This window comes from Furipterus horrens, unplaced genomic scaffold, assembly GCF_987537825.1.
Source record: "Furipterus horrens unplaced genomic scaffold, mFurHor1.1.pri manual_scaffold_17, whole genome shotgun sequence".
Classification (NCBI taxonomy): Eukaryota; Metazoa; Chordata; class Mammalia; order Chiroptera; family Furipteridae; genus Furipterus; species Furipterus horrens.
Genome location: NW_028327187.1, coordinates 116,833,182 through 116,903,778, shown reverse-complemented (window position 1 = coordinate 116,903,778; position 70,597 = coordinate 116,833,182). Strand labels below are relative to the sequence as shown.

Genomic DNA, 70,597 nt, shown 5'->3' with positions numbered 1-70,597 from the left:
TCGCCTGCAGGCAGAGGCCGTGAGCAGCGTGTCAGGTCCCGCAGACCCCGGGCGGCCGCTGACCCACGGGGGCTCCGTGAGCGCGCCGGGAGGACGTCGGACGTGATGAGTGAGCCACACAGACGGAGACCAACAGCAGCGGGCGAGCACAGAAACGCGGGCACGAGCAGCACGTAAGGCGCGCCCTTTATAAGAGGGGAGCGAGGGGAAGAGGGGAAGCACTGCCTTTGTCCCTCCCCCCTCTGGGGGACCCGCAGCCGAAGGGCCGCAGCAGCTCCCGGATGGGTCAGAAGCATCCGGCTTGAGTACAGACTGGGACACCGAAACCACCGGGGAACCGCTTACCGTCCCCTGTCTTCTGCTCCGTGTTCCTAGGAAACTGACCCGGGCCAAGGTGGCCTTAGACAGAAAACCAGGGAACGGTCTGACAGGTGGCAGGTAAGCTGAGACCGGGCCCGGAGGTGGGGGGGCGGCCCCTGAGAAGGGGAACCAGAGGCCGTGAGCGCAGAGAAGGGGACACCTCTGGGCCCGGCCGCCCCTGCGGCGTGGCGTGAACTGTGCTTTTCCGATCGCCGGGGAGGCTGCCGGGCGGGGTGGCGCTGAGCAGTCTGATCGTCCCGGCCGGACAAACCGCAGGCCACGGCCAGGAGCCTGCGTCTGCCTCCGCAGCAGCAACGCTTCGGTGTCTGTGAAGGCAGCGCTCCCGGGACCAGGCACAACGTCACCACCGTGACTCACAGCACGGACGTGTCTCCGTAGGTCCCGTGGGCACAGGTGCTGGAGCTTGGTCAAGCGGCATGGTGGCAGAGTGCCCTTGGCGTCCCATGCAAGACGGCCCGCAACGCGCCCAGGCGGGGATGCTGAGCGCGGAGCTGGACAGGCTTCGAGAACGCAGCACTGCAAACGCACGTGGGGAGGACGGGCGGGTGCGGCAGGAACTGTTCATCCCACGTGCATCACGTGCGCGCTGTGTACGCACACGGCACGGGGCGCGCAGCTCAGCCATGCCCCGTTCCCCGTTGTTTGTCCATATTAGGAACCCCAGCCTTACCCACAGCGTACAAGTGCACTGACTCAGAGTGAATCCCAGATGCATGTCATGAAAAGGGTCCTCAGACTTAAAAAAACAAAAAAAAAACTACAGCTAAAATAATAAATGCATTTCTCTTTGTGAAACAAGAAGTCAAAGGAATGAAGGTTGTGACGTGGCCACACAGTCAGACCGCAGAAGTTAAAGGGATGTGCACTCTCAGTCACCAGAGAAAGCCTAGCCAAGGGCGACCTACTACTTCAGAAATAAAGAAGTCACTTCCTCCCCTCCCTCCTGCCTTCTCTCCCTGTCACAGAATGTTTTCAGTATTTGTAGGAATACTATACAAGTTGTTGGGTTTTTTCTGAAGTGAGGAACAGAGAATTATCCAGCAAAGATACATTCCACAAGGTTATTGCTTAGATGGGAGTACATGCTATAAAGAAAACAAACAGAGTTTTTATTTTGTGTGTATATATATATATATATATATATATATATATATATATAGATGGAAGAGTGTGGGAAATTCTACATAAAACTTTTGGAGATGCCAACCCAGAATAATGCTATTTATGGCTAGAAAAATAAAATTAAGAGAAATATCATTCTGCACTAGACGATCCATTTCTGTATAAACTCTACCTCTAAATTTGTATTGCATAATAAATGCTTCTAAACATATGAGGATAGATCCTTTGCCCTGGACCAATACTGAGCTCTTATTTCAGCAAAGGTTTTGTCTGCCAGAGAGAGGAGACTCGTTGGCCCCCCGGTGCTGGGGTCATTAGTTAGGCCCTGGGGGCAGTGTGGGGGGCAGTGGGTGCTTGGCCTCACCCACTACCTGTGTGTGGTTTTCTGAACGGTGGGCTCAGAACCGCGTGGGGAGCCAGTGGGGGCCTTATTGCAAGGGCAGGCTCCTGAGCCCCATCTCTGGGCTGTCTGACCATTAACAAGCACTTGGGGGGATTCCGAGCACCCTAAAGGGTGAGCATGAATGGCTGGATGGAAATTCCGCATTTCTGGCACAAGGTGGAAGGGGCCTACTTCTGAGGACAGCAGGCGCATGCCGCTCCCTTTCCGACTCCCAAGGTCCCGTCTTCCCGAACTCCAGATGTGAGTGTGAGACCACGGGCCAGATGTTCTCGCCACGCTGAAGCTCTGCTGATGCAGAAGGCTCTCTTAGCCTTCCCGAGGTCTCTGCCCGCACCTCAGAGCAGCGGCTCAAAGGGGCCATAAATGCAAAACCTCGCTGCCCCTCCCGATGCCACTGAAGCCACAGCGTGGGACTGTGAGGGTCCTACCCACAGCCAGGGTGGAGGTCCCGTGTCCACAGAAGGAAAAGATTGCGGAGTCACTCGGTCCCTACTATGTGCCAGGCTCTTAAAATATTGTCTCGATGGAAATGAATGAGTGAAAACCTCAGCAAAACAGAGTAAGGAGAGCACTGTGGTCCCCGTTCTGTAGGGAGGAAGGACTTGCTGAACCGGAGAACAGAAGTACAAACCCAAACCTCCTGTCTTTCTCCGGCCATCATCCAGATCCCTTCTAAAGGCATCATTGGGTTATTTTATTCTACGTTCCTTTTGGAAACAAATCAAGAGCACTCCCCGTTCTGCGCATCGGGGCCGACCACGAGCAGCGTGCATCTGCCTTTCCTTAGATGCCCCGGTCCCTGGCACCATTCAGCAACACGCTCCGCATGGCGGTTTGGCCGGGCTCCCAAATGCGCTTCCCAGCTCCCACGGCGGCGCGTGAGAGCCAGCAGGCTTAAAGCGGACAACAGTCACAGACAGCCGTCTCGGAGCCCATGCACTTTTCGTTGCTGACGACTAGAACGCCGGCAGACAAGTTTTCCCCTAATCCCGTTTCAAGCACAGGACCCAGTGAAACCGTTTTGTTTAAGCCATCGAAGCGTAAGCGATGCAGAACAGCCTCTGTGAGCAAACGTACTTTCGATGCTGGCCATCTGGGTAAGACAGTGTGGCACACTATGTCCCAGGAGGTTTCTCTACTCCAGAGTCATGTCGAAAACCCCTAGCCGGCCCCGACGGGTGTGGCCCAGTGGGTGGGTGTCATCCCGCAAACCCAAAGGTCACCAGTTTGATTCCCAGTCAGGGCACAGGCCTGGGTGTGCGAGAGGCGACGGATTGATGTTCCTCTCCCTCCCTTCCACTATCTCTAAAAAGAAAGAAAGACAAATTTTAAAATCCATAGTCAAAGATAATTCGTGGTACTTAGTCATGACTGTGCAATCTCTACCAGCCTTCAGCCTGATATCTTTGGCATGAAGTCCAGGATGGCCATGGAAGCCCAAACCAACTGGTAAGTGCAGACTCGTCCTACGAGGGCAGCCGCAGACTCACCAGTGTCTGGGCCCCGCGGGACCCCACATACGGGGACACTCCTCGGACCCCTGTATGTCAGAGCATGTCCCCACTCCCTCTATTGACTCGTGTCTGGTTGGCTTTTCTGGGAACGTTTGTGCTTCCCCTACAGCACGGAATCTGGCCCTGGTTTTATTCATTCATCTGAATACCTATTTTGAGAGTCAACAAATGTAATACAGCTATACTGAAGGTTTAACAATTTATAATAAAGCCATGCTTGAATGCATGTAGCATAGCAGTCTGCCTACAGCATATGATGTAATGATTCCAACACCTTCACGTGTGGGTGTGTGTGTACGTGGCTATATATGCGTATGTAGATGTAAAACCTTTAAAAACCATCTATATGATACATAGCGAAGTTTCAGCTCTGCGTATGCACGTGTGATTTTGCAAAGGTTATGCTCCTCTAGGGAGCTGTAACCAACACTTGTACGGAAGCTAAAGGACTAAATTCATTTATACCGGATATATGATCACTCACTTGAAACCTGGCCACTTGTATCAATAAACAGGGGGCACGTTGCAATCAGACCACTTGAGTTTTTCATCATTGCCAACTCGGATTCCCTTATTCCGCAGCAGGCATCCACTGGAAAAAGTCTACTACTCCCGTGGTTAACTGTACAATTTTTTAAATCCAATAAAACATCCTAAAACCCTGTCTTACAAACAAGAGAATTAATTTCTATTAACTGTTTATCTGTTTGGACAGTGTGCGGCTCCTCATAAGTGGAATTACGGCGTGGTGCCCCGGAGCAGAGAGGGACACACAGCGCAGCCCTCCTAATGTGGTTTTCATTACCTGCCTCTCCCTCCAGAGGAGAAATACCGTGAATGAGTTAATGAAACGGCTTTTACTGCTGGTTTGCCGCATTTACAGTGAAGGGGCGCCTCCGGATGCTCAGGAGTGTCAGTCGGAAGCAGACGAGGGATTCCAGCGTCTGCTGTGGGAGAGCAGCAGGAAAAGAGCAAGCGGACAGGGGCTCCTGATGGTGGGGCCCCGGGCAGTGGGGCCAGGGCTGGCTTGTCACTGAAGCAGAAAAGCCTTCAGCCTGGTATTTTGGGCATGGAGTCCGGGGTGGCCGGGGGAAACCCCAGTCGGCTGCTAAGGGCAGAGCTGTGCAGCGGGGGCAGCTGCAGACGCGAGGGTCTCTGGCCTCCACGGACCCCCACATACGGGGACAGTTGTCCAGACCCCTGTGGGGTCGGGGTGCTGAGGGAAAGGGAGAACTCCCATATCTCAAATTGCTTCCTGTGAGGGCGGAAATCCCTTCAGCAGCTGCACGTGTAGCCTCCTGGGCAAGGCCGCTGCTTGGTGACTGATAACGGTCGGGTGGCTTATGTTTTCTTCCTTGTGCGCAGGACTGAACTTCTTCTGGGCCACTTCTCAGGGGCGGAGAGCAGTCGTGGACAAAAGTATGATAGGTCTGTGTGCAGAGCGGAGGCGCACAGTGGGCTGCAGGTTATAAAGGACTATTCAGGTGCTACGTGTGTCCTCCCGTTTCCTGTACCTTCTGCACTTAGCATCTTTCCTGCTAAATAGTAAGCAGCAAGTCTTCCTATTTGGGAGTCTGCTTCCAAAACCTGGCATGGTGTCTGGCAGGAAAGGCACTGGACCTATATTTGTTGGAAAAATGAGTCAGAGTGAGTGAATGTATTGAATAGTGGGATGAATGCATAGATTGATAGGGGGGTGGGTGAGTGGATAGATGGATGAAACGGTAGATGGGTTAATGAGTAGATGGGTACATGGAATGATGGGTACAAGGGTGGATGAGTGAATGCATGGATGGATAGGTAGATAGATAGGTCACTGGATGGATGGATGGATGGATGGATGGGTTGATAGATGGATGGATGGATGGGTGGATGGGTGGATGGATGGGTGGATGGATGGATCGGTAGGTGGATGGATGGGTGGGTGGATGGATGGAGGGGTGGGTGGATGGATGGGTGGGTGGATGGATTAATGAGTAGATGGGTAGATGCAATGATGGGTACAAGGGTGGATGAGTGAATGCATGGATGGATATAGGTAAATAGATAGGTCACTGGATGGATGGATGGATGGGTAGATGGATGGATGGATGGATGAGTGTATAGCTCATGGTGTGTAAAGAAAGGAGGAAAATGAGAGGAAAAGTCGCTTATTGCATTCTTTTGAAGTTATTAAAAATACAAGTAAAACAGAGTGGTCCCCTCAAAAGAACAATGGACTGGGCGAAACTTGTGATATGAAATCTTATGCTCTGTCATTGTTTACATTTAAAACCCACATTGTTTAAAGGATGAGTAAAATTGAAAATTCATCTCCACTACTTTTATCGACATGGCAAATGGGGTGGTTTTCCCTTCTTTTTATTCTCCGTGTGGACCCCATCGGCTGGCTTGGCTGTGTCCCGTAGGAACGGAGCACTGGGAGCCTTGGCTTGGCATTGTGCCCGCTTCCCAGATCATAAAGATTGTTTGTCACACTCCACTCCCAAAGAACAGCTTCATGTTTTTGCAAATTTAAAATTGTGGTACTCCCCTCCCCACACCCCTTTCTTTCCTCGGAGCCGTCACACACCAGTTTATTATCTCGCTTCCTGGGGGGGCACAAGCCCCAACTGTCACGTCCCAGGTGTGACTCCCACCTCCAAGTGCTGCAGTTTTGTGTCTGGTGCCCTGAGCTCCTGAGAAATGAATTCCTAGGGGCCAGTTGGGGGGCACAGATTTGCAGCAATTTTGCCTGTCGCTGCAATTCAGCTCTTCCCGGAAGGGTGGGTGGCTGTTTACGGAGTCGGGTCAAGGACAGACCGTGAGATGCACTCCCTTAAGGACATTCTATCCTTGTTCTAGAAGTCAATTCACGAGCCTGCAGCAGCCACACCGCAAGGGAGCAGGCGTATGAGCCCCTCCCACCTTGATTTTTTAATATATCCAAAGAGGACCGAGAAGAACAGCTGGGCTGCCGATGGAACCAGACACTTCCTTTTCCAGAGGACACTGACGAGAATGTGCTGACTGTGTTGTGCATGTGGAGAGAAGGGAACGTTGGCGGTGAATGTCATCAATCCTCCGGCAGTGACAGAGAAGATCAAGTGGCGTGAGGAAGGGCAGGCGAGGGGGATGCAAGAGCACCGTCTTGCAATCAGAGACACTGTCAGCACCGCGTCACCCCTGACACTTCAGCGGAGCCTCGCAGCAGGGCACACGCTGTCACGGAGACACTGCCCAGGTGCCACGTCACGGTCCCTTCTCCGTGCCACGCTGCTTCCCCAAACACCAGAGGAAGCTCTGCAAATACCACCAAGATCTAGGCGTGCTGTTGCGAAGGGAGCAGAGTTCCTGGTTAACCAGAAATGTCTGGAAACTCAAAAAAAACAAAAAAAAAGAAAGAAAAGAAAAGAGCAAGTGCTTCAGCGGAGACAGCCGATGGCGAGGAGAAACCGCTGCCAAGTCCTTCCGGAATCAGCAGCGTTCATGGGCGACTGTCTGCACTTTCTGGGCTTCCTGATGGACGATTTGATGGTATGCCCTGCCTTTCCTGGCAGGCACAGCACACAGCCTGCCCGATCTGAGCAGCAGGCGACCGTCTGGGCATCTTCTTCCGCGCATTCACGAAACAAAGACCTTCGCTCCCCTGGGCACCCCTCAGGGCCTCTGGCTAACTGACTGGCACACGGGGTCTCAGTCACCCCAGACAGGGATCTTAACACAGTGTTGTGAAAGGAAGCGGGTCCAAGGACCAAAGGAAATCATGGCCAACACAGAACATGGAGCATTAGGCGGCTGTTACAAATTAGGCATTTAAGTTCCTTCATAAAAGTTCAAAGATAGGCTATCAAGCAACCAGTACAGGCTCGAACGACAGCTGCATAAGAGTAATTAGGGTTTGAATGACATATACATATATTTGTAGAAGAGAAAAGAAACATGGATTTCCACCCCTTGCATGCATCCCCGACCACCTAACACAGACACAGGAAGAAGGAGGAGGAAGAGGAGGAGGAAGGGAAAGGGGAGGGCAAGGGAAAGAAAGACACTCAGGATCTTGAGAGACGCTAGCCAGTGCCTAACTCTCATAGGACACTATGGGTCTCTTTTGCTTTCTTCTTTGACTCTCGTGATTTCTAAAACGTGGCGGCTACAATCCCGACTTGGCGGGACCTGCTATCCGCCTGAAACGGTGACGAAGTAACAGGGGGTGTGGACTGCAATTGAAAAGGGGCTCTTGCCGTAGGATGTCCGTGGCGAGGCGGTGACGGGGGCGTGTTCTGTGAGCAAGTAGCGTGGCTAAGGGGTGGGAGCGTGCCGGGCAGAGCAGGTGCTGAGCGTGACGACGGGGAGAGCTCTGTGGGTTCTGCCCGTGCCACCTGGCGCCCTGGGGATCGGACCTGAGGTGCTGCCCCCCACCTTCGGGATGAGGGGGCAGGGTGCTGCTTGCATCGAAGAACCAAGAGCGGAAACCAAGAGGCTTCCTTCCCGCAAGCCCACGGGCCCGGCCTCCCCACCGAGCTCAGGCTGTTAAGCCTTGTGGCGGGCCGCTCACCGGGACGAACGCCAGCCCGGGGGCGGGGGTGTCCTCGGAAGCCCACAAGCACGGCCCCCAAGGGGACGCCCCAGCAGACAGGCGGCGTGAGTCTGCCACCTCTCCCCCAGAAACCCCCTCGCCCTGCGGGCCAGGCTAAGAGCAGCGCGCACGCTGGCCCCGCGCGGGGAAGAGACCAACCGTGAAACCTGTGCCTTAAGCATGCACCCAAGCAGCTCTGCTTTGGCACAGCTAACGCTAATCAGTACGACTTCTGGAAACGGAGTGGCGAGGCAGCGGGACGCTCCGATGACGCCGGGCGGCCGCTGCTCTGGCGTCTGACGTGCGACAGCCAGCGGAGCTGCCATCTGGCACCCGTTGCAGCTGGCCACGCGGGAAGCCGACGCGAACGAAACGGCCGTGAGCCAGGTAATCGGGGGCTGTCACGCATCAGGGGGCTGCTCTGGGTCGGAGCCGAAGAAAGGGGCACTCGCAAGGGTCTAGACGGCAGCAGCTCCTGCCCTTGAACCAAAGAAAGGTGTCAGGATGGCAGGAAGTCCCAACCTTGCCCTTGATCTAGTTCGGTCGGCGCAGGAAAACGCACACCCATGTATGTTTCTTAACTCCGATCTCTCTTTGCAGCAACTCTCAGGAAAATGAATCTCCCCAGGCTGCGTGGTCAACATTTTTGGCAAAAGTTTTTCAAACAGCCGAGATTCCTTTCCCTGACACACACAAAGAAGTATGTAAAAAGAGATGTGCATTTATGTTAACATTATCATTAGGATTGCTATTCAGTTAAAGCTGGGGATTTTTTTAAAAAGCATTTTAAAATCTTTTCCTATTATTCTTAATTCTTAATGCTCTTTTTCATTAAACAGCGTCTGTCGTGGACATACTTTCTTATCTGCGCTGGTAGCACTTGGTTTTTCTCGCCTTCTTTGGACTCCCCCAGGCACCCCTCCTCCCTCCTCCCTCCAGCTGTTCTGTTTCCATGGGCAACGTCTTCTACCCCCAAGGTCAGACACAGGTTTGAATCACCAAGACCCCCACATTGGTCTCTCCGGCTCTGACCGCTGTCCTGACGTACGAAACCCCACTGCCTACCGGAGACCCACACTTGGGTGCCCACAGGCAGCTCCGAGGCTGCCTTCACCTTTGATTCGGCAAGAGCCTCCTCGTGGGTGCTCTCCTGCCACGGCTGCACAGTCCGGTCACTGTGACCCCACATGCCTCGGCTGTGGCTGCACGGGGTCACTCTTGCTCAAGACCCCCCAGCATTTCCACTCGCACTGAAAGGGACACAAAGCTGGTGGCTTAGCCCGGACGGCCTCACGGGACCCGCCTGCCCTCAGCTCTGCAAGGCCACCCCACGCGCACCCCTCAGCCGCGTTGTGCCGGCTCACTGGGGACTCGCCGCTCCTCGACCACACCCTCAGGCTGGCCGACAGCCCCCTCGCCGGCGGCCGTGACCCATCGTCCCTGCTACGTTCTAGTGTCTGAGTCCACAACGTAGGTTTCAGCTCCCAGCCCTGACCCTAAAAAATGCAGTCACGCGGGGCAGTCTGCACGGCGTCCCCCGACCCGTTTCCTGCCTGGCGCGCGTCGTTGACTATTTATTTGACTTGGAACATGTGCTGCTTGGGCACCTCATTTTCTTGGTCTTTCCAGAGGACATTGTGATATTTCATAAAGTTATTTTCAAGTACACGGCAAGCACTGGGAGCAGTATTCCCACGGGCGATCGATACGCTTATTTCTGCACACCGCACTCGGGAAATAGCAGCTGTCAGGATTATCTAGGGTATGAAATAACTTATTTTAAATCACGAGGGGTAATGAGGCAACAAGTCTGTCAGGCAGCGCTCAAGCCCAATTCCCAAATCATCATCCCTGCCTCCGAACCCAGGCTGGCCGGCCCGCGAAGGCCGGCCCTTTATCCTCGGAGGCTCTAGCTTGTGAATGTGTCGGAGCGGCTCCGTCGGAGCTCTGGCCCACGTCTGTGGGGTGCGCAGCCAGAAGTCAAAATGCTGGGCCGTCCCGTTAGTGTGGGTTCCGCTTGGTGGACACCCCCGGACGGTTTTCCGAAGTTCCCTCTCTAAATTCCACATTCACACTATGTTTTTTTTAGATCTAGTAAGTGGTTTTCCGGTTAGCTGGGTTGAAAAATAATTCTTCCAGGATAGCCTCCATATGAAAAAATGGATTCCTATTAGCTCTCCAGGTTATTACAATTAGGGAGACATGTATCAGCCTAAAAAGGATACAGCAGTGCCCAACCCCGTCTCACTGGGCATTTGTGTCCTGTGTATCATTATTTGGAATGTCCCATTATTTTAATTGCAGCCCATTGCTCCAGTTGGAATTGTCCCAGCAAGCAGTGTTGTATATGTGAGGGAAACATTAGATGTCCCCTCCCCAGCTCATCCTAACACGCTGCTGATCAAAGTTCCCGTGAATGCTCACAGGAATTCGGAATCCACCAAATGCATCGTTCGGGGGAAGGTGAATCCCTTTGAGGCCGATGTAGCAGCGGGTCGGAGTGTGAAAATGAGAGCCGGTTTGCACCCCCACTTTGAACTCATCACAGGCAGTGCGGTGTTGTTCCCATGCTGGTCCGGGTTACACCATCTGTAATGGTTAATGATAACCACGGGAGAAGATGATACCCCTCATCGTCATATCAGCTTTTCATTGTACGTGAGTCCAACGGCACCCTCGCTTGGCTCCGTGATCGATTCTGCAGGTAATTATATTACTTGCCAACTTCTTAATGTGGACACACACATGTCTTCAGTAAGAGAAACGCGTATTTTGAATACAGATATCCTGTTTGAAGACAGAAGCTCACAGTTTCTCATACAAGCATCGACTGGAATGACGTGTATTTCTACTTGAGTCTCCACAGAGCTGGGTGTCTATGGTTTGCAGCTGGTGTTATTTCTGTAGTTTATTACTCTTTTTTTTTTTTTTCTTTCTGATGGTTCTCCATCTATCATCCCAGCATCCTTCATCAGGGGCGTACGGAGGATGTTGTCTGGCTCAGTCACTGCCGCAGCGGACGGGCAGGGCTGCTAATGGAACGACCTGAGCTGCCAGCTTGTAGCCCAGTTCACTCTCTTCCTGAGCTTTCCTGCTGCTGTTTTGTAGGTTTCCTCGTGTCTTGTACCGCCTCAGACATCTTTTGTTTGGGGCTCTTTGAATTGATGCAGGTTAAGAAATAGATCCTGAAAAAATAAAAATACATTTAGCACAGGCTTCATTAGCTTCCTTTTCTAGAACCTGTGCTTTTCTTTTCCAGAAGGATTCAGAAGGAGAGACAATGCATCCGTTTGGGACTTGTGCGAAGCCCAGGGCTGCTCTGGACTTCATGGACTGCTTGCACCCTAAACCATCAAACACCGCATGGTGTCCGTGCGCTCAGGCTGCCGAGGCGGAACACGGCCGCCCAGGACTCTTCTAAACCACAGACATTATGTCTCACGGGTCTGGGGGCTGGAAGTCCGAGATCTGACATCGGCAGAGGCGATGTCTGGGGACAGCCTGCTTCCTGGTTCGCAGTGCTCTCACTGGGTCTCCTCGCTGGGCCTCCTTCATGAGGGCATCGGGCCCATTCACGGGGCCCCCCATGACCTAACCACCCCCCAAAGGCATCCCCTCCTCATACCATCCCAAGTTGGGGCAGGCTTCCAACGTATGAATTCTGCGGGACACAAACTGTGTAGCACGTATTACAATAACATGACGCATTATTACGAAGCCATGTCAATGCCCTAGTTACTCATCTCCATGAACACAGTCATCTCTTAGAGGAACACACACCGTGATATTTCATAGAATCTCACAAAAAACAGTCATTTGACATAAGATGGCCGCGAGTTCTGCCGTCCAGGCCGCGCGTTACACAAAGATCCCACTTTCGCATGAGGCCGACGTGAGCACCGTGACGCGGAGTAACGGATATTTGCGTCTCGCTTTGGCGGGAGGGAGGTACAATGGAGGGGACACGGGACCCGGAGCCTGGCCTCTGTGCGCTCAGGGTGCGCTCCGATGCGGGAGTTTAAGTGCATCTCTGTGCCTCTCCAAGCTGCTGCCCCGTCCCCCGTCGGACAGAGGTCACAGCACCTTCAGACGACGTTCTGACGGGTTGTCATGAGTTCCAGGCTTCCGGGACCACGGGAGAGCTGCCCCGGCCGCGGCCGAGTGCCACACGTGGGCTCCGGGAGGGAGAGGGGCGCAGCAGGGCACAGGAGCAGCGTGGGATGAGAGACGGCGCCGAGGCCGGGCAGCATCCCGCTCCCGGGCAGCCCACGGGCCGTGTCCCGCCGACGTTGGTCTTCACGCCCCCCTCCCTGCTCCCCTGGGTTGCCCCGCGCCTGGTGCCGGTTCCTGCCCCAAGTCCCCGTCCGTCGTCATCGGCCCCGAGGTGCGGCCCTTGTTGTTCTCGCTGACCCGCTCCGTCTAGTGCTTTGCAAGTCCCTGGTTCATCAGAGATGCGACTTGCCCCAGAAAGCGTGGCCTGTGCTCGTAACGGCCTACGGAGTGAACGTGACCTGCGCCACACGCAGACCCGTGTCCTATGACCCCATGACTGCGTTTTAAAAATGGGTCTGTTTGTCCCGTAAGCCTGGTGACGCAAAAGGGACGGGAAAGACTGAGCCCTCGCTCACCGCCCTTCTTGCCGACACCCCATTGCGTCTGGTTAATGTCCCCACGGCCCCCTCCAAAGCCTTGGGCTCCCCCTGGATGCACTCACTCACTATTGGAGGACTCAGCTGTCAGTCACGACAGGGACAGCCCCAGCAAATGCTGATGCAGCCACACAAGAACCGGGGGAATATAAAAGAATAAAGGACTCAGGGCTGTCCCCACCCTGCCTCCACCAGCCTGTGCTTGCAGCTTGGTCTATTGTTTTTCCTGCCTCTGTTGCTTAGAACTCACTTCCTTTTTCTTTCATTTCTTTTTTTACTGAGTTTTCCAGTTTTCCCCCAGGACTTATTTAGTCATAGATATGGTAGGACTCAATTAATGTCTGTGGAAGATGGTCTCAAAATACCTAACACTTAAATGCAGGGTCTGCTCTTTTCCATCCATGACACCGATATTGAGTTACTTACCCGCAGAGCAGAAAATACACAGTCTCATTCATCTCTGCTCTGCCCAGTGCCCCCTCCTCCCAGACCTCAGTGGGAAACGGGGAGCATCCAGCTTCATATATTACTTAGAGAGTGCCATTGGCTATGTAAGTCTCCCAAGGTCAGAAGCCTGCTGACTCGCTGGCCCCGTATGCAGTGTGAGCGCCGGGAGGCCTACCACGTATGAGAATACCGCTTCCCAATGTTGTTGTATTGGGTTCCATCGTGCTTAGCCAAACAAGAGCTCTGTGTGCGTGTAATAACCTGGAACATGGGTGGGCTGTTCCAGAAATAAATTCTCTAAGGACAGGCTGAGAGCTGAAAAGGGACCGCAACACCTAGCCAAGTGCAAGGGCTCAGCCAGAGTCTCCACATACCCTGTGACTGCCGCACACATGAAATGTGAAGGCAATCGGGACTGTATTTCCAGACGCCTCAACCACAGTGGTGGGCAAAGAAGTCAGATACGTCCAGGCACGCCTCTCTGTGGTAAAGCCACCTCTGGGTTCGACCGGGGACTGTCCTGCTTCCCGTGTGTCCTGGGGCACACTGAGCTTCTAAATGAGGTGAATGAATGGGACTGGTATTTTCTTTTCCAACACATAAGTAAGCCTGTGGAGGAAAAGTGGCTTCATCATCGAGGTAGCATGGTGTTGGCAAAAGAATAGGCAAATGGGTGAAGGGGACAGAACACAGAGCTGAGAAAGAGACCACACCAACAGCGTCAGCTGACCTGTGACAAAGGAGCGAAGGCCACACAATGCAGAAAAAAAAACATCTTTTCAACCTGTGGTGCTGGAACACCCAACGGGATATCCCCGTGTGAAAACAAAAAGGAATATAGGCCCTTTACAAGATCAGCTCCAATGCGCTCGAGGCCTACATGTAACATGCAAAACTGTGGACTTCTAGAAAATGTAAGTGACCCAAGGTTTGTGATGACAGGTGAGATACAACGTTAATCCGTGGAGGAGATCATTGGCAAGCCGGACTTCATTAAAATGTAAAACTTCAACTCTGTGAAAGATACTTTCAAGAGAATGAGAAAACAGGCCACCGGCTAGGAGAAATATTTGCAAAAGTTGTGCCTGATACAGAACTATTACCCAAAACACGCAAAGAACTCTCTAAACTCATCGACAAGGAGACAAACAGACTGATTGAAAAACGGGCAAAATATCGCAATAGACACCTCACCAGACAAGATATACAGATGGCAAATAAGGGCGAGAAAAGACGCGACACACCCTGTGTCTTCGGAAAACTGCCCGTGAGACAACGACCAGATGCCACTACGCAAGCGTTCGCACGGCAGAAATCCAAACCGACGACAGAGCGGATGCTGGCGAGGGCGTGCACCCGCGGGAACGCTCGGCCTTTGCCGCTGGGAGCGCGGCGCGGCGCGGCCACTGTGGGAGAAGCCTGGAGGTATCTTACCAAAGCCAACGTACTCTTTTCATGTGCCCCGCAGCTGTGCGCTCTGGTATTGACCCTGAAGCGCTGAAAACTTCCGTGCACACAAACGCCTGCCCGAGGGTGTCTTTAGCAGCTTTATTCGTCATGGCCGAAAGCTGGAAGCAAGCAACGTGCCCTTCGGTGGGTGATGGACACATAAATATGCTGCGGTCCATCCACAGTGGCATGTTATTTAGTGCTTCAGACATGTGCTTTCAAGCCATAAATATCATGGCTAAACCCGACATGTATGTAACTACATGAAAGAGATCTATCAGAAAAGGTGACATTCGGTATGACTCCAACTCTAGCGTATTCTGGAACAGGCAAAACTGGGGACCCAGAAGGAAGACCTGTGGCCGCCGGAGGTTGGGGACAGGGGAGGGAGGGGTGAGCAGGCAGAGCACGGAGGGATTTTAGGGCACTGGATCTGTTCTGCAGATACATGACATTACGCATGTGTCAGAATGCATAGGATGTACCACACCATGAGCAAACCTAACATAGACTACAGACTCAGGATACGAGCGTCCTGTCCATGCCGGTCCGTGTGTGACATGATGGCGGGGCAGACTGGGCATGTGTGGGGCGGAGGGTTTGCAGGGATCTGGTTTTCTGCTCAGCGTTCTGGTGAGCCTATAACTGCTCTAAACAATGTGGCGCATTTTTTAATAAAATCCATTTCAGAGACGCGTTTTGTAGAAAATGCCTGAAGGTGACGTGGTGGTGGGTGAGCGACGGGGCAGCTCTGATGGGCTCTGGGTGACCTCTCTGCGGGTATTACTTCACGTCCCCTTCAGAAGGGGCGGGAGGCTACTCGTTTTCCAGGTTTCGCTGCTGTGTGAGGAGAGAGGTGTTATTTCCACATGGACATCCATCTGTGTGGGCGTGTTTGAAGGTATGTTTGTGTGCCCGTTTCAGGTCAAAGGATATTTTTGGAGTGATTTCTCCTTCGCAAATTTAGTGCCCCGCTCTTGGTCACCGCACAGGGGGCCTTCTTGGTGAATTGATGTGCACACACACAAAAAAAGCCTGAGCACTCTCTGCTTCCAGGATGCCCAGGTTCACGGCTATCGGCCGCCCCAACACTGGGGCCCACGGCGGGTGTTTTCTCCACGTTTCCCTGGATTTCTGTTGATGTTTTCCATCAGAGGCTTCGGGAGAGCGTGCCAGCCTTTCCCCAGTCAGTATCTCTGCATTTCCAAATGCATTTCGGAAGCGCATCTCAAGGATCTGTGCGTGCTTTGTCAGGCACCTCATAAATATTCATGACTATAATCCCTCCACTGACATTTTATCTTAATTGATGAGTGCTTTCAAATTTTGTCCTTGACATATTCTAGTATCGAATGTTTGAGCAAATCAGACTTTGTTCCACCTGAAGTTTTCTTTCTTTTTTTAATTCTTTTTTTGTGCAGAAGAATTGAATAAAGACTCGTAACATTCATTTTTGTATGGATTTTTGAAGAAGATAAAATTAAATAGACTTACTTAAAATCCAAATAGAATTATTAAAAATGAGAGAGAGAAAAAACTTCTTAGTGACCTTTCTTAGGTCATTTAAAAGTAAGACCTCAACCTAAACACTGAATGCCATCCTCTTTCAAGTTATGCTAATTTTGAAAGGAAGTGCATAAGATAGTCCACCCCAAATGAGAGAGAGAGACAGAGAGAGAGAGAGAACTAAGCAGTAAAATGCATTGACATACACAGTCCTTGGTTAAGACGTTGATACTTAATTTTTCTTCAAAGCGCTTTGAAGTATCTGATCACACTGTGGTTTCCATTTTAGTATCTGATGTCATTCAACCTTAGAGATAATTGTTCCCTAATAGAACATGGTTTGTGTTATTGCATTTTACTTGTATGTGTTCCACTTGGCAAATTTGTAAGTGTTAATATTTATATTCTTAGACATTTAAAAATAAATAGATCATATTTCAGTGTGTGAAAGCTTCAAATGTTTTTGCAAAGGGCACACAGGATTTCATTTAACGTCCATTATGATATTAGAAATATATATCAAAATTTTATATATAGACGACGAGAGCATAGTTTTAAAATGGCCAGTATATCATGGTTTTAGGAGTAAATTCTAAATAGTATCCCTTAAACATCAATATGATAATCTCTATGTACTTCAGTTTAAAATATGGGAAATAAAAGAGGATGGTTCGTACTGTAGGGACAAATAATGTCCATCCCGACAAAGACGTCCCCGCCCGACCTAACTGCTGAGACCCGCGGCTATGTCACCTTAGATGGCCGCGGGAGACAAAGGTACAGACGGAATTAAGGCTGCTAATGAGCAGACCTTAAAATGGGCTGAGCTGCCCAGCTCCTTCAATGTGGAAGAGCAGGGCAGCGCAGGGTGACACCAGGGGACACACTGTCACTTCTGGCTTGGAAGATGAAAGAGGCACAGGCCAAAGAACGTGATCAACCTCTAGAAGCCGAAAAAGGCACGAAACAGGTCCTCCTTTCAGCTTCCAGCGGGGCCGGCGGCTTTGCTGACAGTGATTTTCAGCCCCGTGAAGCCGAGGCGGGGCTCCCGACCTCTGGGACGGTGAGATTCCCTGCACGTGGACATCGTTTCTATTGTGCATCAATTCACACTTAGTGGATTCGCTCCCTGGCAGTCCCAACCTCTGCCTGAAGGCCAAGACTCCCTGGCTGTCAAGAGCTGATCAAAGCAGTGTTGGGTGGTCAAGTTCACTGGGAGGGGTTCACCCTGTCCACACTGCAGACGTACTGCAGCTTCTTTCAAAACCCCCAGGCTGAGCTCAGATGCTCCTCCCCCCTCCCCCAGGCCCCTCCCCCCTTAAAGGGTAACATGATTTCCATTTTGCAAGTGCAAGGTTTCACAGCTTAATTGGAAATGGCTTGAGTTCTATTCATTGTTGATTGTCCTAGCTGGCTCATATCCACGCCACGGCTGGATCGAAACAGAGGAATAAGAGAGGCTTCGTTAATTTGCTTTTTATTTTATTAGTTTCTTTTCGTTAGTAGTCATGAAATGAAGCACACGTCTCAAGTTAGCAGAAAGAGTCCTCGGTAATGACTTCCTTTAGGCACCATTGAATTTTCTCATTTAATCAATAATTTTATTATTTTACGTGGGGCTTTGTAAAGCTCCCCCTTCTCTGTGTGCGTGGGTGCATGCATGTGTGTGTGTCTGTACCCAGCCTTGGTTTAAAACACTCGTTCCTGTCAAAACTATTTACATAATCTTAAAATATTGTAAATCTCCATGTTTATTTCCTGCCAGCACGCTGTCCTGATTATATTATGGAATATCACTCTTTAGTTCCAAAATTTTGACAAATCACCACCGCAAATCTATTGATTCATTCCATTGCATGACAGAAAAAGTCTTTAATGGTAGCAATGCTGCTGAGCTCCAAAACATGGTTCTTTTCAGCAAATACAAGTCCTGGCTTTTTCTCTGCGTCTGTTTTGGCACATGGTGTCGGGTAGAATACAGACTGGTACATGCGTGGGGGCGGGGGGCTTACAGAAGGGAGCAAAATCCAAGGACATCATATAGCGACTTGGCCTGCAATTTATTGCTTGTGCCCACCCCATTGTAATGAAAGGAGAATTCTCAGATGGCATAGAACCTCCACTTGCAAAATTGTATCATTTTTTAGGGGGGAAATGTGCTTTCAGTTTCTCTGGCTTCGTGAGAAAGTTTCAACCTAAGTAAAGCTGACCATCACTTTGAGTCCCTACAACGTTGCCGATATTCACAGTAAGGGATTCATGGGCATCTTCTAAAGTAACATGAGCAGATATTTCCTTCCTTTATAAGAACGTAAGCAGGCTTTCTCTCTGTGACAAATCATCAGACCGCCTGTCTACACATGTATCTTTTTAAAGATAAAACGGAGGCTTCACAGTTTCACGAGCTCACCAAAACCTCTTCTGTTACAAATCGTCTTCGACTTGGAGGCATTTAAACCGCTTTTTCAGTTCAGTTCTTCTCCCCGCCTTCTTCAGTCCAAGCGAGTGCGGGAGTGAAGTCTGTGCTGCTCGTTCACTTCTGCGACAGGGGACGAGATGACCGGCACCGTGTTCCGCGTGATCCGCCACCAAAGCATCAGCAGAGGCAGTGAGACGTGTTTGCGGGTGCGGGGAGGAAGCAGCTCCTTGGGTTGCTGCTCCTGCCTTGAAGACCAGCCTGCATTCATCATTTCTACAGAACAGGTAGCAAGCACTTGTTGATCCACCAACATTCCCCGTGCCTGTAATCCCATAACAACTTCAAAATGAGTCTTCTGTTCATCTGACGGACATACACATTTCGGTTCGGGAGATTAAGCGACTTGCAAGAGGCTGAGAGAGGATTAGAATTGGTCCTGTCTACAAAGCCCAGGTTTTGGGCGCCGCTGCCCCTCCTCTTTCCTGTCGGAGAACAGACACGGTTCGTCCAGCAGGAACCCACAGGCAGACCACCAACACAGCGCTCTTCGGCCGGGACAACTGGAGGACGGGGTCAAACCACAGAAACAGCACCGTCGTTTCAGAAGCCGAGATCTGAAAGAGGAACAGACGCACGAGGCAAGCTGGTGTTTGGTTACGGCACGTCATGCATCCCTGAAACGCTTCCATGTAATTAAAGATCATAAAAACGATGCAGGGAAATGAGAACATGTTATGAATACGCAGCACTGTCATTAGTTGCTTCGTCTGAGACCTGGCACTGGCTGCGGAGTCTTGTCCATGAAGAAGGAAGGAAGGAAGGAAGGAAGGAAGGAAGGAAGGAAGGAAGGAAAGAAGGAAGAGAGGAAGGAAGGAAGGAAGGAAGGAAGGAAAGAAGGAAGAGAGGAAGGAAGGAAGGAAGGAAGGAAGGAAGGAAGGAAGGAAAGAAGGAAGAGAGGAAGGAAGGAAGGAAGGAAGGAAGGAAAGAAGGAAGAGAGGAAGGAAGGAAGGAAGGAAGGAAGGAAGGAAGGAAGGAAGGAAGGAAGAGAGGAAGGAAGGGAGGGAGGAAGGAAGGAAGGAAGAAGGCAGGCAGGCAGGCAAAAAGAGAAGGCGGTTTAGGGAGACGGAGCTGGTCGGTCGGAGCACCGAGAGGGGCAGGTGGGACCGTGGGAGCAGCCGGGGAAAGAGGACAGAGAAGACGGAAGGAGCGACGCAGTCCCCACCGCCTTAAGCATTCCCCTCTGAATGATCTAAGCACGGTCTAGACAGCTCGGTATATTTCAGTTTCAGTGACAGCTCAGTAAAATCAACACCATTCAGCGCAGCCTCCATCCAGGAGAGTGAGTCTACTTCATTCCATTCTGCAGGCAGTTACGAATCTGGAATTTACGTCTGGGAGAAACCTGCCCCCCCCCCAAAAGTCACATTTCTCTGGATACACGTGCTCCGACCATTTGCTCGTCGGAGCGCCCCATGGGACTGCAGCTGAGGGGAAACTCCGGGTGCACGGATGAAAGAGTCCAACACAGCAGAGCGCTGGAACCTTGCAAGACTCTCTCCCGCTTTTAAAAGTCACAAATGCAGACTCAGAAGAGCAACCCTGAAAAGACGGTGCCCTGGGATTGCTCGGTCTTAGTGAAGTGCGGGGGGCGGTCCCTACGGGGGCCTTTGAAAGCCAGACCCCCTCCTCTAGAAGGCGTTCTGTGAGAGGAAGCGTGGGTTTCAGCCCGAACCAGGCGCATGCAGAGCTAAGGCCACAGCGCAGACGGAGGCTGCAGGCGGAGTCATGGCGCCGGCCCTGGGCGTGTGTCCGTCTGAAGCATCCACAGAACCCTGCTGCCCTGGGGCGGGAGGGCAGGCAAAGCTGACCCACGGCAAGTCACCCCCTCCGAGAGACAAGCCCCGTCCATCGGCCCAAGGAGAAACAAGGAAACCCATGTCGCTCGGAAGGAGCATCACGCCCCAGCAGGGATGCGAACCCCAACATGAACATAAAGCCCCAGGGAGGCCCTGACCCAGGCCTAGCGAGCAGGGTGGCCAACGGGGAGCCCCTGTAAAACTCCCTCCCCTCTAGGCTAATGTCATCAACACGCTCTGAAGGCAGGAAGCTGCTCTACTGGGTACTTTTAAAGAAATTTGTGATTATCTGAGTTTTCAATCATTTACTTGTCACTTGAGCCCTCTGTGTTTCCATATTAGGCCTTAAATTTTGCATCCAGAACTGTTCCGCTTCTTTATTTTCTGTTGTACTTGGAGACACACTGTTATTTAATCAACGCATAGTGAATGAGTGATTAAGGAATGCTCTAGGAACATCTCTCTCTGGCATTTTTCCTCTTCTGATCCTATCTATAGTTGCAATAAGACTTACATCAGCAGAGAAACTCAATTTATTCTGCTTAGATACGGCATTGCTTTCCAATTCCAATTATCATTTTCTCTGTGACTAGTTAATTTTAGAAGAACCCTAGACAAATATGAAATTATTAGGCTGATTATTTCTAACACTGATTAATATTTAAACACATTAATAGAGCGTATCTGCGTGCGCAACTCTTAACGAGCAGACACTGTCTTCATTCTGAATATGTTTCAGTATTATACAGGCTGCAGAGACAATTCACTGTGAGATTAGCCAGTTCCCTGGGAAACATGTTTATGTGGAAATTTAACACAGTTTTATCACATATATGTCTTCAGATTTTATTTAAAAATGTGGGAAATTTCAGCAAAATCCCTTTTGTTTGTGATATGAAAATTATTCTTCTTTGTGATCTCCATTTTGAAAACACACCTCAAATTAGAAATACTGATTCAAATAACACATTCTGCTTATGCTTTTAGCCAATATTTATGAGGTCTGTCTGGAAAAAGCCCAGCCATTGTTAATACAAGAATGGTTTATGCCAGGTCGATGTAACCGGGCAGCCAAGGGGAGTGGACTGCAGTGCGCCTGTGTGAACAATGACGACTTCACTGTACTAGTCAGTGGGGGCGGTAGACACCGTGGAGTGAGCATGTGTACTGTGTGGCTGTCGCATTCAAAGTGACTGAGCGAGTAGAGCCATGAGTCTGCATCGTATTTTGTGTGAAGCTTGAACGTTCCTCTGCAGAAACTGTTCAGATGACTCAGAAGCCACAGCCATGGGCAACTGGTGACTGGCAGCTTCACCATCACAATGTGCCCACTCATGCATCACCTCTCATGCAGAGTTTTTTTGTGAAACATCAAATCACCCAGGTGTCTTGGTCTGTTATAGCCCAGATTTGGTGCCCTATGACTTCTGGCTTTTCTCAAAACTAAAACCACCTTTGAAAGGGAAGGGATTTCAGACCATCGATGAGGTTCAGCAAAATACGACAGGGGCAGCTGATGGCGATTGGGAGAACCATGTGAGGTCCTAAGGTGCCCACTTGGAAGGGGACTGAGGTGTCACTGTCCTATGTACCAGTGTCTTGTATCTTCTTCAATAAATGGCTCTGTTTCTCACAGTGCATGGCTGGATAGTTTCTGGACAGCCCTGGTGATACGCAATCTGTGAAGCAATGTAGAAACCTCCCGCCCTCTGGACATGCTTTGTGTGTAAGCAACGATATGCAATATGGTACAATTTCACAAATCTGATTGATCATGTACAAACAAAGAAACTACTTGCCTTGACTATTTTGAGAAGCAAGGATGCTAGTCAGCACGTGTCTTTGGCTCTCTTCCTCCAGCTCAGACATGGGCACGCACGTGAAGATCAGCATAAACATCTGTGTCTGCAAACTGTGGGAAGTCTCCTGTGTTGGAGAATGCACGAGCCTGGAAACACCTTCCCACCCCCCATTAACACACTAGGGTCCACCTCTGGAAACAGAGCAAGGTCCACACACGGTTGCCAAGCGGCACCCGGGAAAAACCACGATCTTCTTCACATCTTGCATGGAAAGGTGAGATCCAGAAGCGGGTGGGCCTCCGGTCCCTGGATCGGGGAGGAGCAGCAAGTGAAAGCCTGTTGGAAGGTGAAGGCAGCTTCCAAGAGAGAGAAAGGATGTGTGTCTGGACCTAACGATGCTGTCTTCCTGGGTGTCAGCTCCCGGGGAACATCTGTCTCTCTTGGATCGATGCCAATGAAAGAATGAAGCAGACAGTGCCAGTCTTCCCAATACTCATCCCTCATGAACTGTGGAGCGGGTTTTCTCCTTGATGGAAATACAAAAAAGAATAAGACAACCGGGCTCCACCTCTATCCACCTCCACCCCCACCTCCTCCACCCCCGCCCCATCTCCAGCACCACCGAGAAGCACAGAAACAGAATAATAAGGCGCTTGGATAGTAAATATAGCCTAAGGCACGCGTTTCTGCACTGGGGCAAAACTGGCTGTTTCCTTGATAAAACCAACCCAAATGAAGGTGCCTGTGTTCTCTAAACGAAACCCCTTCCTGTTCGTTCATGTTTGTCTACCTGATCATCAAAATTGGAAAAGACGGATACTATCCATCGTCCCTGGCGGCGGGGACAAGAATGTTCTCGGAAACTGTTGAGAAAGCGGGTCTCAGTACAACTTTTTTGCGAATGGCGATGTGCCAGGAAGCTTTCAGGCCTGTCGGTGTGTTTCCTTTGTTCTGGCAACTCCACCTGCGGGGGTTTCCTTTTTGGGAATCCTTGCGGTGCGCCCAAACAGATGCAGCAAGATCAAAAAGAATCAAAGCCACCGCGAGGAGGGAAGGATCACGGCGTGAGTTTCCCTGCGTGCAGAAAGGACAACCTTACAAATAATAAGTTAATCTCAGACAATGATGTCTGTGCTATGCTACTGGATGGATGGGAACCAAACAGTGCTGCAGAAGAACGTATACTCCACAGGGAGCATCAACCAAATCTATTTGTTAATCTCAAAAATGTGCTTTTGTGTCTCTGGGCAGACAAAGAAGCAAATATATACCACACACAGATGATTTGAAGACAGTTTGTCTTTGCTTTTTAATGTACCAAAACTTGTTTTCCAATGGGCATATACCATTTTAAATTAAAACACATCGTTTTCAAAGTCAGAATTTGAGGCCAGAGGCAAAGTTTCTAAAAACACTCAGAACTGGGTCCAGGTAGTAGCAAAACAGCTGGGCATTGACTGTTGCCCATTGAAAATTTGGGGCTGCTAGCCTGAGAGTATTTCTGTACATGTGTTTATTATTAGTCTTGTCTGGAGGAAGAAAACCCACCTGAAACGAACATGTCACATTCTGTCCGGCTCAGAAACATCTCCATCTTCAATAGAACCCTGAGGGGAAGCTACTTCAACCCAAATAATAACAGTTTGGAAATGCTGTTCATGTCAAAGGCGATGGTGGGAGGAAAAGTCACTGTTTCCCCTACAAAATTTCAGGAGTGTATTTCCGTGAATACTGTTGCGGATGCTCTGGGGTCTGAAGGGGGAATGGGTAGAAAAAATTGCAGAACGTAAGCAGAGCTTTACATAAGATATTTATCCCGGTAACGAAGGACCGTCTTTCTGCAAGTGTTCTCATAACCAAAATACATTAGCGTGTTCAAGACGGAGGGTGTTATAAATGCGAACAACTGTGGATCGTCATTTGGGAGTTCCCGTTCATCCTGCTTTGTCTCCTTCTACACTCGTGGATTTCATATTTTGTTATATGCCGTGAATAAAAGTTTCTTTCATTTTTTGTGTGACTGTCCTCCTATAAACAACCTATCGACAGCTATAGATTATTCAGGAAGAACTAGGTAACGGAAAGTAAGATTGCAGGTGAGAAGGAAGAAGTATTTTTCTTTATCCCAAACCCCGCATCTGCCTGAGTGTCTGTATGTAGGCACGGGCCTACGAGGGGCCGCGATACCCTGTCTCGAGCGAGGCAGACAGCTATCCAAGGCAGCTTCGCGACTTCGTTTTTGATCCTCATCCGCAGACCTGGGCAGAATCGCGGGGACAGAAGTGACTCCTTCGGCCGGAGGAGTGCAGGGCGTGAATTCAGAGCGCGTGCGTGGGGATGTGGCACGTGCGGGAGAGGATCTCCTGAAGATCATGGTCGTGGAGGTCGATGATTAGGAATCAAGGGCGGATCAGCGACAGAAGCAGCCATTTCCCAGAGCAGAGGGTGACCTTTCAGGCGTCACTGGATACGGCCAGGTCACCTTCAGAACGCGCTGTGGCAGAGGAGGCTCGCGGCCGTTGCAAGAATGAAGGCAGAAGTCACACAAAAACCATCTTACGCGAAATGGTTCCCATCCAGTGATAGTTTGGGGTCACAGCGCGGGTTACTGACAGGTGACCGTGGGTCGGCAGGAGTCAGTCGGACAATTCCTGTACAGAGGGCAGAACGAACTACAAAGTGGGGCCTCTCCTGTGGAGGAATCGACTCCGGGAAAATCACCTCGGAAAGGGCACAGAGTCGTCAGGACACGGCCCGGGGGTAAAGTCCTTGATAAGCCGGATGCTGGGCCCCTTACCTCTGGGGTGTGTGGGAGGATTCCTGGGTACAGTGGGTGAAGACGATGAAATGCAAAAAAGGGAACGCTAAAAATGGCCGAGAGAGAACAAGGATACCGATGATGAAGAAACAGCATCAAGTTTAAGTTACGAGCGCTTTTGACTGGACCTAAGGCAGCCAGCGCAGTTTTCAGTGAGTTGCACGGTGCGTGTGCTTATTCTGCGTGTTTCCTGTGTGGCTTGAGGCATTTTAGAGACTCAGCTACAGCAGGCTGCGATTGGAATTAAATAACTACAAAATTTTCATTAGGTATGCTGCCGTTGTGTAAATGTCTATGGAAATGTGGTTGGTTTAATTCATAGGCTTTTGCCTTATCGGTTATGCAAAGGAAATCTGAGTACTGAGAAGCGTGCTTTATATATAAATGAAGTAGAAAGAGCGGTGTTTTTCGTGGGTGCAGACTTTCTGGGGACAGCAGGGGGAACCCTGCCTGAACACCAGGGACAGTATGGGGTGACACACGTGCCCTGTGTGTGTCTGTGACTCTGGCCCCGTGGGACCTTCGTAGGAGCAGTCCTAGTGGGAGGCTGGGCAGGAGCCGGGCCAGGCAGGAGGCGAGCGGCAGGTGGCAGGGGTGACGTGCCCAGCTGTGGCTCCCACGTGCCTGCACAGCTGCGGTGGGGCAGGGGCCCCGGGGGGCCTTTGTCCTTGGCGTGGGAGAGACCGAAGCCTGCTGGTGACGTGGCGACAGGCAGTATGAGAGACACGGGCAGCGGCTGAGGAGGGGGCAGAGGCGGCAGAGGACAGCAAACCCCTGGGCAGCTCAGGGCTGAGGGCCAGGAGTCCGCGCACCCACGGTGGGCCGCGGGAGGGGCAGGCAGTCCCTCCACGTCAGCGAGAGGGAAGGAAGGGAGATGCGGGGCGTCCAGGATGATTTTGTAGGCTCATTCTGAGAGAGCGATGGCACTCCCCGTGGAAGCGTGTCATTGCTCCCTGGTGCAGGAGGAGAGGTTAGAGGCCGCTTCCCCAAACGGGGGCGACGGGCGTTGAAGCAGGCGAGAAAAGGAACAAAGCCATTCCCACCGCGGGGCCGCGGGAGAGTGGATTTACTAGCAAACGTTTGCTGTCGGCTCTTGGCAAACATTAGACTGCATTTCACGAACTGGACAACTCAGGTTCGCACAAAATCTGGTGTCATAAAAAGAGAACATATAAAGTTCTATTCTCTAAAGCCTTAACCTTGGTAAAGTAAATGGCTGCCACTGGCGGTAGGAAGACAAGTCTCACCACTGTAATTCGTGAGTGCCCATACTCTGCCCCTTAGTAACAGGCTCTTTCCTCCCGTGGGAACAGAAGTCGGAGATTCAGGATTTTCTGTTAAAGTCAAAGGGCAGCGGTTTTCTCTGACGCGTGTAGAAGACGTGCTCGCTAACACCACAGTTCTGGGTACAGAAAGTGGGGTGAAGCCTTGCCTCAGAGAGGAAGCGCCTTGCCGCAGGGACGTGTCCGAGATCCCATCCCTGACCCTCACGCCTCATGGTCACCATCGGCTGTCCGAGGCCCCCACGGGGAGTGTCGCTCTGGCAGCAGAGGGCCGAGTTGGCGTCCTGGGACCCTCCCACCTCGACCCCAGCCCCCCATTGGCCAGTTGCCAGCCGCAGGCCCCTGGCCGTGGCAGGAAAAGCTACAAAAGCAGCTGATTGGCTTCAGAAACAGTGAAAATATGGGATCTCGGCGGGCCTGGCAGACCCGCACTGTTCACATAGCTGTTCTCGGCTGAGCTGACGTGTCTTTCCTTCTGAGATGACAACCGTCAGGCTGTGGCTATGGCGCACTGCGCTCTCTTCCTGAGGTCTCCTTCCCTAAAAGAGTCCCCTCTCAGACTTGCACTGGGGCCTTTGGTCTGCGCTACGGCCACTCCCACCAGGGACTCGCCCCGAACACGGGCGCCCCGTGAGTGTTCTTCCTTTCCTGCGCCCACGGCGTGTTCCTCGGTGGCGAACAATCTGCCCGTTCCTTCCCCACGTGGCTGCTATCCCCAGTGAAAATAGGATCTACCCACACATCCGATGTGCAAGTTCCTGTCCTCTCGCCGCCCCTTCTCTCGCAGACATCTTGGGGAAAAGCCTCTGCATGTGATACGCCAGTACTCTCTGCACAATCTGCCACTTCCTACCTTCCCACAACCGTTTATTCCCGTCGCTAGGGAAACCACCGTCTAAGCTGCGTCTCTTCAAACTCAGTGAATCGCTTGGGAATGCAGGTCAAAGGCAGTATTTAAAAATACTATGTGGTTAAGGAGAAGAATGTTTTCAAAAACAAAGGCCATTTTGAAAAAATAACCCTGGAAAAAGGGCGGCGTGTTCCTGCAAAAGGAGGGATGTACTCCTGTGCACACGGATGCCTGCACACGGAGTGTGCGAACGCACGCCAGCAACAACAACTACACGCAAGAATGCTTTTTACCGAGATTCAACATTTTGCACTATCCGTGACGGAAGCTTCGTAAGCTAGCGGAAGAGGAAACACATGGAGAAAGGATCCATCACGACCGCACCGCTGGCCAGCGGGCCCTCAGAACCACCAGGGACCGAGGTCCCTGATGATGGCGTCACCGTGGTGCCCGCATGGGCTGCGCAGGGTCCCCCACATCCGAGACTTGGGAGGTCACAGCCACAATGACAGAAGGACAGTTGCCAGCAGATGGCAATGCAAGGTCTTGTGGACACAGACCCACTCCTTGAGCCCGGGAGACGGTTACAGTGTGGATCTGAGATACTTTATCAAGGCCCCTGCCGTTACCCACGGCACAGCCTTCTACCTGCTTTTGTAACATAAGACCAGCTGTGTCTGTGACCCCGGCCCGTGTAGTCACTTACTTGTTCCTCTCACACAAACACTCCGTGAGTCAGGGACCCCCGCGAATCGTTCCCCTTTTCCGTCCGAAGCATCTCACACAGTTCTCAGCCTGTGCTGAACGCTCCATAAACAGTGATGGGGTCGAGCAGAGAGCATTTGGGGAAACATGGATGTGGTCCTCCTGATGCACGCGAACGTTTTGCAGATCCCCGGTATTTTGAAATGTCTGTGAAGGCAATCTTCCTGCTGATAGTCCCCACTTAAATGACACCGTGAAGACGGCAGGGGTGGCAACCAATGAATGACTGCCTCTAAGGACATGTGATGAATCCGTGTAAAACTGCAATGGCAACAAGAACAAGACCTTTAGGCGAAGTATTTTAGGACACAGCGGTCCTTCTCTATATCGTGGTTCACTTATCGTGGCCTCCCTGTATCGCGGGATTTTTAAAAATGTTATATTTAAGGATTTATCGCAGATTTTTTGCTATATCGTGGGATTCAGCGGTACTGTATACATATGTTGTTAAAGTGACGTGGGTTTCAGAGTGTAGAATAAATGTAAGGTTCCCACTTCACAGGGGGTCTGGAACGTAATCCCCGCGACGAGGGAACACTGTACGTCATATGGAGCTGCTTCTAACTGCACGTACACTCATTTTGAATAGCAAGCGGGTTGTATATTAGCAGTAAGAAGAGGGCAGGCACTGTAAAACAGCAGCAGATGTCAGAGAGTGTGTTTCTGTGGGGGTCAAACATAATGTCAATGACATCAGGATGGACGGTGGCATTCTGGGCTGGGCTGGCAATGGCCGGAACCATCCCTAGGTCTCTACCGGCTGTGTGAGCAGAGGACAGGCAGCTGCCCTCAAGCTTCCTGGCCCTTTCCAGGGGCGCGTGGGCCCCAAACGCTCTCACATCCCTGTTTTGTGAGTTGCTCAGGGCAGCTGCACACGAACAGGAACGTCCCCGTGCGTCCTATAGAATTCTGGGTGTCCCAAGTGCAATCTTCACAGGGCACGCACCTTCGGGCATGGCTTCAGGCACTCTCGGAACCTGAGAAGCCTATTGGCTGGCAGGTCTCAGCCAGTCACCCAGGGCCACCCCCAGCAGGGCCACGCATTTGCCCGCAGCCGGGAACTTACAGGTCAGGACAGGGCCCATTAATGCTCTCGGCCGGACGGGGGGCCATGCCATCTTCCAGAGCTGGGCAGTAGGTGGGTCTACCCTGTACTCGGTCAGCCCAGCAAAGAGAGCTTGAACATACACTATTTAAACCACATTTGTAAGCACTATGGAACCGAGCAGCAGCTCAATGCTGCATGTGTGCACGGCTGAAACGTACATGCCATGACCTGTTGGACTACAGCGACGTAGGTAGGTGCCCCCCCTGCATACATGTAAGTATGTTTGTCCACGGTCACGTCTCAGAGAAAACTATTTCAAGATAAAGGCAGACGTGCTATTGTTATGAATTCTGCAGGGCTGCGCATTCAGAGATGCTCTCTCTGGTGCGGAAAAGACGGAGTGGCATGTCTGCCTCTCTTACGTCAGTCAGGAGCAGGGCAGACGATCCCATGGGGACACGTGTGAGCACATGAACACGTGTATTAGCGCTGAGTGAGCACAGCTCTGCGTGGTGTCGCGGAGGCAAAACGAAGGCAGAGCTGAGCAATGAAGGTGAGGAAACCCCCACGCTGTTGCTGCTACTGCGCCCCCGTCCGCAACGGCAGCTTTTACCCCTGCCCCCCGCTGGGGAGGGTCACCCCGACTGCAACGTCACTTGGCTGCGGCGTGGACGCGGCTTAGACAAGAACCACCGCGGGGCCCTGCACTTCCCTCAGGACTGGTTTCTCAACTATAAAGGACCTAAATCCTCTGTGTGATTAATACTCATAAAGATAGAAGGGGAAGTAATGCTATGCATTTTCTAAAAGGTACTCTACCGGGGTGACTTTGCTAATAACACCATGGAAGCTTCAAGTGTCTAGGTCACATCATCTGTATATTGCGCTGCATCAGACGCCTCGGCCTGAGTCCTCAGAGAAGAGGCAGAGGGCAGCCCACAGACAGGGCCCACGTCACGTGCCAAGGTCGGTTTAGAGTCACCACCCAACGCCCAGGGCCAGACAGCGGGTTCTTTGCAAGCTGCTGACACGCACCCATGCTCAAGTAGAACAGTTGTGGGTTTTTTTTTTTTTCTTTTTGATACTGCTTGCTGTTTTATTATTTAACTTTAAAACAAAATCTAGTTTCTCTAATTGTCAACGGAAGCAGGGGGTTACCATAGTTACAAAGAGTGTCCCTGGCAAGAAACAAAATGACGAATGACATTTGAAATGACAGATTCAAAGACATTGGGAAACGGCTCCAGCGGGGACCTGGGAACTGACCAAGCCGCCAGTCACAGTCATTACCCTGAAAGCGCCACAGGATCTGAGTCAGAAAGTCTCTTCCGATGCTCCGTACGCCAGTCCCACAGCAGCTGGGCGTGCTGGTCCGGAACCCAGCAGAGCCTGCCGGGAGGGCCTGTTTGCCCGCGGACCAGGCGCGTGAGGACGCACGCAGCGTGAGCAGCACAGAGCACGCGAGGACGGGGTGCAGCCGTGGAAGACGCGTGTACACAGACGATGCACGGCAGGGCACGGCCCATCCCGCACGCGAGGAGCTGGCTGCTCAGCGAACCCGCCTGTACTGATCACACAACATTCTCCAAGGAGACCACCAGCCGCCGGTACGGTCAAAGCCGCACGCTTTCCAAAGGGCTAATGTATCCACATTGTTTTCGCTCCGGGAGGCATCAGTAAAGAGTTTATTAAACTGTCACACAAACAGAGCATTCGCATAACATGATCAAAGGCGAAATAGCTGTGAATAAACAGACTTGACAATGAACTGAGAACCCATCCACTTCACGTCACTTCTTAGTAAAACAACACATGAAGCTTTAACCACGTTTGCGCAAGTGGGGAAACCCACGCACGCCCAGGAACACCGCAGCTCCGCCATGAGTCTGTGCGCACCTCCTGAAGAAGAGGCCACAGTGGGTGTGTATGTATGTGCTCAGCGGTCGGCATTTGGGGCTTTTAAGAACCATAGCACGGAGGTGAGCAGTGGTTTCCAATGGCAGCAAAGACAGATGCATCACAGTCAAGGGCACGCGATTAAAACCTGGTTGGTTTCGCACTGCTTCTTAGTCACTGAGAGTCTTGCTCGGCCAAGCCCGATAAGAACTGATGGAAGGTCCAAGGCCGCGCACATGAGGTCGTGTGAAGCCACAGTTCCTCTGAGTGACAGCCCAGCTGCTCAGGTTACGGAGGACCCGGCATCCGTGTGGCCTGGCTCCACAATAACAAACGAGGGATCAATCTGGATTCAATTCTCATTTCCAAGGCGCCCCGGTCGGCATGGTTCTTCCTGTTTTGCAAAAGTTTATCTGCTGAAGTTTTATCCTCTGAGTTGTATGTTTCATGATGGTTCCAAATTCTGATAAAACACCTCTTATTTCTCTGCAGCAAGTACAAATTTAAATATTGAAATAACAAAAAGGATTTGCAAGATGAATAAAGTGGACATAGCTCTGACATTAAAAATATATATATATTTATTTAGACATCTCCATCCACACCGTCTGAAATGTGCTTTGCACTCTGTTCGAACCAATTCTCCTTCAGTAAGAACCGAACGGCATCCTCAAAGCCACGTTGATACAGGGATTCCATTTTCCTCTCGCTTGGTGGGAAAAGGGCTTGGTGAAGCCTCACCAAGTTGGCCACAGACAACTAGGACAGAAAGACAGGTTCAGCTATAGGATACGAGAGTGTAAGTCGATGTATATTTTTTCTGTAACCTAAGCTTTCTCATCATAGACACGACCCACGATAAAGAAGAAAAACATTTTCAATAGAAAAACTAAACTTGAACCCATAGACTAGAGGAGGGTTTCTCATCCCTGGTACTATCGATGTTTTGGGCCAGATCCCTCTATGTGGAGAGGTCTCTCCTGGGCACTGTGGGGGGTTTAGGAGCACCCCAGTCTCCAGCCACTACAGGCCGGGAGCACCTGCCAGAGGTGATCACCGAGCCTGTCTCCAGATGCTGGCAAATGCCTCCTGCTTGTAATGCCAGCCGCTGCTGACACCTAGATTAAGGGAATGAACATTTCCATGTCCATTAATTAGCTGAGTCCCTGAGTTTTTCTCCAATATTTTTATATACTTATTATTGCTACGTTTTAAAGAAATAAACGATCTAACATAAACTTTCTCGCATCCTGCCATGTTTATTGACGTGGAGAAGAAGTGAAGAACTAGGAACCACTTCCCCAATAGACAGTTATTAAACCGTCAAAGAACTCCACCCTCCTGGCCTGTAAGTACAAAGGTCCGTATGCACGAAAGGCCCTGTAAAGGATTAAAAGACCTACTACGGAGAAGATGTAATTTGCACATAAAATTATCAACGCGTTCCCAACAGCTGGGAGGCGTGGGAAGGTTGAGGAGGTGAAAACTCTTCCAGTACCCGCGCACAGGGTGACTCACCGTGACCTCCTGATTAGCGATGCTGACGCAGAGGCCCAGCCGCCCTGGGTCCTGCGGGGAGATGTCCACACGCCCACTGAAGGGCGAGACGGTCACGGTGCGGCCCGCGGGCAGGATGGGGAGGCTGTTGCTGAGACCGCCGTCCACCCACTTCTGCGGGGAACACAGCCTCCGTCAGCATCGGGAAGGACCCTTCTTCTTACGAGACCCCTGCGCGTGTGCCCCACGCGAATGCCAGCTGCCCGAGTGCAGAGCGCTGGAGAGGAACACGGCACAGCAGAAGAGGACTTTGGGGGGGGGCGTGGGGGGGGATCCTGCGGTCTTTGTCCTGAGACAGATGCTGCCCTGAGCAGCGGGACGCGGGGAGGCACGCCGCAGGGGTGGTGGCGCCTGCGTCAGGCACGCAGGTTCTTCGGAAGCCCGTGCGTGCTCGCTGCGGGGCAGGCGCCGTGGAGAGCGCGCTCCGAGCGCGGGGAGCCCAGCCTGCGGTCTCCGCCGGGAGGGACCCGCGCACAGACATGTGCTTGGCACCGGGCGCGTTCCTCACACCAGCCCCCACCCGGCCGCCCTTACTGCCGGGTGATTTGGCTCCGAGACCAAGTGCGTAAACACTACGGTGTTGAAGGAAGGAATGAGATGCTGCTGTCTCTAATTATTTCAAGTCCAAGGCCCTCACGCTTTAGAAAACTCCTCGTGTATCGTTGAGTTTGGTCTTTACAACAGCGCTGCTGGGTAGGGGGGTCACGCAGTGCTCCGTCCTCATGTCACAGGAAAGGGGCTGGAGGGGTGAGCGGTTACGTGCTGGGGGTCAGGGGCTGCCCAGCTGTGGCCCCCCGCCTGCTCCTGCCGTGAATAGTTTTACTGGCACGCGGCCACGCCCCTTCCCTACGGGCCGCCTGCTGCAAACTGGGGTCGTTGCGCCAACAGACGTTACATCTCAGGTTCTTAAAAATTAAGTTCATGACATAGTTGATTGTGATGGCATCTGTATTCAAAATTTACGTAAAGTTAAATGTTGACTTGGACTCAGATAATAAGGCAGAACGGGCCACTTGGCTTACTTTAAAATATGATGTGAAGTGGGACACCTCTCAGAGAAATCTTACGTGAAACGCAGCTCCTGCTCATTGGGAACGGAATTCCTCGTAGCTCTGAGAGACACAGTCAGAAGCAGGAAAAGCCCTGCTTCCCGTGAGCTGGTGTTTACATTACTTTATGTTGCTCTTTTAAAATAATCACTGTATTTTTGTGGCTAATGGTCAAAAAGAGAGTTTTAGCCCACGGTGTGTAAGCTGTCAGTGTAAAAATATATCGTGGACGCATGGCTAATACAGAGTCCCAGCTGCACAGGATAGTCACGGCCAGGCTCCGCGTCTTCCTGCCCCCAGGCCTCTCCACGGGCGTCCCTCTGCGCCTGGCCCTCCCCATCCCACACAGACCGTGGGCGTCCGTCCGCGCCTGGCCCTCCCCGCCCCTCCCACAGCCCCGTCCCACACAGACCACGGGCGTCCCCCTGCACCCCGCCTTCCCTGTCCCTCCCACACCGCCGTCCCAGGGCAGACCCATTTGGGCCCACCATATATTTATCTAGTGTGTGTATACATATATCAATAAATGTAAATAAATATATATAAAGAAATATAAATCTAGCGTGTCTTCGGTGGGTGGTCTAAGATGCCGAACGCCCGTCTCTGACCTGTCAGGCAGACACTGTTTATAAAGCGCACCCCTCCGGTCCTGCCCCCTCTGGGCGCGATCACGGAAGGCACGCCCCTGCTGTGTGTGACCTGTCTCTGCTGCGGGCGTGAGAGGCCCTGCATTTGCTCACGAAGGCGTGCCTGCCCGGATGCCCTTTCCTGCCCTGACCGCTCAGTCCTGCGTCGTGCTGGTCACAGCAGGGACCGGGGCCAGGACCTTATTAGGAAAACAGTCTTTCACGCCATTAAGAGAAGGATGCCATGTCTAAAGCGGATGTTGAAGGGAGCATCCCGGTCTTTCTCCACCGTGACATCTTGGCAACGAGGGGCCGCCGCTGAACTAGGTTTTTACTTTCTGCCAACAGGAGCAAAAGTATTCGTGGGACAAGCCCTCTGCACAGACCTGGCGCCGCCAGAATGGATAATGATAACACTGGATTTTATAAAGGCACCGTGTCAGCACGGGAATCACTGGTCGCTCGTCAGGGGAAAGAGGGTTACCTGGCCGTCGTACTCCACGGGCCGCAGCCCTGCGTAAATGGGGATGAAGCTGCTCGCCAAGAGAACCTGGATGGAGAGACAGAGAAGCGGCGCGTGAACAGAGGCCTTCACGCTCACACAACAGACCTGATGCTAATTTCTTTTAAATTAAAAATGGCTCTAAAAATCAAACAACTTACATATGTTTCAAGTGCACAATGGGACGCGCTTAAATAGAAGGGAACAGTTAGTATCTGAAAAGAGCCCACGCTGACATGGACACGTCAGTGTTTCCAACTCAGCTGAGAGCCCCTGAGTAAAATCAGCACTCGGAGGTCAAGGTGAAGGCCCAGTTCGGCCTAAGGTCGTGAGTGTGTCCCTGGTGCAGATACGGTAGGTATTCCCTGTGTTCTCGCCCCTGCTGCACAAACGCAGTCAGGGTTGCCGCCCTGTCCCCCCGAGGGACACCCGTGGCTGTCCAGGAGCCCCAGCCCAGGGGTGTCGTCATCTACGCCTCCAGGCTGCGGCGCAGGGAGCGGGCGCTTCCTGTGCGGGGCCTGGGCTGGGAGCCCGGAGGCGGTGGCAGGCGGGCACAGGAATTACTCTCGGTCTTGCGCTGACAACGCCAACAAGGCTTGCCATGCAAATACCGCCGCTTCTTCCAGCAGAACGTGGGCTCTGGGAGCCTTCCCGACAGGCACGCGCCTCGTTTTGCACTGTGGCTTCCAAATAGCTGGTGTTCTAGCTGGAAAACAATATTCAAGCCAGAATCTTTCAACAGATAAGGGAAGGCCCTTGGCTATTTGCTGTTGGAGTTCATGAGGGTTGTTTTTTTTCCCCCTGGCGTATTTGGAAATGCATGATGACCCCACAAAGAGGGGTGAGTCACTTGTTTAAAATGACACCTCCCACGGTGTTTTCCCCAAAGAAATGGTGTTATAGGTGTGACTTCTGACCCCGCTCCCAGAGGCTGTGCATTCCGAGGCGGGATGGAGGACAGAGCGGTCCCCAGCTCGCCACAGCTGCTGCCAGAGTGGCCGGGCTGACCCAGCGGGAGCCCCCTCGCTTCTCATCACCGGCCGGAACCTGGCGCTGGCTTCCTGGCGCACGGCGTCCTCTCCCGTCCCCTGGTGCCCTCTGTGAAATGGCAGTGCTTAGGGGCCTTCAGGGAACGGGACGCTGCAATATAAAGATGTCCTTCCCTGCGCTGCACAGACACAACTGCCCTAGCGACACATGACAGCCCTCCCCGCAGCACCAGAGCCCTGTGGGGTTTTCCCCGGGTCACGGGACCACGTGAGCTTACCCAGGTAACGCCTGGGGCTCTTTTGAGATCCGGGTGAGAACCCTGCAACGACGTTCCCGCAGACTCCGGCAGCAGGAGTCCCGTGACGCACGGGAGGACGCAGGGCACAGGAAAACACCAGTGGCCTCCACAGCGGGGCCTGTGCTCCGTCCCGTTCAGGCGCCCCGACAGCAGCTGCCGCCCTGCGGATCACAGGACGTCCGGTGAGAATCAGCGCTCCGCACGTAGGAACGAGGCGGCTTCCCTTGCCCGCAGCGTGCTCCCCACTGCCCGCTGCGCGCCGACAGGATTTTATACCGAGGAGGCAGACACGGCCCCTCGGGGTACCTCAGTCCGCATCACACTCACCCTGTGCTGCTGCCTGTCTCAGCGCAGGGTCTCCCCGGTGGCTTGGTCCTAGGAGCTCTCAATGTGTCTGGGACCCGTGATTCTTCGTGGGGGTCTGAGCCCCACGCCCCGGCCCCCGCCCCCGCCCGGGACACTGAGCCATGGCACATGGAGGTGGAGAGCAGGGACCCACCTCCCAGCCCAGCACGGGAAGCCTCACCAGAATGCGAAACCACGGATTTGGGTTTTCTCATTCTTACTAAACACACAAGGATAAAAATAGAAGTGAGTGCGCCTTCCCGGCCCGACTGTGCAAAGCACTGCCAGGGGCATCTACAACCCACATTCCCACGGGCTCTCTTCACGTCACGGCGACTGGCACAGGGTGCGTGGAAAAGCGTGCGCCTGGCTTCCTTAGAGAATACGTTCTCGCCCAGTGTCACTTATGCCTGCGGGGCACGCGGAGTGTAAGGAGAACCCTGCTGTTTATTCAACCCGCTGCTGTCGCTGGCGTTCAAACACAGCTTGAGATGTATCTTCCCCAGGCTCCCAAGATAACGGCCCGTCTTACATTCTGTCCTCATCTCACCCGCCGGCAGCTCAGCGTCAGGACCTGCCACAGGAGCGCTCCGCTGCGGGCGCGGGCATTGAGGACGTTGTAGCGACGGGGACCGGGTGTGTCTTCACAAGGGGGACACCACGTGCGTGATAGCCTCCTGGGTCAAAAGACCGTTCCAGGCCACCCACAGCATCAGGTTTGAGCACAGGGAATTCAGGGACCTGGGCTGATTCAGACAAGCGGAGGTCCACCGGCACGCGTGGGTGGCGCACGGCACAACCGTGGCGCTCAGCGCTGGAAGCGACGTGTGACAAAGATTTACCTCCCTCCTGAGGCTTCGCTGAAGACTCATGGGAAAATGTGCTGAGCTCCTGATGGCATGTTTGCTTCTGAGAAGGAAAAGAACAAAAAAAGGCCGGAATCAAACCTACAACTTGGAACAGATGAGTTGATGTGTGAAACACACACACGTGAACATTCAGGGGCTGACGCGTGACGGGGCAGGAAGGAAGGAACGACGAGCGCCCGGGGAAGGCCCTGCCTGGGCTGCCGGGGCCCCCGCACTGCACCGGGGCATGCTGACGCTGCTCTCTGGCCTGCGGTTCCAGGGCTGGGGCGGCCGCGGCCCCGCAGCGCCGCTGGGCATCACCCTGGCAGGGGTCTCTGCCGTGGGCCTGTGCTGGGCGGGCTGCCCGGTGACCTCTGAGTGCCTCAGGCCGCCCTGCCGTGGTCTTGGACAGGAGGTCCCGGCTCTGTGCGGCGGGGACTCGTCTGCCCTGCGGCGGTCCTGGGCGCCCACAGCCACACCCCGCTGCTCTGTGCGGGACCGGCTCTCTGCTCCTCTTGCATCAGGCCAGGCTGGGGATGTCCCGCGTGTTCACGTGCCGCTCCGCGTTCAGGAACCGCCCCGTCCTTAAGTCATTTCGCTCTTCTTGCGTTTGCCATAAGCAGTCAGGAGGGGCCAGGCCACTGCTTCAGCACTTTGCTTACAGACGGACCGCATCCTCAGACGTCCCGTTCCCCGGCTCGCCAGCTCCGCCTTCCACGAGAGGCGAGCGCAGGAAGACAGCTGAGCTTTCGCCAGGTTTCGGGCGTCCTCCACTGCCCGGAACAGTCCCCCGGTGCCGTCCGAGACCTCGGGGGAACAGACGGTAGCTTCCGCACCCCCCACCAGACCGCTCCAGGCCAGTGAGCGCTGTCTACGAAGGCGGGGCCTCTCCTGCTCTCCTCTTCTCCTTCCTCCCCAGAACTGTGTGCGGCGATGGGCCGTGTGGGGTTTTCCTAGCAGGCCCCTCCCAAGACTTGGAGCCTTGCCCTTGCCTGCGTCCAAGGCCACCTGCCCACGTCCAAGGCCACCTGCCCATGTCCAAGGCCACCTGCCCACATCCAAGGCCACCTGCCCACGTCCAAGGCCACCTGCCCACGTCCAAGGCCACCTGCCCACATCCAAGGCCACCTGCCCACGTCCAAGGCCACCTGCCCATGTCCAAGGCCACCTGCTCACGTCCAAGGCCACCTGCCCATGCCCAAGGCCACCTGCACACATCCAAGGCCACCTGCCCATGTCCAAGGCCACCCGCCCACGTCCAAGGCCACCTGCCCATGCCCAAGGCCACCTGCACACATCCAAGGCCACCTGCCCACGTCCAAGGCCACCTGCACACGTCCAAGGCCACCTGCCCATGTCCAAGGCCACCTGCTCACGTCCAAGGCCACCTGCCCATGTCCAAGGCCACCTGCACACATCCAAGGCCACCTGCCCATGTCCAAGGCCACCTGCACACGTCCAAGGCCACCTGCCCATGTCCAAGGCCACCTGCCCACGTCCAAGGCCCCCTGCACACTTGCAGGGAGTCCTTCCAGCAGCACCTGCTTCTCAGTGCCTGATTCCTGTCTGGGGCTTGCCGGCCAGGTTGCCAGAATGAAATACGACAGACAGGGTCTTATAAACAACAGAAACACATGCCTCACAGTCATGGAGGCTGGAATTCTGAGGTCAAGGGGTCGGCAGATTCAGGGGCTGCCGGGCGCCACGTTCCCTCTGTGTTTCCCTGCAGTGGAAGGGTGGCAGCCCTGTGGGGTCCCTTCTATAGGGGTACCAACCCCATTCAGGAGGCTCCCCCCTCATGACCTCCCAAAGGCCCCGCCTCCCACCACCGTCACATGCCGCTCAGATCCGATGTGTGACTTTGGAGGGAACAAGCTGTCTGTCTATAGCTCCCAGTTACGTCACTGTGGACGTAAGACCCACAAGACCGTTGGAATCTAACCCCAGAGGACGTGAATCTTTGAACCCCAGAACTGGTCAGCTGAGGTTGTCAGAAAATAATCAACTCTCACTGCAGTCATCAGATGAAAGAATAATTCTTCTCCTGCCACCCCAAGTGAAGTGAATGATTATCATTCCAGTACAAATGATCACACAGACTTCAGAGGAAGAAGGCCGGCAGCGAAGGGGAGGAACATCACGTGTGTGTGGACTATGTCACCGCTGAGAAGGAGGGTCATTCCCTGGCCCCTCACGCTGTGCTTTCCCCCGCGGCTGATCTTCACCCAGTGTTAGCCTTCTGAACGAAGCGCTTCAGAGTGTTCTCGCAGGTATTCCATACGCTCCTATACCTCCATCTGCTCTCAGGGAAGCACGCACGCTTCCTTCCCTCAGCTCTGAGTCAGGCGGGAGCGCTCTACGAGACACGGAAGACGCTTCCCGTGTAACCTAGGACAACTGCTAATTACTCAATTACTCTCCTTACAAGGTACCGCACGTTTGTGTCAACTATTTCTTTTCTGTTCAATGAACTCGAGTAATTACACCAATTCTCTGAGTAGTTATTATCCAAGACAAAGGAAAGCAGAGGAAAGCAGGCTCGCTTACCGCAGGAGCTGGCTGGCGCTGCGGTAACTCATCAGCGCCGACGGCGCGCCGTAAAACCGCCCGCGGTTCCCATCCTGGCGTCCGGAGGCCGGAACCTGGCGGGGGTCCCAGCAGGGCAGCAGCAAGGCCCTGGGGGTTCCCCTCCACCGGCCGTAGGACAGGGGTCGCTGCATCGTGCTGGCTGACAGACAGTGGCCGGGGGCCCTAGGAGCCTGTGTGCTATTTCTCCTTCACACGCCGCGTCCCAGAACCGCGAGGGCCCACGGGATCCAGAAGCATTTCCACTTGGAAGGACTCAGCGCGGGTCCACCGAGCTCATCCGGGATCCTGTCTTATCTGAGGACACGACCTCATCTACAAAGCCCCATTGGCCCTGGCACGTGGCGTCTTCTCAGGTACTGGGGACCAGGGCGTGGTCGGCTCTGGGGGCTGTCACCCCGCCTTCCCACGTACGAGGACCGAGAGGAGGGCATTCATCCAGCCTGCAGAATGTTAGACTTGGGGCGGGGTCCCGGCCAGGCCACGGGCCAGCTAGGCTGTCTGGGCAGGTCACTGGGCTCTTTCCTACGACACTTGGGACAGCGGCCGCCTCGGCTCGTTCGCTCGTTCATGTGTGCTCATTGCCTGGACGCGTCCCGAGGGAGCTGCCGCCGTGCCAGGGGCTGGGACACAGCCGTGGGCAGAGCACGGCAGTGCTGCCTCCGGGGCGCTTACAGGTGGGGGGGGGGGGGGAGGCCAGACAGCAGGAAGGAAGTAAACAAAACAGGGGGTACGGACTGTGCTAACAGGGAGGAGCCAGTGGGGATCCCGGGCTCCCGGGAACAGCGGGCCCCTGCCCCTGGGGAGCGGGCGGCTGAGCACAGGCCCAATGGGAAGGACTTGCCCTCTTCTTTACACCCCGTGACCCCAGGCCTGTTGCCCCTCACACCAGAAGCAGGGTTCCAACACAGGGCAAGTCTTATGTGTCCGTATTGGCACTGACCGTCGGTGACGATTCAGGCACGAGGGACCGGTCTCCTTTTATATTTTGGAAGTCTACATATGAGTATACTAAGATTACAGGAAAACCTTAGCTATGACTTTGAATGTATTAGTGAGAGAGTAGAGTATAATATTCTAATCTCTTAATTCACAGAGTAATCTTCCTTATCGTTTCCACATTTCGTTAGGTATCCTTTCAAATGATATTATTCAGATAGTGAAATGCAGGCAGTGAGATCGAACAGTAAGAACCAACGCACTTCTCATCCAGCTCAGGCGGGACGTGGACCACACACGCTCCGGGCACCGCCGCGTCTGCACCCAAACGCGCCTCGTCCGTACCGCCTGAAGCCTGCTGTGATTCCCACAGAAGCAGGAAGAGAGAAAACCACCCGTCTTTCCTAAGAAAAGCGCACCCTTTGCAAGGGACAGAAGGTCGCATGTTACCTTAGCAAGCGCGGGGTCATTTGCAAATCATATTTCGCGGAGAAAATGATTTCTCGACCACCCACCTTTCCAGTGTGCTTGGATAGAAAGAAGGGCCTCGCAGCCAAACGGAAGACAGCAAAGGGCACATGAGATGGAAGAGCTGAGACCTGACTTCCAGGATCCGTGCCCTCTGGGAATCAGGAGAGGCTCGGTCTGTCCCCTCAAACTTTGCACCCATTTCTCTTCTGCTGAAAAGCAATACGAGGACAGGAAACGCACCTGTCCTTCTGGATTCACAGTAGGACTAGGGGAAGGCTGAATAACATAGTACGTGTCCAGAGGCTTCCACAAACTGTCATTATTAGCGACATTAATTTAGGGATCTGATTTACTGCTACGGAACGGAACAGGGGACCTGCCTCCCAGAATAAATGCGCGAGTGCTGAGCACAGCGGGACAGATGCAGAGATGGTGCAGGGGCTGCTGGAGCTGCGGGTCCCGGGGCCAGGCACCCACCCATCCCTCCATCATCCATCTGCTGAGCACGTCCCGTCTCAGGCATGACAGAAAACGCCGGATCTAAACAACATGGCGACGCTCGTACCGTAAGACGAATTCGCATCGGCACCTGCCCTCGTCCTCCAGCAGCAAACGCATTCGTTACCTGAATGAGGTCCGCCCTGGAGGAGAAACTGGAGACCAGGAGGTTCTCTCTGGTCCTGCTGCTGGTGATGGACACGTGCAGTCGGTCGCGGGCCAGCTCATGAGCGTCGGCGGGGAGAATCGACTCCATGCCGCGTCTGGAGAAGAGAACGTGGCCCGCATCACCCGCCTTCAATGACTGAGCGGCTGGCGAATACTGGCAGAGCTGAGCTTGCCACGGTTTACAAACAGTGGCCTCTCCACTGTCTTCACGCGCTTTTGGGGGAACGGACTCTGGCCGATGCATTTACACACATACCTCAGTCGGGCCATGAAATCGTAGCCGGGCGTCACTGCCCCGAAAGACTGCCTTCGGGTTTCTTCGGCAAACTGGTAGGTAAATTTCTTGCATTCCTGGAAAAAGAAATTAATAGGTGACTCTCTGTTGTGTCAAAACATTCACTGGGATTCCAGAACTCTGTCCTCATGACACGCGGCACCTGGAACTGTGAACCCCAGGCCGGTGTCCGGAGGCCAGACCCCTCCACAGGTGTGCAAATGCACACCCCCACCTGGCCTGGCCCTCACCCGCCGTTCTTGGTCCCCAAGAAAGCCTTGTGTTCTCCCAAATCCAACCTTGTTTTTTTTCCTTTTTAAACCCCCTCCAATGGCCTCGCTCACATCTGGGGAACTGCTGAAGACTCTAGTCTAACGGAGCACATCCTTCTGCAGATTTCTCCAACACGATAAGCCTCCTGTCCCGCCCCAATTCCATGGCCTTGGCAAAGCACCTATTATTGATGACAACCCAATATCACAGAAAGGAGTCCCGGTGACTGTCCTCTGCAAGCACGAACTGCGAATCTTGGAACATCAGTCTGGGGCCCTGGCATTGCATGAGCGTGCCCTAGGGGGGTCTAACGAGCCCAGTAGGCTGGGACCCATGGATGGATTCCACTTGACAGGTAAGAAAACAGGACTGAAGAGATTATGTATTTTCCCTGATGTGGCATCAAAAATAAGGGTCACAGGCAGGATGTGACCCCAGGCCTGTCCTTCATTTATCAATCATTCAGCAAGCAACCTGGCCCCAGGCACCGGGCAAGGCTCGGGGACTGGATGCGGCGCATGTTGAGGAGCCCGCCCCCGTGAGGCTGGGCATTGCCCTGAGGAGTAGGTCACACTGTGCCGTGAGAGCACCTGTGAGCAGGTCCCCTCCGCCCCTTGCGATGTCCATGGCCAAGGGGACTTGGGCATTTGATTACAGTTAAGGATCCCAGGAAGGAGAGATGAGCCTGCATGACCCAGGCAGCCCAGCGTCAGCACAGGGTCCCTGTAAGTGACAGAGGGCAGCCATTTGGAGATGCTACGCGACGGCTTCAAAGCCGCAGGCAGTGGCGGTGAGCCAGGCAGCACAGGCGCCCGGGAGAGAAACGGGGAGAGGCGGGGGAGTCAGGCGGCCCCGTCCAGCGGGCGCGGGGCCCTGTTGCCCCTTCCCTCTGAGCTCGGCGACACCTTTCCAGACTCGCGACACCTTTCCAGACTCGCGACCCCCAGAACGGCACCAGACTAAATGTGCGCTGTGTTCTGCCACGTGGCGTTTGTTGCAGCAGTCACGGAGAACGAACCCAGCGGGCAGCACCCTCCAACGTCACGGGCCACCCCAGGCCTCCCTCCGACCCAGCATCGAGGCTGCGACCCGAAATCAAAGTAAGAGCTGGACAGGAGGTCTTTGGCCGAGAGGCAGAGGCGACAGTCACGAGGTCCCACCCAGGGCGCAGGCCCGGGAGACATCAGTGCCAGGGAGCCAGGAGAGGCCAAAGCCACACAGGCCGTGAGGGGCGTGCCCAGGAAGCGCGGCCCCGTCCTGCGTGGAGCAGGGAGCCCCGGGGTAGGAGGCAGGCGGGGAATGAGATCCGCAGACGGGAGTGTGGGTACAGCCACTCACAGCGCCGTAAGGCAAGCGGCGGAGGGGGGCAGAAAGGATGCAGCCCCGCCGGCCAGGCAGCTGCTGTAGGCTCCCACGTGAGCCATGGGGCGGCCCCCCAATGGCGTGCTCCCTCCGTGTTCCTGTGTGCATTTCAGCTACACACACCCCCAAACCAGACAGAACCCTTGTTAAGGACCGGGCTTTCTCACCCTGGCGCCCCCCACTGCACCCCGCCAGGCCTGGCCAATGATGGGAGCTGAGGGGAGGGAAGGCTTCCCGCGCTGAGCTCTACATCCCAACGTCTGGATTTGCCACCCCCCCGAAAAATGCGTGCGTCGGGTGCTCCTCTTAATCATGCACGCGTAGGCTCAGAACGAGATTGATTGCTCTCCTAGCTGTCACGGCGCCGCGAGGCCTGGGGACCTCCCACCCGCGGCGAGAACAGAGCTAACAGGGACAGCAGTGGGTCCAAAACCACTGGCTTGAAGACCTCACAGCCATCCTACCAGCGGCCTGGTCTCCAGGGATTGAAAACAAACAAGAGCAGGTAATGGGATTTGAACACGCGGTGATTCGAGTCTGCAATGCAGGCAAAGCACGGAATGGGCGGCCATCCCGGTGTTTCCGGTCAGCGGCTGTGTCACTGACTAAGTGCAGGTCACGTTAATCCTACATCGCACTGACTGCAGTTCTAAATGGGCTGACGATGGGAAATCACGTCTGCCCAGCGCCACAGCCCTGGGTTTCCCCCTGGGAAAGACCCCCCGCAGTGCAGGCCCGGGCAGAAGCAGCCCCTCCTTCAGAAAGAAAACAAAGTTCGGGAGGAAGGATCTTCAGGTGCCTGTGGCCTGCAGCTTTGGGAGGAGTTTCTGCACCTGCTCTGCACGCCCGCCCCCCACCCCACGCCCGCAGGTCGCCGCCCTGGGCAATCTCAGAACTCCTTACATTTCACTTCCCATTCACGCAATCACCTAAACACTCGAGGAAAAGATAAGTGGATTTTGGAATAATTGGCCTCAAATCCACTTGGTCTTTTATAAGCAGCTTAGCCCCGATTAGAAGACAAGCTTTTAAATGGGGAGCAAGTAGTTCTGCTTGTAAACGTCACTGAAATTCATTCTCGGGCGTGAAGGTGTTAACCTCTCTTTGCTTAGGGCTCAGAGCGCTTCGGCACGGAAGGAGTTAACACGGGCCACCTCCAGAAACAGACGCCCCCAGTCAGCAGATGCATAATCAATGCCCAGAAGCGGAACACGGGTTTTTTAAAACATAGATTGCATTCAATGAAGTACTTAATGAAGGCTCGTTTTTATGACTCCTGGATAAACTGCTTGGAATTCCAGGCGTCCTCGCACTGTGGGAATGAAAAACAAATTAAATTCGAATATCACTGCACTTAATAGAAATTACAGGCCCACGCGGACTGCGTCATGGGAATGTATCGTGGGAATCGGCCCGAGCAGTTACGCGCCGCAGGTCCCAGGCCTCGGCCTTCTCGGGACCGCAGAAGGAGGAGACGGGGCTGGGGTCTTCCAGGCCGTCTAGTTGCCGCTCACTGCCCGCGCGCAGCCCCTGCCTCGCCCAGCGGTTTTGTTCCCCAAGCCCTGAGCACAGATCCCTAACGCTGACAGTTTAAGTCTGCATTAACCTCTTGTTCCCCAGGCAAAGGGCTGCTTCCCTGCAGCGAACGCGCAGTGAACGTTCCTGTGTGTGTTCAGGCCGACTTTCTCGCGGAGGAGCGCGGCCCGGCTTCTCTACGTCATTACCTCGATTTTCCCCGGTGCTGTGAGCAGAACGGCAGCGGCCAAGGCCCCGGCCGAAGCCCCGGCGACGGCCCTGACGTCCTTCAGGAGGGTCTGCCCGTGTCTGCAGAGGGCCGACGCTGCCCCCAAGTGGTAGACGCCCAGAAAGCCGCACGCGCCGAAGGCCAAGTTCACGGGCGTCATGCTGGCTGCGAGGCCGGCCGCGCAGACGAATGAAACCGCTCTCAGCTGCTCATCCTCGTGGCAGCCTTAGGTTCCACAGCGCATTCCTGGTCCGCAGCCCCGCACCTGCAGGTCGAGGCTAATGAAACACCCACATCTGCCCAGGAAACGTCCCCCCCGCTCTCTCCTCGACCCAAAGCTTTTGTTAACAGTTACATTTCATATTTGCTCGCTAGCTTCTGCAAGCTACTGCGTAAACATGGCATGTATTCATTCATGAATGCGATCTACTACTGAATGACTCAGCCGGAAACACATGGGTGCCTCCCAGTGCGCAAGGCATTTGCTCTTTCTCTTGACCTTTGGAAAGTTGGGGCGCCCGCGCCAGCCCGCGGAAGGGAACAGCGTCAGACGACGGCAAACAGCAGAGGGGCTCCGCAGCTGGGGTTCGTACCGGTCAATGTCAAGTAGCGGTCCCTGCTCCCTCCCCTCCCACTTCCATGTGCAGCGCCCACTCGTCTTCAAAAGGCAAACGTGTGATGCCCACCAGTAGGGAACAGCGAGCTAAACAATGACTCAATAATGGGGTCTGTGTCAGGGCCTCCTTTCTTCGACGGCCCGAGGTCCTGACTGGCGGGGCATGTCATCCGCACCCCCTGATGACGCCTCTAGGGAATCTTGACAAACGTGTTTGCTCAAGCCCCAGAGGGCAGGACTGCCCCCCTCGGAGGAAATCGGGCCCCCACAATGCCGCTCACTAGGGAGCCCTAAGGAGGGCTTCCTCGGGGCACCCAGGACCCCCATTCCGAGACCGTCAGGACAGGCACTTCGCCCAGCTGGAACTCAGGAACGTCTAACCGTTGGGCCCTGGGGGGAGGAAGCTGAGCCGATGTCGCCGAACCCCGGGTTTTGCTTAATGACTGCGGGCGGGGAATCGCGTAGTCGCCAGCGGCCCGCCCAGACCGCGCAGGCCCAGTGTCACCTCCCCGCCCTCGCCCACGGCTTGGGCGGCCGCCATTACAGGCCTGGGGGACCTGAGCCCACACGCAAGTCTCGGAAGCGACCTCTGGGGGCCGCGGCCCGCCCCTCGCCCGCCCTGGCCAGCGCCCCGCTCCGCCCTACCAATGCAGGCCGGAGGCACTTCCGCGTTGAACGCCCCATCAGCCCCGCCTTAACCGGAAGGCGGGGCCGGACCGTCACTCGCCCAGGAAGGGACTGGGGCCCGCCTACCCGCGCGGGTTTGTGACGTCAGCACGCCACGCGTGAGTGCGCTAGGCCCCGCCTGCTCTATTTAAGGGGCTGGATTCATCATGGCGGCGCGCATTGGGCCGCTTCATCCGGGGGTTCCCGGAGTACGGGTAAAGGCGAAGGCTGTCGTGTCGAGTTCTGAATTCTTCGGACATCGGGGATGCGTTTCAATCCCCGTGGCCGTTTAGTGCCACCTGCGGACCGGCCCTCACTTGTGAGTCCGCTGACCCTGAACGAGCCTCGGTTCCGGTGCACCGGAAGTGCTTGTCCTTCATGCGCCTGATTCCCGGAAGTGGTTCCTCTTTTTCCCCGCCCCGAGGGCGGTGCACTTGTCTCAAAGGGCGCGCTGCAAGGCCTCGGTTCTGTCCGCGGCCGCCCTGGCCCTTTTCCGGGCTTGTCTATGATGTTTACCCACGTGGTCCTGGAGAGCTCGGGCTGGGCGTGGCGTAGCGTTCCCTTCCTCAGGCCGCCTTAGGCTGTGTGACCTCGGGCAGGTGGCACGACCTCTCTGAGCTTCCCGGCGCTGCCGCAGCAGCCGGAAGGGGCGGGCAGTCTGCGCGGGCGCGTCCTCGGTGCAGAGCCACCGTTGCGCCCGCGGCCCTGCTGGCTCTGGGCAGGGTTAGCAGCAGCTTTCCACGGTGCCCACGCCCGCGGGTACCGCAGCCCAGCCCAGTGGACTGTGGGCAGTTCTTTCCCTCCATACACACTGTCTCCCCTGTGTCATCCTGATAAGACTTCTCCCTGAAGCTGCAGCTGAGAATCTGGGCCGTGCCAGACTGTCTCTTGTTCTAAGCGACACAGAAGGAGGGGGAGTCCCCAAACAGCCTTTCCGTCGGGCTCTCCCCGTCTCCCCTGTTCGGGGTGCCGGACAGCGGGCCGCCGGCGCACAGCGCTGCAAGCCGGGGCCCGGAACGGGGTGCTTTGGAGACGTTGTGTGTCACTGCCATCAACAGCCTCTGAGACAGCCGGCCCGAAGCCATGATGAGCTCTGTAGTGACCCTAACGTGTAGCCCAGGAACCCCGGACAGACAAGCGCTCCGTTCTTCCGTCCGCTAACGGGCGGCGCAGGGTCTCCCGACAGACGACCCTCCTCGGCAGGCCGAGGAAGAGCCCCAGGCCTGCCGTCGGGTCCGCGGGGCATCGGCATTGTACGCGGATCCCCGGGGAAGAGCCCCAGGCCTGCCGTCGGGTCCGCGGGGCATCGGCATTGTATGCGGATCCCCGGGGTGCGCTCTGCGGAAGTCCGAAGCCTCGGTGTCGCTCATGGGGGCGTCTGCTCTAAAGGGAGGGGGCCCCCAAAGTTTAAGGAGAGGCCGGTGCACAGAGTCAGAGTCTGGGGCGCTGCCGGCGGCGGGATGACGTCCTGCATGGGGTCCTGCCAGAGGGCGGACTCAGAAGCTGAGACTGTGTCACCCGGCCGACAGCATGGCCGGACAGCGCGACCGTGGGGTCCTCTGCTTCCAGGGCGGACGAGGTCGCCCGCGGCCCGCACACTTGCCGCGGAGTGAGAGCTCGTGGAAGTCACGTCTCATGGCAAAGCAGTTCGGAAGGTTCCATCCTCCTCAGCTCTCCTCGTTTCCCCTTCTACCCCGTCTGTTTGCATGCCACCGATTTAAAATGTCAGCTCCTAAAGGTAAGAAAGAATATTGAATTCATTCACACTTCCCTTTGGAACCTCAGCACCGAGCATAGCCCTGGGAGCATAGCATGGAATCAACAATATTTGTGTTGGGTTCACGGAAATGACCTCGTAATGCAAGCAGACAATAACTGCCCATGACAGCATCTTTCAGTGATTGACTTTCGCTGCTTTGTTTTCTGTGGTCACTCAGTTTGGGGGTGCTTGGCTTATTGAGTCAGGCATCAAGCGTTCATTACGGACCCGTCGCTTAGCAAACCCGGTGCTGTCACTGGGCACCTGAGATTGACAAGAACGCACGTCCTCCTCGCCAGCATGTGGTCTGGCGGGCAGGCAGACAGCGGGTATGTAGCATGACCACAGGCGTGAGCGTGTGCTGTGGCAAAGCCACGCACAGCCGCCCTGGGTGGGCGCCCTGACCGAAGCGTAGGAAACCCTTGGCTCCAGACGCACCTGCAAGAGCACCTGGCGTCCGTCTCTGAATGTCATCCACTCGTCCAGTCCACTCCCCGGATGCTGTAATTTTATTCTGCAGCCTCGGCCTCTCCCCGCCCGGTCACGCTGCCGTGGGACGCGCCGTGGCTGCCCGTGCAGCACCCTCATCCCCGCTCCTGCTGCCCATGCTGCCTCCCAGCCCCTCCTCGCGGAACCTTCCTGCTGATCCTGTGACCTGCAGCGGCGAGGGGCCTGCAGTGTGACCTCGGGGAAGGTGGCCACTGCGCTGCTGGACCGCGCCACGCCGCTGTGTCCGCGGGCCCTCGTGGGCCCCCTGCCCCGTGGGGCCATTCCCCGGTTTTGAGCGCGCCCTGGGACCCACGCGTGCCCACGGCAGTCGCGTAGTGGAGCTTCCCCTCTGCACACGCAGAGACAGAGGCTGCGTCCTTTCCTGTCTCAGGGCAGGGCACAAGCTGCTCTCCATGAACGCCACCACGTGCAGGGGGCCACCCCGAAAATAAAGGCCCTTAGAGGAGGGAAGGGGGCAGAGAGGGCAGGGAGGGAGGTAGAGACAGGGAGGGCAAGGGGGTCCCAGGTCCCCGGTGAATGCACCTGGGCTCCCCCTGCCTCCCGCACGGCACCCGCCTGTTTTCTCAAGCTCCTTAGACCCGAGTTTCTAAACCTTCCAAGGACAACAGTCCTCACTAACGTAAGTGTTCTGCCCGTCGCACGTGTTTTCTGCCTCAGAAGTAGGTACAGGAACTGACCACTTAAAGAAACACGGGTGAGTCTTTAGAAGTGGAAAAAAAAGATATATACACGCACACACGTACATAACAGAAGACTTTGATAACATGAAAACAATTGAAAATAAACATCCTTAACAAGTATCATTTATAATTGGATACATTTGAGCAGATAAACTCATCTATAGGTCTTCCTCACATGGGGAAGAAACTAAATATTAAGTCATCTCTATTAAAGAGAAACAACTTTAAAATGTAGCATTTGTTTATAAGCCTCATTTTAATTAAACGTGTGAAAGGTTCCAAATGTAAAATACTGTACATGGAGCTGGAAACACAGAGGTGGTGAAGATTTTCGGTGTTTCTATTAAGTTACTGAAGTTTCTATTAAGTTTCTGTTGGAGTGACTCAATTCCTGCGCTTGCAGCCCATCGTCTGTACAATTGTAAGCTAGAACAGATAACCTTTCAAAGCTTTCATCCTTCAAAAATATATTTTATATAGAAGGGGGTCAGATCTTGGGGAGCAGGTGCAGGTGCCAGATGCCTTGCAGACTCGGAAGGCCTTTAAGAGCCCCAACAAAAGGCTGTGTGTTCTCCGCCCTGTGCACCTGGCCCACAGCAGCTACGGCGGGCCTCAGGGGTCCTCGGGTCCTGTCGGCCTTGGAGCCGTTTCAAAGGCACCCTTTGGGCACTTGTCAGCTGCCGCAGCAGGGCTGCCTGGGAGGGTGCCCTCAGGGCTGGAACTGCGCACGCGTGGGCAGCCGGCGGGTCTGCAGAGCAAGGACGGGTCTTTGCACACCTGTCGGCACTGAGGCTTTTAGCCGTCACGCGGGGAGCTGGCAGGCGGCCCCGTGGCCTAGGAGTGCGTTTCCACAGCCGGGTGCGTTCCGCCATCTCTGTGGGAAGTGCTCCGCGTGCCGGGTTGCCCCGGCCCCACGGACGTGGGCAAGAACACACGGGGCGCCCCGGCCGTGGAGGAAGACAGCGGACACCCGGCCGCAGCAAGGCAGGCGTGGAAGGTGCGCTGGGTGGTAGAGGATCCTCTCCGGCCCGGTCCCTGGGGTCAGACCCCTTTATCAGCAGCACGATGTCTCAGCTGAGCGCCGGTCGGTGCCGTTCCCGGGTGTGGGGGGAGAGTGGATCCTAGTCCCAGAAGAGGCAGCCGGCTCTTGCGGCGCTGTCCCCAAGGTTTATTGAGTTTTATTGGGCCGCCCACAGAGAGGCAGATGATAAACACTTGGTGTCCATTGAACTCTCCTTCTGCAGGCTGCCGTCCGCACTGTGGGTACCTGCTAGGTGAGTGCAGTGGTAGAATCCCACTGACCTTTCAAAGCCCCACAGTTTAGCACGGGGAGCGGCACCCAGTAGGTGCTCAGTGAGCGTCTATTGATCATTGACTACAGGAGGCCTGACAGAGTGATTGCTGCGCCCCTGGGGACCTGCTGTTCCGGTCTGCAACCAGGCAGGCCGCAGTCACAGGCTACCTTTCTTGTGTGGCCGCTAATTCGTTCTGTCCCTTCCAGGAGCTCTTCGGCGGCGGGAGGCTTGTCTGAACGAGAGAGGCCGGGCCGCCGAGCCTCAAATGTTTTGGGTGAGTACTTTGACAAGGACCATATGTGTTTGGAGTTTAAAATTTACATACATTCGTTGAAATCAAACCAGTTTGACTTCAGCTCTCTCAATTTGCATGCATATTCATACATCACATACTAGCACATGCTCACAGACCAGAAGTGTAATTCATGTGACTTAGCATTAAGTCAGCACCTGTATTTGGTTCGTGCAGTGCCTGGTTCAAATCGAGACTCTACCACTGACAGCTGTGTGACCTTGGGCAGGTTACTTAACCTCTCTGTTTCTTAATTCCTTCGTTTATACACTGTGGATAATCATCCTAAATTATATACTGTGTATGAGGTTAAATGAGTTAAGATGTGTAAGGAACGTGGGATACGGTGTGTCACATGCTCAGAACTGTTTAACTGTTGGATTGTTAGTATCCCCAGCCATGGCCATATGAACATGGATACCATTTAGTTTACCAGCGCAGAATAATGATGAAATGCTTGTTCCTCCACACACGGGGATCATGATTATACTTACAAATGCAAATCTTTCTGAGGCCAGATGAGTTAATATATGCAAAGAGCATAGAATGATATTTGTCACATAGTAACAGTGACAGTTAATCTCCCTAAGCACAATATTATTAATATAAAAAAGTCTCGATTACTAGGTCGCACTAATATTTTCAGATAGTTCAACATTTGCGCGAAGCTTTTGATTATATTTGTTTTTAAATATGTTGAAAAATAAGAATTATTATAATGACAATGAAATTATATGGTTACAATGGAACTGCAGTAAGTTAGAATATCTTTTCTCCCTTTGGATGAAAAATATATCCTCAAGAAATTCAATTCCTTGGAAGTGAATACGTTTTATAATTCTAATTCGCTTTTCTTGCAATTTATAGATTGGGCATTATTAAAATATTCATATCTTTGAACTAATGTGGCATAACCAATTTAATTTGCAAAACAAAGATGACAGGAATACCACATGATCCATAATCACATTTTTTTTCCTTAAGCCTCAGTCAGTAGGCGCGCCATTGGAAAGACAGACTGGCCAGTTAGACCATGCCTCGGACCTTTCTAAATAAATAAACGCTTAGAAAACAAATCATAAAATAATAGAATTTCGGAACAGCGCATGTGCTCGGGATACCTTTTACACTGTTGCTCAGTGGAACGGGGTACGACCGCACACCGCCCTGATCAGGGTGGTTTGTTTGAAAAGGCCGGAGGTGTTTCCGGCTGTTATTTGGAGGCCGCCAGCCCTCCGAGCTCCTGGAGGCTGACTCCAGCCTGCAGGTGGGTCCCAGCAGCTGCGCTCCAGGGCTGCTGGTCACCCCGGTGTTCCAGTCCATCTTAGGACCCAGCTGGGGTTCAATGGCTTGCTGGGGACGCCCAGGGTTGCTCCAGTTCACTCTGGGCACGTTTCTGGGGCGTCGGGTGCCCTGGCGCGTCTTACTGGAAGGTGATTCAAGTTTCAGTTTGTTTTCTGAGACAGTGTGTCGGAAGAAGGTAAGGATGAACTCAGAGGGTCCCGTTGTCATGAAGGGCGTCTAGTTGTAGGATCGTGTCCTCTGCCCGCTGACAGCAGAGGTCACTGTCAGTTCTAGCGGTGGTAATAGTAGTCATTCTAGTGGGAGAAGGAAGGGGAAGAGACAGAGGAAGAGTAACAAGAGTAATCACAATGGTTAATATTCGCTGTGGGTAGCGCTAGGCCCGCCCCATATAAAATCTCATCAAGGCTTACAGCAGCGTTACGAGGCACGTGTCAGTATTATTCTTTCTCAGAGAGGATTGTAAAGGAGCTAGATAACTTGTCCCAGCTTACTGAGCTAATAAACGATACAGATGGAACTCAAACCCGTGTGGTAGGCATCCCGTTTAGAACCGCAACATGGGCTCGATGATTCCACCTGCTCATAGTAGAATAGTACTCGTAACTATGCATTGAAGCTGTTAAGCCTCCGTTTCCTCGTGTATAGAAAGTTGATAATGACTGCCTGGCCTTTGTCATGGAGTTCACGGGTGATGAAAAGAAAGATGGTGTGGAGAAAGTGTTTGTGAGCTGTCGGCCCTCCCTAGGTTCTGTTGGGGGTCAGCCGCGTGTGTTCTGGGAGGGAGAGCACCGGGCAGTTAGAAACCGTGGGCCGCAGCGAGGGCTGGGCGTTCTTTCTCAGGACCTGTGGCTCCGGAGCGCACGGGCCGGCAAAGGCTGGGGGGGGCCACGCACCGCGGTGGGTCTCGGCCCGGCTGCTCATTTACGTCACTTGGGGGAGCTTTGAAACTTATGGATGCCCAAGACTTACTCTGCTTTCGGAAAGTGCATTTAATCGGTCTGCGGTGGGGCTTAGGTGCTTTACACACAGGCATGGACACACATTCATTTGTATATGTATATGCGTGTATGTGCCTGTGGTTGTATGCATATGCTGTGTGTGTGTGTGTGTGTTCTCCCAGTGTGTAGTTGTGTATGTGTGGGTGTATGCATGTGGGGCGTGTGTGTGTTCTCCGAATGTGTAGTTGTGTGCATGTGGGTGTATGCATGTAGGGCGTGTGTGTGTTTCTCCCAATGTGTAGTTGGGAGAAAAAGTGACTCAACTGAACCAAGTTGCTGATCACATAGGTAACTGTATGTTCACCTGGGCTTCTTCCAGTGACACCTGTGGCCCGGCGTGCCGTCTGGGGAGCCCAGCCCTGTCCCTCCCGGTCCTAGGGCGTGGGTGATACATGTTCAGTCCGTGCTGACAAGGGAGTGAGGCATCAGGATGCTGCCATTGTTCTAAAAGGAGTGGGAGACGGTGTCTGCCCTGCACTCCCAGGCCATGCTGTGGGGTCATGTGGAAACCATGTGAGCAGACAGGGGCTTCAGGAGATCTGGAAGCTCAGAGAATTGCTTAATTATTTTGTTATGAAAGAAGAAGTCTTCACAATAGAAATCTGTAACGCAGCGACATCTCGCCACACTGCGGTCTCTTGTCCGCACTCCTGCCCGGACGTGCAGAACACGGGGTCCTCGTCCATGCTGGCCGGGAGCGCCTTCTCCTGAACGCTGGCGGCAGCTCTTAGGAGGCCACATTTAGAAAACAAATCACAGCTGCGCAGCTGTCTGAGCACAGGTTTCCCGAACGTCGTGCCTGCAGCCTGGCCCGGCTGCAGATGACGTGCGCGACAGTGACATCATTTACGAGACCCGAACAGAGCAAGTGTGACGCTGACGGAGAGAGAGGCCGGTAGCTCCTCCAGAAGTCTCCCAGGTGGATGCTCTTGGAGCCGCTGTGCCACTCCATGGTGGCGTTGAGGCTGGCGTTCCCCAGAGACCGCTCGCCCCGGGATCACTACCACGCTGTCCGGGCAGGAGTCTGGCTCTGACAGGACACGCCGCACGTCTGTATTCAGTGCGCACACACCCGTGGGTGGGGGCTTTTCTATATGCCCATCAGAAGGCTTTCTTCTCATCTCTGGGCCTGTAGTTCCAGGATGGCCCGGTCAGAGGGTAGATCAAGGAAAGGGACAGGTTTCCGTTGCATGACGTCAGAGGGAAACCAAGGACAGGAGACATTCATGCCATGCCCCAGCATTAGAGACGTGGCCTGCTTGCGGAAGCTGGGGGTGGCATGGAGCCAGGGGTGGTGTGATGCCCTGGAGGCCCAGTGCTGTGCCCTGTAGGAAGCTGGTGTTCACAGTTTTATTTGTGTAGGATGACAGCTGAGAGTCAAAGACTGGTTTTCACGTGTACGAGATGCCTTCTTTCCCGCGTCTCACAAAAGCCCTTTGCAGGGCATCCTGCCACTTTTGCTGGTCTCAGTGGGCACTCTGTGGCTGTCGGAAATGTGTTTGCTCAACCAACAGACAGCTATGATTCGAAAAAGAAAGTCTCACTTTATTATTAGGTATAGAGTCCAAGACATTTGTAGTCTTATAATTACCCAATTTAAATAGAAAAGGTGAACAGATTTCCCCAGAGACTGTCTAGGAAAGGGGACAATGAAAAGGCACGGTCCCTGGCATCCAAAGGGTTTTTCCTGATTCTTCCAGGACATGCTGGGCGTCTGTCCTCTGTATTCTTCGTGCACTGTGACACCCCTTTGTTGTGATTGGTGGCACGTTGCGCCGTCATTATTTGTTGGCAGGTCTTTCCCTAGCGCTAGACTGGGGAGCAGAGACCGTGTCGTACTTCTTTCTATTTGCATCCCCGGCTCTTCGCAAAGAAATTAACACTCACTAGATGTACAGAGCTCCTTGAGTGGTTAATCACAGATCGCAGACTGAAGAGGAGCTGAAGTGTCGCGTCAGGGATGTGTCCTTGGAGAGGACGTCTCCTCAGTGAGCTGTGATACTCAGGCTGGAGTGCAAACAGAAGCCGAAACATGGCCACCAGACGGTTCCTGGGAACAAGGCCCTTGAACTCACGCAGCGTGTGAGGAGATCAGCTCCTTCCTGTGCCGGCCTGGAAGATGGAGGGAGGCAGGGAGAGGTGATCAGAGTTTGGTTTTGCTCGAATTGATCGCTGTCTCAGTGACGACTGTGATGTTCCCACAGCCCTGCTCATCAAAGCTCATTCAGAGCCAGGCCGACCTGTGCGGAAGGCCTTCCCACCAGCCACCGGCCGGAGCTGCGTGGGTACACTGTCTGGAGTAATATGATAATGAGATCAGCCAAGGTGCCTCATGCGAAGATTTCCAGGAGCCCTGGAACCTCCTGGCTCGTTATCTGGGGGAAAGTCCCAGCATTCAACATGAAAGCGAACGGCTCGCCCCGCTGGGACCTGCTCGGAATGTCTTCTCTGGGACAGCCCTTTCCAAAGAGCCCGTTCAGTCGTCAGCTCCGGCCCATGCTGGGACCCGCGTTGTCCCGTCTCCCGCATCCAGCCGCAGTGCCTGCCCTGCTGTACCCTGGCCACCCAAGCCTCAAGCCCACAGAACCTTCCGGAGTCTACCAGTGGGCTCTGGGAGGTCACGAACACCTGACAGCGACACGTGCACGTCCGCAATTACGCTTTTCTCGGAGGACGCACCTTGGCGTTTCACTGAGGCGTTAGGACGCTTACAGACCGTCAGAGAAAGCACGTGGGATCTGGAAGCTGGAAAACGGAAAGAGGCGCAGTCGGTCCTCTTTCCTGTGTGGAAAGTATGCCTCCGTCCCAAGGCAGGGACCTTCAGGAACCCCCTTCCGTGCCCGGTAAGGGGCATAGTGACCGTTTGTGGTGGCCATGGAGATGCTGATAACGAGAGGTCATGCTGTTCCTTCAGTAAGAGACGGAAGATAAAACATCCCGGAGCAGTTCCAGGGCTGAAAGGTTGGGGAACTGTGCGTCCTGATAGAAATCGCCGCCGGCGTTCATTGCTTTCCCTCCGCACGCCAGCCCCCGCTCTACAGAGGTGTCTCTGAGCCGCTGTGGGGCACTCCGCGCTGTGCTTTTGGTGCCAAAGCGACCCGGCGTCCGTGCTGTGTCCGGAAAACAGCAGGCCAGCTGTTCCGAGGACTCGTGGCCAACGCGCGCCCCCTGGTGCTGGCAGTGCGGGATCGCACAGCCCGCTGCCTCCGCCGCTGGAGCAGGAACGGGGAACTGTCACGCAGGGAAGCGGTGGGAGCCGCGCCCACGAGCGAGAATCTGGACGTGGACCGTGGAGCCGGTGCAGAAGCTGGAGGTGGACCATGGAGCCGGTGGAGAACCTGGACAGGAGAGTTGTCCAGGGACAAGGTGCACTGACAAGTTAGGTGGCCATCTGGCAGGTGGGAAAGGGGGATGCCACCGTTCAGTGTGGGGTACACCGTCCATCGGAGTGGATACGCTCTGTCTCCAAGGACACGGCCCCAGGCCTGGGTCCCGGAACCAAGGCACAGGGCAGGAAGGTCCCTGCTCCCCATGACGCCTGCTGTCCCTTCGTGGGACCTCGTGCTTCCTGTCCCTTGGCTTCGCAGGACGGCAGGTGCTGCCCCCAGGGGCCATGCAAGGTTCCCAGGGAGCAAGAACGAACCCCGTTGAACTGGGGGCTGCAGCAGCTGCGTGGGCACATCAGGGTTTTTGTTTCCAATAGGCAAGAGAACGAGGCGTGGCCATTTACCGCTTGACCCTGGCAGCGAGGGACGCTGTTCCACCAGGAGGGCGGGAGGAGAGGTGTGTCCCCAAGGGGTCTGCTTCCAGCAAACAGCAGGCCCAACAGCCGTGCCTTTGTAGGAGCACAGCCCGGGGCTCCGGCCCCGCAGGGCGAGGACGGTGTTCTTCTTCAGGGAGGCCGCGGAGCCAGCAGACGCGATGGCCGCGGGAGGGCAGGGCCTCTGGGGGGGGCTGCAGCGTGCCCTGTCTGCCTTCTGTGCCGAATGTCCCAGGAAGAGACGATTTCCCCGAGAGGGACGGCAGAAGAGGGGGTGCAGGGGGGGAACGTGGTTAGGAGGCCGCTGCTTCGGGGATTGTCCGCTGCAGAGGGCCCTTGCTACCCGGGCCGCTCCTTCCTGGGGGGACCCCGTCCACGGAACCGTGGAGGCGGGGCTAGGAAGCCCAGTCGTTGTAGTGACAGGCCACTGAGACAGGCACCTTCGCTCCCGGCCCTGCGGCCGCCGCGGCTTCGTCAGGCTGCACTGAGGTACACCCTGGTACCCCAGCAAGTCCTCGCTCCTGCCCTCGACCCACAGCAGCCGCGCTCCTCCGGCGGCCACGTGAGCACCTGCCGGCCGCGAACCCAGCCCGTCCGGCGCCAACACGCTGTTTGGGGTGATTACCTCTTTATTAGCGATTTGTACTCTAACCCCTTCCCTTCCAGAAGGTGGGTGATACGTACCAAGAGTAGGTAGATTGTGGAGTTACTTACCTAAAGTAAAGACAGTGAGAAACCCAATAAAAAGAATGAAGAGAACGTATGGATGGTTCATTGATAACGTCACTAAAGCATTATTTGAGAGCAAGAGTAGATAGGCACAGATGCACTGGGAAGTTTTCATTGGCTCTTTGACTGGGGTCCCTTTTCGCTCGCACGGCAAAGAGGGGCGCCATGTGCTGGGGAACGTCCATTTGCATGTTTAGTTCCTTTCCAGGTGAGCTGTGTGTGCCCGTTCCGTACCGGCGGCAAACGGCTTCCCTTCGCGCTCATTTTCATAGCGTGCTTGAATATTTTCTTCCTAAAAAGAGAGCAAAGACTTAGGTTTACACGGTGCATGCCACCCGCGCTCGTGCTACAGAGACACTACAATGTCCGTAGGAGCCAACCCAACAGACGCCCGCGTCTCGCTGTGTCAGGAACCCGTTGTCCCTGCCGCTTCCCGGACGCGAAGCCCCGCGGTCCCTGCAGGGGGCGCCGGGCCACCACGGAAAAGCCAGGCTGCACCTTGCACTCTGCCTTGCCCTCCCGTCCCAGTTTAAACTTCTGCGTTTCATGTTTAAAACCTGTACTTTCCACATGGCGACAACAAACATGCTTGTGTAGGGCAGTGTTTACTAGCACCTGATCCTGTCCCTTGATTTTAGAAGAACGCATCGTGTGAACTTTTCCTGTCGAACATCCGATTCTTATTTTCAGTTTCATTTGTTTTAAAAGGGCGTCCCAATAGTGAATTAATGTCTCAGCTTCTGGGGGTTTATTTTCAATAGTAGTGTTGGTGGTGGTGGTGGTGTCACAGCGCCAACCCGCCACAGGGGTGCGGAGCCAGCCTGGACGGTGCTGGGTGGCGTGTCCCCAGGTGGACACGCGGGAGCGGCCCCTCGCGGCGGGAAAGCGGCCCGTGATCTGCCTGTGGGCCCCGCAGGCAGGGGCGCCCCCGAACAGGCTTGCAGAGTGGTCTCGGCTCAGCCGGAGAGGGAGACGCCTCGGCCAGCGCGTCTCTCTGCGGCGCCTTTACAGGGCACCTCGGGCGCGGCCGGCCCCCGTGCCTGCAGCGTTTGGAGGTGTCGTGCGTGGAGAAAACGGAAGAGGGGGACAGGGCCCGTGCGGATCTGATGTACGTCTCCGTTGTGAAGGAATTAATTCCCCCACCGAGTGACGTAGGGCCTCCTCACCTCGCGTGTTTCCCCTTCTGCGTGTGTGTGTGAGTGGCACGTTAGCAAACCTGTTACACAGTACAGCAGGCCACACAGAGAACCTCACGCCTCACTCACCCGCTCACTGAGCGTTTCCGTCCGCCCCCCGACTCCCTGCCAGCGGCTCTTACACAACCTGGCAGTTACTGGGAGGTCAGGCTTTTCTCTCTCTTTCGTAGATGGCACACTTCAGCAGGGCTCCCTGGTGCCTGACACGCACCCACGGACGTCCCGAGCGTCACGCCCTCGTGGCCCACCCACTGCCACAGATCCAGGACTTCCTTCTCTAAGGCTGACTGATGTTTTTGTTTCTGCACGGTTTAGTCTTGGTAGGTTGTCTATGTCTAAGAACTTCTTCACTTCTTCTACATTGCTCCGTGTGTTGGAGTATAATTGTTCTTGGCTTGTGCTTCTGAGTATTAGAATCTTGCTTCCAACTGTGAGAGAAGTTCGTTTGTTTTTTCTAACTAATTCTCTATATAACAACTTAAAGAGGGTTTTCTCAGCACCCAGATTAACGAATGCAGTGGAAATGTCTGTTCGGGGTAACAGGATCTGCGTTCTGTAGCCCAAACCTGTAGCCGTGGAGCGAACGTGGACACATGTGTGGATGAGTTCTCTAGGTGCAGCGGATCCCCAACGTGTACAGTACAGGGGGCCGGCGTGCGCCCCCAGGGGCTGCTCACGACAGAGATGGAGACAGGGGCCCAGCCAGCCTGCCGCTGGCAGACGAGTTCAGGGTGGGGCTCCTGTTTGCGTCCCGTCAAGACGTCTTGCGCAATACCTTCAACACCCCGCTGGCCACAGTCGCTGTATTTTAATTAATTTTTAATTTTTCAGTGTGCTCCGTACCCAGCGGGGTATAAAGGTCGACCCTCAGTGCCCACAGCGGGGGCCACGCCAAGGACCCCGCTCGCGCTCGTGTGTCACTGATAAGAGCAAGCGCCCCTCACTTCCCGCCCCTGCTTCCTTGTGGAACCCCAGGGTGGCTCCCATGCACCCAGAAATAGTCTCATTCAAAAAAAACACTCCATTTTTGAAAAAAAGAATTGGAAACAAAAACCAGATTCCAAAGGGTGTGTGAAGAATGAGGGCAGACAGGCAAAGGAGGGGACATGAGGGAAAGGATGACCTAGGCAGCACTGCGGGGGAGCGGGGGACGCTTGGACACGACTGAATGGTTTTGTGTGTAAGGAGCAAAGTCCAAGAGCCAAGCGGGGCTCGGCAGGTTTCCGAGTATTTCATGCCGTCGGAACGCGTACACGTTGTGAAGACACCACTTGTTTAAAGGGACACGCTGTGTGACTGCACAGACGAAGCCGCCCGTGTTCAATGAACAACGAGGCGCTGGCTGACGCGGGGTCCGAGCCTGCGCGGGTCACCCGTGGGCGGAGCGCCCTCGTCCTTCCCTCGCCTGGTCCGGGATTTGGGGAAGAAATGGACAAGTGAATAAACAGCACGTGGTGCAGTTTACGGAATTGTTAGGAGGAAGAGGGAAGGAATGTAGTCCCTGACTCGTTTTAAAGACGCCCTTGAAATCTATTGCGCAGAACGTAAAACTCAGCCACTTCAAGTGTGCATTCAGTGCGTTGTGATAGTCACAGGTCTCTGCGGTCCTTTCCAGGGTCCAGTAGAGAATATTCTTATTGCGCCCAGAAGACCTCACGCACCCCTCCACCCGCCCACACGTGCCCCCGCACCCCTGCATGCCAAGACCGGCACCGATCCACTTTCCGCCTGGGCCTCTTTCCCTGTTCTGCACATGGTATGCGAGCGGGCTCCTACAGGTGACCGTCTTGTGGCACATGGAGACACGGCCTATCTGCTTTCCAGGGACCTCAGGTCTCTCCCTCTTTCAACACTTCCTTCCGCCGGCCGCGGGGAAGCCTGAATGGCGAGGAACTGCCAGGGATTTGGACCGGGAGCGTACTCACTCCCAAAGTCTTCTTTCTGGGGAGCAGCGGCTTTGCTGAACGTACCGTGCCTGGTACAGAGGACTCGGGGAACCCGCGACGCCCCCCCAGACGCTGTTCCGCGGGGCAGCAGGCGCAGCAGGTGCTTGGGTAGGAACGCGGGCAGAGGTCTGCGCGCTGTTTGCCCAGGGCGTGAGCGTTTGCTTTATGGCCGCTCTCGAAATGCCTGCGCAGGTATTTTCTGGCAAGGCAAGCGTTGATTTTGGAAATACTTCCCTGGCTTTTAAGATCGCTATTATTTCAGTTATTTGCTTAATAGAGAAAAAAAAAGGGGAGTTGGGAAAGTAACGCGTTTCAAGTGAGCCGTCCCCTCAGGGCTCTTTTCTTCCGACAAGAAGAAATGCCAGGTCAGGTGCGCGTTAAAGTGGTCCAGAGGTCCGAGAAAGTCCGTCTCTGTCGGTCGGTAATGTTGATTTCCAAACCAAAGTGGGTTGTGCTGAATTTCCCCCTCCTTCTGCGACAGTCATCTGCTGACCCCACCCCCCGTCCTCAGGGCATCTTGAACACCCTCCTCTTGCCCCCACGTCTCTGGCCCCATGCTCATGCCTCGGGCCTCTTCTGATGGGGCAGGCGCCCCAGTTCAGGCCCCTGCTTCCCACCAACAGTTCTGATGGAGTCTCCACCCCTCAGGCAGTCCATGCCTGTCTGCCTGTGCTTAGGATCTTTTAAAAAATAATAATAATAATAATAAGCTCCTCTTCTGGTCAGTTCCTGTGTCCTTAATGCTTCCCCTTTTCCTGGCCAGCTGCCGTTCTCTTCACCTGGAATACATGGCTGCCCACACAGGGGACGCAGGAGACAGAAGTCACGCGTCACTGTGGGGAGGCAGCGTCAGGAGGCGGTGAGGTGGGGGACCGCAACGCTCCTCGTTGGCCCACGTTTGGATCGTGGGTGTGGACTCGCGCTGCCCCTCGTTGGAGCCAAAGGCAGCGTGGCCGGGCTGCGGGTGCTGTGGGAACAGCCACGTGTTCGAACCACAGGTTCCAAGAGCTCCGGCGGGTGTCCTGGCCTCGCTTGCCCTGGGTCATGAAACACGGAACTTCCTAGAAAAGCAGAGAGAAGGCTCTTCCTCGCCTTTCCCCTCTCGATCAAGCTGCTTCCTTGTGGCACCTGAAACATCTACCTGACAATCCCTGTCAGCGCCTTCTCTTGTCCCCGGACGTGTCCTTCTGTGCTGAGGCGGGGGGTGCCCGCCGCAGGTGGCCGTGGTCACGCATGCAGACACGTGGTGGCTGCTCACCTCCGTCAGCACAGGCGCTCCCAGCTCACGCAGGAAGGGCGCTGTTCCTTCAGTCTGAGGATTGAAAACCCTCGGGCGGGGGCCAAGCCAAGGGGGTCCTCACAAACAGCCAGGGGCGCGATGGGTTTACGCCGATTTTGTGATTCCAGGGCTCCGTGCAGGGCCTCACACGCGGACAGCGCTCGCTGAACCTTGACTGAAAGGAGCTGCACTAAGACTCGGTGGCTCTCAGTAAAGCTCACGGCACGGCCTGATTTAGGGCAGGAGAGAGGGGGCACCTTCTGTCATCGGGCAGATAAGGATTTCTCATAAAAGTTAAACTCTTGAGGAATTCGTCTTCCTCCCAAGCCTTGTATGAGGACGCATTCCTGGGTTGGGAGACGCTGAGAGGTCTTGTCAACACCGCATCCGTGGGGACAGGGATGCATTCTTCCCGCCCTGAAATGGTATACGTGGCCGCGGGCATGATACGCGCAAGGGCCGCCTCGCAGGGCTGGAAACCCGGGCTGGGAGGTATCTGACCCAGCGCGGGTGCCGGCAGATCGGATTGCAGGGTCCCCGCCCCGGCAGCACCGTCCCGCCGAGCCAGTCATGCGACCACACTCCAGGAGGAGTGAGAAGCGTATTCACACGCGTGGGTGCACGCTTTCTGCGGCAGGGACACAATAGCTGAGCCCTTCTAGTACGATGATCGAACAGTCTGAAGACTCTGGCGCGTAGAAGTAGTAAATAATGAATGACGGCACTTGGAACGAAACTCTGTTTCATACCATTTCACATTTAACAGGCTAATGAAACAGGTGAGCTTAACATTTTATATTTTTTAAGTTTTCATCAGCTGAGTTTCCTTGAATGCTTTCTCCCCAAACCCTTCCAACTAAATTCTTATTACGTTAGCTAATAATAATATCACCTCCATGTCTTGCTGAAGAAACGTGGCTATGTGTGTTACTAAAAATAAGATTCATTTGCAAATATGAATCGCTCCGAAGGTAAACACAGGTGTGGGTGAAGGACTTGTGTGAGGGGGCAGGCTGGGAATGTGAACGAGTGGGTTTTGAAATGGTACAAGGAGAGCAGAAAGAAAGAGCAGAGGAAAATACTGGAACGGTGCCAGGTCGGTGAGAAGAGAGAGACTGGAAAAGGGTTGGGGGGGGCTGCTTTCCAGCGGGGGAGTCGCTGCGTCTTGTGAGCCGCCTGTGAAATTTGGAGGGGCGCACTTGAGTCGCCTCAGGTGCAGGGGGCCCCACAGGCATGGTCCTGCTCGAAGTCTTTGTGATCCTCAGAGAAGCACCCTCTCTGCACCCAGGCTGTGTGTGACCCACAGGAGAGATTTGCGTGACCGTCCAGAGCTAAAGCCAAGCTCACTGTGCACAGAGTCCACCCAAGGCCTTCTGTTTGTGGCTTTCGTGCACGTGGAGTCGTCCTGGCTTGCCGCCAACAGGTAGCGGGAGGACCTATTTTACGTGGTTTCGTTGAGAACGTCTCTAACAAGAACACTGCTCAGGACTTGAGAAGAACCCCGTTGTTTTGACAGAGCCCCCCGCTGTCTGAGTTGTTGGCAGAGACTCATGCGTCAGGCTGTGAGTGACACGTATGTGTTCCTGGTGGATTTGCAAGTATGCGATGATATATTTTCAAAACATCATTATTTTTTTTCAAAAGTATCATGATTCAGTCCACCTGTGTCTTGCTTCCCCTATGCGAGGTTGTGTATAACCAGGAGCATGCTTGTCACAATGCCATTCTGCATGTTTGACACAGTTTCTAATCCTCTTCCTTCCACTTCCTCCGGCAGGGCATGGTTTGCTATGCTGTTTGTAAAAATGAGGGTATGTAGAGGATACTGTATTAGAATACTGACTCTTTATTCTGCAGAAGAAAAGGTTTACTTATTTCCCAAGTGATCCCCAGTGTCTGAGAATGCATATCCTCACGAATGATATCTCTAATTATTGGAAGCTCATTTTTCTTGCTCCTTTCAATTTCCCATTGGTTCGAAAAATATTTAATCCATGCACAATGATTTTTATTTTGAAAGCATCTTAATCTAAAGCAATTTGCAAAAGAATCCCAGGAGCTTTCACGTGTCCTGCACCGTCGGCAGCCAGCTGTTGACCTGGTCCTCACGTGTGTGTTCAACCGGCAAGGACGTTCTCCCACAAAACCACGGTACAACCCCCAAATGAGGGGATTCCGGGTGGCACATGGCAGCCACCAGCCCCCCCTCACGCTTGGCCAGCGGTCCCAGTCGTGTGCTCCAGAGTGAAAAGATGGGGTGCAGAATCACGCGCGGCGCCTCGTTTCGACGGTTCTGTGGTGTCCGCCGTCCTGGAACCGTGCCCCAGCCTCCCTGCACCTTTCGTGACCTGGACGTTTCTGGGGGTCCATGCCCGGTCCCCCGTCTCCAGGCGCCCACTGCTGTTAGGCTGTGTTTCCTCGCGTCGGTCGGGATGGGGGCCGTGGGGCAGCTCAGGACAGTTACGCACGTGTTCCTGAACACTGAGGGTGACTCGCGCTTTGTTCTGAGCAGCACGAGGTCACTGCCTGGAGGAGCAGGGAGCCCTCGCTGACCCTGAGGGTCCCTAGGGCCCCGCTGATTGGTTTCCCGCACCCTGGGGTCTGCAGCGGCTTTGTCACTGACACACTGTCAGGCCTTTTACTCCAAGAAACTTGTTTTATTCCCTTCACCTCCTAAAACATGTTTGCTGTGGGAGTGACCCCTTGTCTCGGTGATGCTCCGTGTTGGAGGGCCTCAGTCCTCCATTTAAACTCAAGCTAAACCTTCTTTTTTTTGGTATGGATATGTTTTCAATAAAATTGAGTTTCAAAAGCAACTTGCCAATACAATGAAAAATCTCAACTTTTCCTGTCACGCCCCAATAGCAAATGAGGAAAATGAAATGAAAAGGGAGTTCCCTGGCTGGTGAGGAAAGCCGGAGCTACAGCCGGGCAGCCGTCCTCGCTGCTTAGAGGCGCACCCCGTCCACGGTCCCCTGTCCCGAAGCGCCGCCACTGTGCCGTCTGTCGGGATGAAGAGCAGCTCTCTCAGGCTGCAGTGTGGCCGCCCCCTGCCTCCATGGTGACCCCCCTTATTTCCTGGGACCCACCCACCATCTGGAATGGCACCCACTTTGCCTCACGCTGCCTTACGTCATTGCGAAGGTCTTCGGCTGTGTGTACAGGGAAAATACAACGTTGGTCAGACTGGATCATTGTCCATAAATATCTGTGAAGGAGAATAGCTTTGGAATGTTCTAACTCGTCACTGCTGACATCGCCTACCCCACATTAGAAAACATAAAAACGATGGTGTGTTTCATGCCGTGCCTTTGCGCCAGGTGTTTGGGATTGTGTTTGGCTTCGTGAGATCTGGCGTTTTTATGATGGCCATTACAGTAGGAAATTTCTAGGGAATCATTTTGTGGTATATATTTTACTTCTTGCTCATAGCTTGGCTTCTAATCTATAAACTCCACTTACGTTTAACTTTGAGGGTTAAGTTCAGATATTTTCAAAATGCTCATTTACGTTCTAATTGTTCTTGGCGTCCATGGGTTATAGCAGCACCGAGTAGAATAGAAAAGGACGTCTTCCATAAAAGTCAGAAAATATCGGATTCCCCAGAGGCTTTCCACCTTCATTTCGTTGGGAATTCTTGTATTTTGCCAAACTTTGAAACAAAATTCTGTGGCCCTTGACCGCCGCTTCTTCGCCGCTTGCTTGGATGTCCAGCATTGTTCGTGCGCGTGGGAGGAGAGGGAGGTGTTTGTGTTGTAGCAGTGAAGTTATGTATTCCGGTGCCCACGCTCCAAAGCGCTCTGGCGACAGGTTAGGGAACGACGGGGCTGTCCTGGCCCATCCCACCGTGACGCTCCTGCTGCACAGCCTAGCGGTGGCGAACAGCAGCACAGCGTTCCCCTCCAAGTTCTGGAAACCTGTACCTCCTACGCGTGAGCCTGGCAGCGTGCTCCGTGTGCACAGGACGTCGCTGTTCCGTGGGCAGTGGGTGGCAGGTACCCCGCGCCCGCTCATGGGCACGTCAAGTGCGTTCTCGCCATTATGACCATTCTCCTGTCAGCCACCTCTCTGGAAAGTGCACTAAGCGCTACAGAATGCAGCCCCTTCGCGTGGACAGTGTGTCGTGCACGCTGGAGGAATGGCATTTAGCAAGCACCCTGTCAGCACCCAGGGCCCCGGTGTGTGTGTGACAGAGGCCGGCCTCTGTCTAGCACGGCAGCTTCTCGGCTCCAAGGCTCTTGACACCGGCCACCCCCACTCACCCCGGTGTCACTCCCATGATGTGCATGGCACGGGGCGTTTGCAGACCTGAAGGTTTGTCATCAGTTAACTTTAATAAAGGGGATCATCAGCAAGTAACTGACCAGATAAAGGCTCATCTTTCTCCAGCCAGTAAGAGAAGCAGAAGTCAGAGAGGTGTGCGCAGGGATTGGCAGCAAGGGAGGTCCCTTGATCCCGACAGACTCGGAAGGCCCTGGGAGCAGCCCCGGGGAGCTGGGGGGAACCCCAGCTGAAAGCCAGAAAGGAGAGGGGCCCATGCTCCATCCCACACGCACGGAGAGCAGTTTCCTGCCAAGAACCTGACCGGCCGGAGAGCCGTTCTCCCCACGGCCTTGAGATAAGAGCCTGCGGCGCCACGCCTTTGTCTGGCCCGGGAGACCCCGAGCAGAGGAGGCGCAGAGGCTGCGTCATGTGCGCACAGCCAAAGGGCAGGAGGAGTTTGCCATCGTTAAACAAAGGAGCAGGGAGGGAAAGCCCAAGTACACCACAGGGTTCGCTTCTGCTTTACGGAAGGGCTCCAACTGAGGTTGGGACTCAAGAAAGAGAAAAAAGGAAAAGAAAAGAAAGAAAAATGAGTCCTTCAGGAGAGACTGAAGATTTCATTTCACGGATGGAACCAAAGGCAGGCAGAGGAAACGCGGTGAGCGGGAAATGACGCAGTCGCGCAGGGGGCCGCCTGCCACGGAGGACGGACTCCAGTCTGTACCTGAAGACGCTGAGAACAGGGAGCCAAATGCTGTTCCAGCTCAACTGTGTGCAGCCCGGCCAGGGTACAGCCACCTTTGAACTACCTGTCCAAAACAAGGGACCCCCCACCCCGCCCCAGAGGGGGAAGAAGAAGACAGGGCGGCGAGTGAAGAGGAGAACCCTGTGTGTCACGCCATCCGCCGTCACAGTGCCGGGCGCTGATGCATCGTGTCTTTAAATGTGTTTATGCACGAGGCGGTCAGTGCAAATACAGACACTGGAGCAGACGGCCAGTGGTTCGGGGCTGGTGCTGCCCCTTTGGCTTTCGCTGTGACCCTACGTTTTATTTCCACCTAACTCCGAAGAGGCAGACGTATACTACTTTTTTCACAACGTAGCTTTAAAAGAAGCATCGATCAATGTGACAAATAAAAATACTTAATAGCAGAGCATCGGGGGAAAGGTTCATTTATGATTGCCAAACAAGGAGAAAATGTTAGGTTGGAAAAAAAAAAAGACTGAATTCCTACATCAGCACAAATGATCCTTCATTGGGAAAGTTTGACGTGTAGGTGAAGCGAACAAAAATAATTTAGGACGTAATCCTAAAAAAGAGTCCAGGGCCACGGGCCAAGCTCCCAGCGCCGCCCAGCCAGCCGCGCGGGTTGTCACGCCGGCTGACATGTTTACGCACGCCGGTGCGCCGCGGGGTGATTTACAGGGCGAAGTCGTCCTTACCATTTCTGGCCGGCGTTTGCCTCGGGTTAAAATATAAATAGTGCCTCCCTGCTGCCCGTGGCCATGGCGCATCACCAGCGTCCTCTAAACGCACACACGGTGACGAGCCAATGACACCCTTGCGTGTTTCCGTTAAACCAGGTTGGAGGCTGTCTGGGTGCCGTCCAGGCCGCTTTATGGAACCGATCAAACTGAAGCTGGACGTTCCTGGAGCAGACACGATGTGCCCCGGCCGTGCCGCTGGCCCGGGGCCGAGGTCGCCGCCCTGCGTCCTGCCCGCCCTCTCCTCCAGCCGTGAGGCTCCCACGGCTGCCTGGCCGGGGGTCTCTGCGTGGTGCCCGCTTTCTCTTCTTTCACTTTGGCCTTGGCTGCTCCTGAACCCGCACGGTCTCAGCTCTCTCCTCCCCTCGTCCCTCGTGCCTTTCAGCAGCGCAGTCCTCAGGTCACCGCTCCGAAACCTGTAGTACCTGCTCCCACTTCTCCCTGCTCCTTCCACTCCTGCCTCTGCCTCCCATGTGGCCCCACGCTGCTCCACGCAGAACAACGCCCGAGACTTGCTTAGCGGAACTGAGCGCCTTCACGGTTTCTCCCCGCCCAGAGAGCGACACCCCAAGTTCTCCTTGACCTGGGTGCCCCCAGACTTGCCTGCCTGCCTCCTTGTCCCTCGTTTCCACTCCCTGCACAGACGGTCGCCGGGTGGTGTTCTCACCTGGAGGCTGGACCAGGGCAGAGGCTGCTTCCAGAGAATCAGGCTGTTGGCAGAAGTCCTTCCCTTGGGGCTGAAGGAACGAGGGCCCTGCCTTTGCCCGGTTCTCCAATCCGCAAGGCTGCTCACGGGTCCCTGACACGTGTACCTCTGCCCGTCTGTGGTGTGCACCGTGGCCAGCTGGTGCCCCACGGCCAGCGGCAGAGCCTCTTTGGGACTGTGAGGAAACTCAGGCTGCTGCGGGGGGTCTCAGGTAGGGTCATCCATGCATTGCATCGTCCTGGCTGTTCTTCTGGCCGGAAACCAGTCACAGCGTCTGCACACGGGGAATGCAGCGCACCACCCAGATCCTGTGCGGCGCGCGCGTAAGGAGGGCCCCTCCGTCTCTCTCTCTCTGCGTGTGTGTACATACTCTCATGTCATCTGTAGAGAATTATTCTACTACTGTTGTGTCCAGTGCTCGTATCGCCCCAAGTGAGAAAACGGTAAAGCAAAGTCAGAGAAACACGTGGCGTCTTCCTTCCGTCTCCAGCATCGTCCCTGCGCGCAGCAGAAGTGATTCTTCCTCTTCGGGGCCAGCATTTCCCAGCCGTGGACGGCATTCATCTAAATGATGCAACGCAGGAGGCTTCTTCCTGTCACGTCCGCTGCGTCCAGCCATAACCAACCAGGGAACGCTCTTCCCAGGAACCCTTCTCGTCCGCCAGACCCTCTGTCTGTGGGGACTGGACCCGTGTCTCAGACCTGACGGGAACCGTGACGTGATGTGTGTGTGCGTGCGTGTTTGCCGTGGGAGGGGGAGAGACGTAACCCCGCGTGGATGTAAAGAGGCGGGACGTTCCACGTGTCCTCGCTGTGACTCAGAGTTGGGGTGTGTCGCTGCTGGGACGATTCAGGCACCAAGAGTGAGTAAGAGTTTCTCAGGCGTGGACGGAGCCTTGGGTCAGTGACAGCCTGCGACCCCATCCCCGCGGCCCACATCTGCTCTCCCGGCGCGCCAGCTCCTCTTCCCCTCCTTCCTCTCCTTCCCTGTGGCTGCCTCTCCCCGCTCCCCTGCACATCCGTCGCAGGCGCCCCTTTCTCGTCGTCCTGCTGGGCAGTCTCTGTGGCCCTGTGGCTGGTGTTTTGCCCTGTAGGCTGTGGCTTTTCCCGTGAGATGCCCCTCCCCACGGATGGGACAGACTTCACCGCAGAGGGGGTGCCAGCAGCCCACGGGAGCGGAGGAGTCTCCTGGGGTGTCCAGGGGAGACCCACGCTTGTGGGTGCAGATCCGGGGTGGAGGACCAGGTGCAGCGGCACGGTGACACCCCCCCCCCGGGTGTGCTGTGTGCAGCTCGGGGGAACAGACGGGGGCACCACGGAGGGCTCCGCTGTCTCAGGAGTGGCCCGATCAGCACCCTGCTGAGGACACTGGGCAGCGGCCAAGGGTTGGGGATTCAAGGGCCCAGCCCCGCGTTTCCCTGGCGGAGCACGGAGGGTGCGCTGTAGCCGAGGGGCAGGGCAGCCAGCTGTGCTCCCAGGGCAGAGCCTGCCCGTGCGTGTCGCACGGCGGGGGCTCCCGGAGCGCGGGGCCGAGGGGCAGGGAGTCGGGGCAGGGAGCGTGCCAGCCTCGGCCGTGTTTTAGGGTCAGAGGAGCGATGCGGGGCACCGCCCACGTAGTAAAAGACTGTCATGTTAGACGTCAGCTGAGCTCAGCACATTTCCTGACGATCTGGAGAAAAGATGGAGGGAAGGGCGGCCATGGAATTCCTTGAACCTCATGAGATGCAAAGGCGCCTGCAGCTTGTGAGGCGCAGGCCGTCCCCAGGCTGCCATTGCTGCCCCCTCGGGCGACGTGGCCTGCCCTCAGACACCTGCC

General features: G+C 54.6%; 1 protein-coding gene across 1 annotated transcript; it reads right to left on the bottom strand.

Annotated features, from left to right (window-relative positions):
* Positions 1-30,526: 30,526 nt before the first annotated feature.
* PNPLA4 (patatin like domain 4, phospholipase and triacylglycerol lipase) lies at positions 30,527-45,524 on the bottom strand. Its single transcript, XM_090264948.1, has 6 exons — positions 45,277-45,524; positions 41,900-41,994; positions 41,603-41,738; positions 34,483-34,548; positions 32,285-32,437; positions 30,527-31,525 (listed from the first exon to the last, which is right to left on the bottom strand). Exons 1-6 carry the CDS (start codon positions 45,454-45,456, stop codon positions 31,352-31,354), a joined length of 804 nt encoding a protein of 267 aa, XP_090121074.1. The 5' UTR covers positions 45,457-45,524; the 3' UTR covers positions 30,527-31,351.
* Positions 45,525-70,597: the final 25,073 nt, after the last annotated feature.

Coding starts and splice junctions, on each gene's coding strand:
- PNPLA4 (XM_090264948.1), bottom strand. CDS start 45,456: ATGACGCCCGTGAACTTGGCCTTCGGCGCGTGCGGCTTTCTGGGCGTC. Junction 41,995..45,276: donor CAGCACCGGGGAAAATCGAG/GTAATGACGTAG, acceptor TTCTTTTTCCAG/GAATGCAAGAAATTTACCTA. Junction 41,739..41,899: donor GATTTCATGGCCCGACTGAG/GTATGTGTGTAA, acceptor TCTCTTCTCCAG/ACGCGGCATGGAGTCGATTC.